Source organism: Plecotus auritus (assembly GCF_963455305.1).
Source record: "Plecotus auritus genome assembly, chromosome: 2".
Lineage (NCBI taxonomy): Eukaryota > Metazoa > Chordata > Mammalia > Chiroptera > Vespertilionidae > Plecotus > Plecotus auritus.
In genome coordinates this window covers 228,494,457-228,555,404 of record NC_137771.1, presented here as the reverse complement: position 1 = coordinate 228,555,404, position 60,948 = coordinate 228,494,457, and the positions used below count along the sequence as shown (strand labels likewise).

The following is a 60,948-nucleotide window of genomic DNA, read 5'->3' as shown; positions in this document are numbered from 1 at the left end:
AGGCTGGAGGGTGTTTGGCAAAATAGTCTGATCCGATGACCATTGCCAGCCTTTTTCCGTGACACAGGCGGGAGCTGACGTTTATGTGGGCTCTGCGGGGACCTGTCAGCGCACAGAAGGAAGGCTCCTTGTTAGAAGGGCAGGATGTGCCCTTCGCCCAGCAGGCGCCTCTGGAATTTGGACATCTAAGGTTACATGCATAAAGGAAGCTTCTGTGGTCAAAGCGTTTCTGTAAAGTAGCTTAAAATAGCTTCTATAGGATGTCAAACCCTGTATAGTGTACCATGTGCTTTGAATCATCAAGTAGAGGATATAAGGTATATTTTCCAACAGATCTTTTTAACTGGGCCACAGTACGTCCTCTGAGAACGGCTGTTCTAGTCATTGTGGTGCTGGATGATTCTATTAAAAAAATAAAAAAATAAATAATAAATAAATAAATAAATAAGCCCTAGCTGGTTTGGCTCAGTGGATAGAGTGCCGGCCTGCAGACTGAAAGGTCCCAGGTTTGATTCCTGTCAGGGCACATGCCTCGGTTGTGGGCTCAGTCGCCAGTGGGGGGCGTGCAAGAGGCAGCCAATCAATGATTCTCTCTCATCATTGATGTTTTTCTCTTTCCCTCTCCCTTCCTCTCTGAAATCAATAAAAATATTATATATAAAATTAATGACTTGAGAAACATCAATGATGAAAATCATTGATCAGCTGCCTCCTGCACACCCCACCTTGGGGATGGAGCCCGCAACCCCGGCCTGTGCCCTGACCGGGAATCCAACCATGACCTCCTGGTTCACAGGTCAACGCTCCACCGCTGAGCCCCGCCTGCACGCCTCTGCCGGAGTTAGGGCCGACAGGGCCAGGGGAAGCCAGGACAAACTGCCAGGCCTAGAGGCCTGAGCAGGCCAAGCGCTGCCCATCAGGACCAGCCTGTGTAGTACTTTTGAGCCTGCCCGCCTTGTGGGCACCCGGTGTCCACACCATTTGTTCGGGAGGACACCCTCCGCGGGGTTTGGGTGGCAGCTGTTGGAGTCGGCGGCCTCTCAGCAGTCACACATGGTGTGGTTGCTCTCACTACAGACAGAAATCGCTCTCACTCTCATTTACTCCAACGGAGACCAGAGTACAACGTCCTTGGCCAGGAGAGTTCTTGTAACCCAGAACCACTGCCATGTAGCCACTTACACTCTCTGCTTGTAGTCCGCAGCTCTCCAACTTGGACCGTTTTTATTTAGGAGGGCTTCATGGTGTCAAGGGAATTCGCATTTTTAAAAACTGATTTGAGAGGGAGCGAAACATGGATGGGCTGCCACCTCCTGCACACACCCCGACCGGGAATTGAATCCGCCACCTTTTCGGGAATGACACTCGGAGCCACACGGGCCAGGGCAAAAGTAGCCCTTAGAATTAGGCATTTGTCAAATCTGCTTGAACTTGAGGGAACGTAGACTTCACTGTTACAACTGGTACTCCAGTAAAGCCGGCTTTTGAAGAATGAGGGAGTTCTCCCTTTTAGTATGCCCTCGGGAGGGAGGTACTTGCTTTAGAACGCGTGCATTTGGCCAGTTCTGGGGGACTGCATCGCTGTGGGCAGGGAGCTGGGCGTGGCGAGCGGCCCCCTTTCCTGATCAGCAAGCCGGTGTGCACACAGCCTGCAGGAGCCCTGGGGGTCCCCGGTTGCTCTTCTCCCCAGTGACTGTGCGGGGATGCCGAGGGGGTGCTCTGGGGACAGGGGCTCCGTCAGCCTTACTGCCACTTTCTCAGACCTGCACCGCATCTGAGGCCGGCCAGTTCCTTCCGTCCTTCACACAGGTCACCCTCACCGCGCCTCAGGCCGGTCCGGCCTCCGCTGCGCCCTCTCCTTTTTCCAAACCGGAGTTTCTATCTAAAGCGCTTGTGTACCAATGCCATCCCGGCGACTGCTCCCCAGACGGGACGAGCACGCTGGGGTACGGATTCTCCCAGGACATCACCCGGGACTCAGCTGGCCGCACAGCCCTCAGCAGAGCCGCGGGTGCTTGCCACTGGGCCGTGGCATCAACAGGGCCAGCCAGGGGCACCATCACTTGGCACAACAGGAGTCTGACTGACCGAGGCTTACACTGTCACAGTAAAGTATTTCCTTTTCAAAAGCCTTCCTTACCTCTTTCCAAGTTAATCCAGAAGCCTGCCCCAAAAGGAAAAACGGAAGGCGGAGCCTGGCTTTGTTCAAAGGTCGCCCTGTGACCCTGTCTGACAGCTCCCCGCGTGAGAAAGGGTGCAGACGGGAGCCGAGCTGTGAGGACCACGCGTTCCAGGCACGAACCGCTCCCCCAGGCCCTAGGTGGTGCTCAGCCAGTGCTGACGCCCGGGGGACTGTCCCGGGGTCTTCCCAGCGGCCAAGGGCGCCTCGAGCAGCCCGAGTCCTCAGGCTGGGGGCTGGGGACAGTGAAGCCACCAGGCTGTGCCTGTCCTCTACACACACCCTCTACATCTTACTCCGGACGCTGAACACACGTGTTCTCCTTGTACTTTTTTCAGTACGCCCCTAGGGCAGGGCAATAACATGCAGGTGTCAGCCGTGTTCCCGCAGGAAATAAACTTCACCGGGCAGTGAGCAGGTGGCACTGTCCTGCAGAGTATCCGAGTTGACCGGGGCACACATGCTAACGGTCTCTACAGTAACCCACGGGAAACGCTCCAATCGAAATTAGTCCCCAGCAGATACAACAAGGACATAAGTGAAAATTAATTTAATGCTTGGCTAAAGCTTAATTACATATATCATTATCAAACAATAGTCCTTAATTTCTAAAAAGTTCCTCTTTTGAAAATCACAGAATCAGAAAGCATAAACTTTGAAACAAGTCCCCTGGGTGATTACACCGCGTATAAACAGTATAGAAGACCATGGATATTCGGGTGCCTGGGTGGGTGGCGAACCAGCAAGGCGGATTATTATTGCATATATAACTCACATATGTGGGATTTAAAATGACAGATACCAAATTCAATGCACGTACTTGTAAGCTGGTTAGGGAGTAAAGTCATGAATGAGCCAGGATAGTCAGCCCAAAACCATGCAGTTAGGTTGTGGGTCTATTATTTTTAAGAATTAAACTTCCATGTTCTTTGGAAAACCCTACGTTGCATGTTGAGTTCCATGAAGCCCAAGTTCGACACAGGGCCGATGCGGGAGGAGCTCACCGGCGCCCAGGGATCAGGCCACACCGACCTCAGCGGGAGGCGGCACAGCAGCCACCGCGCTGCTACCCAAAGGGGAGGAGCCTGAGCACGTGCCAGCCCTCTGTTGCAACAGTGACCCCCCAAGACCATTTGCTGCGGAATAACTTCCTGCTGTTAGAAGGCTTACTCTGTAGAAAACACCACAAATTTCCAGTGTGAAAGTCACTCCATGGTGGTATAAATATTTATATGCATTAATTACACAATTTACACTGCACACATTGTTTACAGAGAACCATTAACTGGAGGGCTAATTGGAATAACCATATAAAATACTTCTGTAAACAAAGTATGGCAGGCAACAAGGAAAACATTCATAAAACTTCCTAGAAATAACATCAACTCCTTTCATTCTGAAGAAATTGCATTTAAGGACACAGTATTGGATATTAATAATGTTCTTTGTATTAAAACAAGAATCGCTATTTTACAGTGTAAGAAACTTTACATATTTACAGGCTCTATACATGAGGAATGGTACTCCAGCAAGTGGGCTGTTCGGTGTCAGGCTGACTTTCCTTCCACCAAGGACTTGAATTCCTTCACATTGTGTTCGCCTGCGACAGCCACCGCATGATCCAGCGCGTGGACACTCGCAAGGAGCTTGATTATCTGTTTGATGTTCTCCCTAAAAGAGAAAAAAATGTAGTAGCACCCCATTAATTAGCACAAAAGCCCTAAAGGAAAAATGTGTTAACTTTATGACCTTTTTTTAGGTTTTACAATCAGTTTTCCCAAGAATACATTTTTAAAGGATAATAAAAAAATAAGCAAGCTACAGCATATTTAAATTACCCATTAAAAAAAAAACAAACCCTAAAATTTCATGTAGATCAGGGATTTTCATTACTGCCCGGAATGAAAAAGAAGCCATCTATTTCCCAATTGCCCAGGGCCCTGCCCTGTTCCTCCCCACACCAGCTCTCTCAGAACACCCCCGGAACACGGGCTATTTGTCCACTCATCACTGCCCATCAAGACCCAGCACGATCGCCAGGCTCCGGAACCCACTGTTCCTCAGCATTGGCTGGAAGCCATCCTGCCTTCTCGTGAAGCATCTCCCATCTCAGCAGAAACCCCATCTCCCGTCTTAGCAGAAACCCCATCTCCCGTCTTAGCAGAAACCCCATCTTCCGTCTTAGCAGAAACCCCATCTCCCGTCTTAGCAGAAACCCCATCTCCCGTCTTAGCAGAAACCCCATCTCCCGTCTTAGCAGCCGCAGAAACCCGCAGGGATGGTGAACAGTCCCTGCCCCGCCCAGAGCTGACTCAGCAGGTGGGCGGCCCGAGACCCTGCCTTTCTGACTCAGCTGCCGAGGGACGCTGGTGCCGCTGGCCCGGGAGCTGCACTCTGACACGGGCTGTTTTAACCCTTAGTCGGGACCACCTCTGAGTGGGTCACACAAGTGACACTAGTGCTGTCTCTTCTTTACAGAATTGTAGGAAGTTCCTTCCAGCAGAGGACGAACATTTGGGAAACGGCAACCGGCGTGGAGCGCATTGTATGCGCACTGTACCCAGCAGGTGCAGAGAGCTGCTTTCTGTGCACAAGCCAGCCCTGGTGATATTTCACTGCAGACAACAACAGTGTTAACAAGTGGACACAGCCGACCAGCTGGCTCAGTGGTTGAATGTCGACTCGTGAACCAGGAGGTCACGGTTTGATTCCCGCTCAGGGCACATGCCTGGGTTTTGGGCTTGATCCGCAGTGGGGGGTGTGCAGGAGGCAGCCAATCCATGATTCTCTCTTATCACTGATGTTTCTACCGCTCTCCCCCACTTCCTCTCTGAAATCAATTTAAAAAAAGTAGACAGAATTCACTAAGACAATGTAATACCATGAGAAGAAATATTAGTGCTAATAACCACCAACACACAAAATGGAATTAAGATATAAAGCAAAATTACCCGCCAAAGAATTTTAACATGAAAATCTTTACTACCTACTTTGCCTTAAAAAATTTTTTATTTTTATTGATTTTAGAGAGAGAAAGGAAGAGGGAGAGAGACAAACATTGATTGGCTGCCTCCTGCACGCCCCCTAACTGGGGATTGAACCCCAAACCTGGGACAACACTGAACCAGCTGAGCCACACCTACTTTGCTTTTAATTTTATCATAAAATATAGCAAAATTTCTCTTTGGAAAATAAGTTTCCTTTTTTTCCTTTTACATGGAAGAAGAATGAGGAAAAAAATAGGTTTTGTGAAAGGGGTATAATTAATGGTATGATCTAAATACGTGTTTTTAAAAAGTCTTTTAAATTATACTAATTATTATTTACTCTTTTTTTTTTAAATATATTTTATTGATACTTTACAGAGAGGAAGGGAGAGGGATAGAGAGCTAGAAACATCGATGAGAGAGAAACATCCATCAGCTGCCTCCTGCACACCTCCCACTGGGGATGTGCCCGCAACCAAGGTACATGCCCTTGACCGGAATCGAACCCGGGACCCTTCAGTCCGCAGGCCGACGCTCTAGCCACTGAGCCAAACCGGTTTCGGCTATTATTTACTCTTTATGTTAGATATTTATCCCAAAGTACATGACTATCCAAAACAGTGTCCACACAAAGAAGTCACAATTTATTTAACCCTTTCTTGCACCTTTGATAAAAATTATGTGTAGGCTGCTCCCCAAAACTCTCGAGTGATGACCTGCGGTCTGTGTTAGGGGTATAGAAGCCTTTTCTTTATGTCTTCATAAAATACCCTGTTGAAAAAGATTAGGTAAAACCACAGAAACAGAAAATAGTGTATACTTTTGGAAAGTTTACTAAGACCAAGTCAATGTACAGTTTAAAGTAAAATATAAGCATGTCTTAAACCATTTTCTAAAACTAAATCTAACAACACGAGGTCACCATTTCAGTAAGTAATCACAGCTAATTACCTTGCATTTCTTTTTTCCACATCAGAGCATCCGATGCTGTTTCTATAAATTGTATCAGCTAAGTGAACGAGGTATCGACAGAAGTTTTCTAACTGAGAAATAGTTCTTTCTCCTTTCAGATTCACGAACCATTGCTTGGGGAAACAATTGATTACCTGTGGAGAAGATGAAAATAAAACCGAATACACAGCAGTGTCTAAATCTGAGTCCAGATAACGCACTAGAAGACCTGCTACTGGGCTTTATGTAACTAGTAACTTTGAAGGGATATTCTTTCAGTCTACAGGAACTGTATCATCTTCCTCAATGTACCTGAGTTTTTACTTCAGCACACAGGTCAGGTATTCAAAGCAAAAGGCACATGATCTGCCCAATATGTAAGTACATTAGGGACATAATATTGATAACCAAAGGCTTTATTACTCTCTCCAGTCTTCCAGAAGCCCGGAATGACCGGAACACTCCTTTATCAGCAGCTTTTGGGTTAAAAACAAGTGTAGCATAAACACACCACAGGACGTTCCCCCAGGGGGTACCAGGCGCCAGAGCCTACGCCAGGCGAGGAGGACACAGCGCAGCACACTCCCAGGCGAGGGAGGCCGTCCCGCCTGGGAGAGGACAGCCCTCCCAGGGAGTCGGGCGCGTGTAGATAGGAGGCCTGAGCTCCCCAGAGAACCGGGGTGCCTGGAGAGATGATCCCGAGCTCCCCAGAGAACCGGGGGTGCCTGGAGAGATGATCCCGAGCTCCCCAGAGAACCGGGGTGTCTGGAGAGATGATCCCGAGCTCCCCAGAGAACCGGGGTGCCTGGAGAGATGATCCCGAGCTCCCCAGAGACCCGGGGTGCCTGGAGAGAGGATCCCGAGCTCCCCAGAGAACCGGGGTGCCTGGAGAGATGATCCCGAGCTCCCCAGAGAACCGGGGGTGCCTGGAGAGATGATCCCGAGCTCCCCAGAGAACCGGGGTGCCTGGAGAGATGATCCCGAGCTCCCCAGAGAACCGGGGTGCCTGGAGAGAGGATCCCAGGGCTGGGGCTGAGCAAGTCCCAGATGGGCCGGAGCATCATGTGCTGGAAAGCAAGACAGTGTCCCCAAAATGAGAGGACGTGTCACAAGGCCACAGAAGTCCACTGGAAGGGACTGCCACTGATGACACCTGGGTAATTGTTGGCAATGATGCGGAACCTGGACCTCACGGGGAATTACCCGACAAACCCAAACTGAGGGACATTCTACAGAAGAACTGGCCTATCATCTTAGGAAATGTCAAGGTGACGAAGGCCAAGAAGTGACCGAAGAGTCTCCAGATTAAAGGAGATGGGAGAGACAAGACGATCGATGCCAGAGGTGCCGGGGCATCTTTCTTCCCATCATCACTGCCTGCTAACCGGCCGAGGCGCCGAGGGTGGCAGCATGAGCCGGCAGCGGCATGCACGCTGCTCCCGGAGCTGAGGTTCCACTGCGGCCGGAGAGGAGCAGCCGTGCTCACAGGAACAGACGGAGCACCCGAGGCACCCCCGGACAGCCCCTGACAGGGTTCCGCGAGAACTACCTCCGCAAAGCTGCCTTAGTTTTGTGATTGTTTCAAAAAATGTTTTTAAAAAGAACAAATTAGGGAACTCCTGTATAAAGTAGGAAAAGCAATATTAAAAAAAATCGTATCTTAAGTTAGAAAATGAACTATTTCTTTAGTAACATCCAAAATAGCATTCATTCAACTGTTAAAAAATTACCCTGAAATTAAAACTTCTATTAATAGCTGCAAAAATAGTGATATACATAGATGAGTAGATAGAAATACACATATACAACATACACATTTTATGCAAAAAATGCTGTTAGTTTGTTTGAAACCACCTGGGTCAACCTCACACTAAGTCCAAAAATCACAGGGGTTTTTGTAAAACCTCACATTTCTCTTCAAACAAAGAAAACAACTCATGTTAACATATGTGCCTCGGAAACGATGACACGTGTCATTTAACTCACGTTTTGGGCTTTTTTTATGCTGTCATCTCCATATTCTGAATTCTGGAAAGCCATGAGAATATACCTATTTAATAAGCCATCTATCGATAACTCCTGAAGGGTTTTATTGGAGAAAATGCCGTACCATTGAAGAAAGTTCCCCAAGAGCTAGAAAGAAGAAGAAAACAGTGAGGCCAATGGCACGCAATTCAATCGGGCCCAAAGGAAATTAACTACCAAACAAGACACGGGTAGGAGACAGGGGACCTTGTCTTGGGAGAGTGCTAACAGCACTTTTAAAGGCCCAGATACCTCCTGGACGACCCAGCAGTTCAATTTTAATCTTTAATTAATTTAGGCGTCACCCTTTCTGGCTGCCACACGTGTGTTTACAGATCCCGGAGGCTGGCCTGCGCGAGGTCCGCGGACAGCTCCAGCTCCTCCCGCTGCTCCAGCGCAGCACGTGTCACCTGCAAGCCGTCACCGTGCCGCCGCCACGTCTGGTTCCCGCTTTCTCACTCAGCAAGCAGTAACGCTATCCAACCAACGTGCGTCAGTGGCTGGGATGTCATTCTCGAGCTCTCCCTCAGGTGGGCGGGACCCCAGCTGCACCCAGCCTACCTGTCTCTCCCAGCTCCCTCCCTCAGCGCCGCCCTTAGCTGCCCCCCCCCCCTCCTATCGCCCCAGGGAGCAGGAGCCCTGGGCCAGTCCTTCTCAGCAGGCCCCAGCAGGGCCCCAAATGGTGTGGCTGATGAACTTTCCCAGGGCGGGTGCACGGACAGTGCCACTCTAGATGTGAATGAAAGGAGAACTCATCCTCCCCCCTGGAGGCCGGAGGGCGTCAGGGATTCATTCTTCCACAGGCCCCACCGAGAAAAGCTGTTGCAGAGCCAGCCTGGCCGGAGCTGGATTCCCTCCCTCCCTCCCACCAGAGCCCAGGCCGCACTGTCCGTCAGCCGTCACAGTCACGGCCCCTGAGGATCCAGCAGGATAACCTACAGAAAAGGGGCCCAGAGCTTGGCTCACAGTGAATGCACAGTCCATACTCATTTCCATTCCCACTATTACTACCCTTCCTGCTCCTACCCAGTACCTCCAAAATGGTTCACGTCACTCACTTCTTGCTATAAAAACCCTTCTATGACCCACACACACATGGTCAATTATGTGCTACTGAAGCATCCATCGTCTATGAAAACTGCGGTTTGAAATTTTAACCCTGCTATTTTGGCTTCTGTAAACGCTCGCTTGCTTAAATAATAGGGAAAATAAGACCACTCCCATTCCAGAGAGGCCATAAACCATGCCCCAGACAGAGTTGTCAGTGCTGGCACCAGGCCAGGCCTTGAGATACGGTCTCATGGCCCCTTCCCAGCACGTAGGCCTTCTTTCCCAGAAGGCCCAGAAGTCTCATTCCAAATTTGGGAGACAAAGGAGCTAGGAAAAGTATAAACAGAAAAGGTTTCCTCCATGTGGGGGGGGGAGGGGGGCAGAATTTGAAAGGCACATTTTTCTCTGGCCCTGCCCTTACTAAAATGTAACTCCCTTTCTCTAAGCATGGCTTGGTTTTTTCCCGGTCTTCTGTAACACTACAACAAATGAACTTCACCCCAGGCCTCACACTCTACATAACTAACATGTACATGTAAAACCTAAAGCGAGGGAACTTCTAGAAGTTCCACGGAGAAAAGCTTGGTGGCCTTGTTTTGGCAAATACTTCTTGGAACACTGAAAGCACAAACCATAACAGGAAAAACCAACACATTGGACTTCGTCAAAATTAAGAATCTCTGCACATTTACACAGTGTGAAGAGCATGAAGACAGTCCTGGCTCGTGTGCTCAGTGGTGAGAACATCAGGTTTGATTCCGTCAAGGGCAGGTACCTGGGTTGCAGTTTAAGTCGCCCACCCAGTCTGGGCATGTTTGGGAGGCAACCCATCGATGATTCTCTCTCTTCCCCCTTCCCTTCCCCCTTCCCTTCCACTTTATCTGAAAGCAATGGGAAAATGTCTTCAGGTGAGGATTAAAAAAAAAACAACCAACCCCCAAAAAACCAACAAAATAAAACAAATAGCAACAACAAAAGAAAAGGAAGACAAGCCACAGACTGCAGAAAAAAGAAAAGCCCTCTGCAAACCCTTTATTCGATAAAGGACTTACCAGTGTATCTAGAATATAGGACTCAAAGCTCAATAGTAAGAAAACCTAATTTTAAAAAATGGTCTGAATAGACACTTCACCAAACTACACAGAGATGGCGAACACGCACTTAAAAACATGCTCAGCTCCCCCAGTCCTTAGGGAGCTGCAAACGAAACCGAACGAGATGCACTATCCCCCCAACAGAGGACTTCGAACACAGCCGGCCAGACCACCGGCAGCAGCAAGTGCACCGCGTGGCGAGAGAGAGGAAGAATGGAGTCACCGGACTGCTAACATTGTGTTGGTCTGAAAACAGCTTTGCCTGGGGATGTACCCAGTGAAATGGAAACTTATTCCCAGGAAAATCTGTGTGTGAACACTTATGGCAGCTTTATTCTAATCACCACAAATCGGAAACAGTCCAAATACCCCTCAACTGAGGCATGGATAAAAAAACAAAGAAACTGGTGTACCCACTAACAACGGGCTGCCACTTAGCAATAAGAAGCAATGACCTACTGATAACGCACGACACTGAAAAATTTCAGATGCATGTTAAGTGAATGGAGCCAGACTCAAAAGGCTACTGACTATGTAATTGCATTCATCAGACATTCCTGCAAGGTCAACCATCTATATATATATATATAAGCCCAAGCGACCGTTCGACGGGGTAGCTATGATGTGCACTGACCACCGTGGGGCAGACGCTCAGCGCACAGGCATGGAAACATGGAACAGACTGATGAATCTCAAAGGGAAAGGGGGGAGGGAAGGGCAGGAAGAGATTAACCAAAGATTTTATATGCACACCAGAGGCCCGGTGCAGGGATTCATGCACCGGTGGAGTCCCTCGGCCTGGTCTGCGGGGTTCGGGCCGAAACCAGCAGTCTGACATCCCCCGAGGGGGTCCCATATTGTGCAAGGGTGCAGGCCAGGCCGAGGGACCCCACCAGTGCACGAATCTGTGCACAGGGCCTCTAGTAGGACCATGAAAAGGAGTGGCCAGGGTGTAGGGTGGGCTTGATCACAAAGGGGTGTGGGGAATTTCGGGGGATGATGGAAGTGTTACATGTCTTGATTTGGGTAGTGAGCATGTGACTGAATTCATGCATCAGAACCAACAGGACTATACACTAAGGAGTAAGTGTTACTGGGTGTAGACCAGTTTCCTAGGACTGGGTGCTCCTGCCTCATCCTCCTCCCTCGAGCCACCCTGATTCCTGTTCTTCCAGTGAGCCTCCCCGCCCCTCAGGGCCACTCCTACTGATGCCTCTGGGCTAATAACCTGCATAGGGCTTCCTCACGTGAAAGGGGTCTCTGGTGACTCCCAGGCAGGGTCTCCGTGCACTGGGCCTTCTCCACACCGGAGATGCCTGGTCCCCCCCTCCCCCCGTCGGCTCTGTGGCTGACAAACTGCAGGAAGGCTCCATTCTACTTACTGGGCACCTTACTCCGCACACTCGGTGCCAAGCGCTACTTTCTGAATAAACTGGGGGAGCAAGGCATTTTGCTGACTAGCTTGCATCTTACTTCATTTTCTCCTATGGAAACACTAAACCTGAACAAACGTTTGGAAGAAAATCATCTTGCAAAATGGAGACTTTGTGTATATTCCCAGATCTAAGCCTATGGCGTTCATCAAACATAAACATAATTTTCAAGATATAATATATAAAGTCAGGCAAATCTGAAATCTTTTGGATACCATATACATACCTTAACTGAAGACCAAAACTGTCGTTGAAAAAACAAGTAAGGCCCGGAGTTTTTATTTTCTAAGACACTGGAAGAGAAACACACCATGCTCAAACGTTTATAGAGACACACCACGATTCCCAGAAGAGAGTACTTCTACAAGTAAGAGGAGTAACCAGAAGAAGTAACTAAACAGTTTCCAACTACAATAATTTTAAGAAGCAATGGGACTGTATTTTGGACTCGGAGGGAGAACAGAGCATCCTCCGCTTTATTCTAGTTAAGGGACAATGTCCCTCTGAGCTTGTCCCTTGTCGGCGACAGGCTCCCATCACAGAGGTCAAGTGCGTATTTTAAGCGACTGCTCGTCTTTCCAAGTTCCAGAAGCCTCCTCTGGAAGGTAACAGAGACTGTCACCATCCCTAACGTTCTTAGGAGTTCCTTGTTACTTACTTTTTGGGATATAAGGGCATGAATACATCATCATCTAAAGTTCTCCTCATTCTCAGCAAGAGTGCTTTCAGATACACCTACAGAGGTACAAATAGATCACACACTGTGGTAAGGGTGGTGGTAAGACTGATCAGCCGTATTCCCAATCAGAGAAGTCAGTATCAATTGAGAGCGGACTCTCTTCTCCGTTCCCCTTTCCTCACTGAAAGCCCTGAGGTCTCCAGAACCCACTCTCCTATTAGTCCCGCCGCTGCAACGACAAGGCAGCAAAGCCACTCGGCACCCTTCCAGCCCTCAGCCTGTATGCAGACTGCGACCAGGCACACCAGCCGGTCCTGCTCGAAATGCCATCCCTGCAAACAGAACAATGACAGGAGCACCTTTCTCTGAGGAGGACCAACAGCAGTTTGAAGTTTGGAAACAATACCCAGTGGTTTTACACGCTATTTAAACATTTTAGCACTTAATCAATTATTACCTATTCCAGTAGTTTCACATTTTCATTTTCCCTAACAATCCAGCTCTTACAGGGATATCTGATTAGTCCCACTGGGCGTTAGGGTGGGGTGGTAAGAAGGGTGAAAACACTAAAACTCAGGGGGTATCTGGACTCATGACAGCACCCTTCCAATGCAGATACTTTAAACTGCGAGCTATAATCTCAAGTCTTGTGTATGTCAGGCTTTAGAAAGGACCAGATGGCCCAAGCGGGAGAATCCCTCTTCCAGCCGACTTAGAACATAACCCTCATTCTCTCCACTCCTGCTCCTTTTCAAAAGAAGAAAACAAACCAACAAAGTAAACAAAACACCTTTCCAAGACAAGAGTGAAATTACCTGTGTGTTTTTGTTTTCTGCATTCGCTACGGAAGGATATCCATTTACTAATTTCAGCGTGATCCCAACCATTCTGGACGTCTGTGTTGTAGAAAAGGGGTCCCACATGCTTTCCGCTATCACTGTGAGGGGAAGGGAGAAGGTGCTCAGGCCAAGTGTCAAGTGCAGCGACTGAAACCTGACGCCGAGCAGTCCTGGCTCACGCAGGGGGCCTTCCTCTCTAGAGCTAAGCCTGTCCCTTGTCATACACCTTGGGAATGCGGGGACTAGGAGAAGTGGAGAGGGGGTAGATTCCTCCATTTTCTGCTCATCAGTGAAAACAAATTAGGGGGAGAGATTTCAGTACCCTAAGAAACACTGTCCCAGCACCAAGAATTTCTAACAAAAAAGCTGAAACTTATGTTTAATACTTTCAATCAGTTCCTGCATCAATTATTTCTAATCCCGTGAGAAACTGATGAAAGTAATGAAATTGCTCTCCAGAAAAATGCATATGCCCCCAAATTTATGTTTTGTTTCAGGCAGTCTTTAAAGGTCTCTCAAACTTGTCACTGGATCCATTACTGTCCCAACTCCAGGCCCCTCCAAGATGGCCTTCCAGCCCCAGACAGAGACAGGTCTCTCCCCTGAGCTGGCTCCGGCCCGGGTGACTGTCCTTGGTAACGGACCGCCCGTGAGGAACACGCGTGACCGAGCGCCCTACCTGTGAGTTTAGGAAGGATCACCTTCTCCACGATGGTGGGCAGCAGCGCGATGTCCACGTCCTCTCTCTCCTGCTCTCGCTCTTCACAGCCATAAAACAGCAGCGATTCAAACCACAGCATGTTCTCAAAGTCCCGACACTTGGCCTACAAAAGGTTAACAAGGTCACCCACACACCGACATGGAGGCTGCAGCGGCTTCGAGCCATTACGGGAGTAAGACCTGGACGTCACCCCCAGTCACAAACAAGTGAGAACCGGACAAAAGACAGGAGGCGCCGCTTTCAGACAACGCGCCCCAGGTGGTTAAGGACGCGGCCCTGGGAGACGGGCATCGGACGAGGTGGGTTGCCCATCGGGCGGGCAGGGTGGGGGCTGCAGGCCGGGGAAGGACTTGCTGAGCCCAGGAGACAGAAACTGGGGTTCAGGGAGGCGGAGACTCTGGGAGCTGCGGGGCAGAGGAGGGAGCTTTTCTTGGAGAACTCCAGAATGCACACAGGTCCTCCTGAGCCTCGGTGTGTACTGTGTACTAACACACACGTGCACACAGGTCCTCCTGAGCCTTGGTGTGTACTGTGTACTAACACACACGTGCACACAGGTCCTCATGAGCCTCGGCGTGGACTGTGTACTAACACACACGTGCACGTGCACACAGGTCCTCATGAGCCTCGGCGTGGACTGTGTACTAACACACACGTGCACACAGGTCCTCATGAGCCTCGGCGTGGACTGTGTACTAACACACACGTGCACGTGCACACAGGTTCTCATGAGCCTTGGCGTGGACTGTGTACTAACACACACGTGCACGTGCACACAGGTCCTCATGAGCCTCGGCGTGGACTGTGTACTAACACACACGTGCACACAGGTCCTCATGAGCCTCGGCATGGACTGTGTACTAACACACACGTGCACGTGCACACAGGTTCTCATGAGCCTTGGCGTGGACTGTGTACTAACACACACGTGCACGTGCACACAGGTCCTCATGAGCCTCGGCGTGGACTGTGTACTAACACACACGTGCACGTGCACACAGGTCCTCACGGCCTGTGCTGTGTACTAACGCACACACGCATGGGGGACACTCCATGGGTCTGGCAAAGAGCGACAGGGGGCTGTGAGCTGCATCGTTCTAGAGCTCACATTTTTTTCAATCGTTTCCAGAGCTTCCACCTCAATTCTTTTTCACTCCAGTTTAAACCTTCAACCCAACCAATCACATTCATGCCCATTCGTATGTTGGTAATTTCCAAAACCCTATCTTCAACACAACCACTAGACATCTGTAGTCAGTTCCGGTCTCCTCTCCTAGATCCGAGGCCAGCAGCCTACTGATTCCACCTCCTGGATTTATCACCTTGCTCATTAGTTCAGGCCCGCATTTCACACCTGCCTCCTGCGCTTCCCCATGAGGCTCTAAGCCAGCCGTGGGCAAACTACGGCCCGCGGGCCGGATCCGGCTGTTCTATCTGGTTCTCTTGCTCTCCCCTCCGCTCCTTTACTTTGAATTTATATTAGTTCACACAAACACTCCATCCATGCTTTTGTTCCGGCCCTCCGGTCCAGTTTAAGAACCCATTGTGGCCCTCGAGTCAAAAAGTTTGCCCACCCTTGCTTAAGCTCAGGCTCAACGGACTGATTCTTCCTACCCAGGCATGTGCACATGTAAAAGTTAGTGGCTGGGAAAGGCACTGCTGGAGAGCAGCAGGGCGCTCTCGAGGAGCGGAGCCTAAGAAGAAAGGTCCTCGATGAAGGCCAGCTGGTCGGCGCCAAGCACAGCCCTGCGCGCTCTGCCGGGGAAGGCTGAGCTCAGCGTCCACTCCAGCTGTGAGATGAGCGTTTCCCAGGCCCTGGGTACCTGGCTTTCAGGCAGTGACAGGGCCACCCACCTCAAGAGGAGTCCAGGTGAGGAGCTGCAGCCGTATGAGGGGGTTGAACAACTTGGGCAAACAAAGGCCAATGTACGCATCCTTGTAGGACGTGTAGTATCTCGAACGCCAGGCTTCAAACTGGGATTTAATACAGTCGATCGAGTAGAAGCTCTCCAGGACATCTTCAAAAACCTTGCTGGACTCCTTCGAAATGCGATCTGAAAACAAGCCCGCCCCAGAGAACGTGGGTCAGTATGCAACAGGAACAGCACAGGTCACCGTCGGCAGCGCTTTCTTTGCGGCCTGGCTCATTGCCAAGTCTTACCTGTTCACGGCCCTTCGGGGGAGGGATACACAGGGGCGTGTAGGTTCACCCCACCGTCAGGCACCCTTTCTTTTGCCCGGCTATGTACCATTTGCTAACACGGTGTAGTTAAATACCACCTGTCCCCCAACAATTCAGTTCAAACTTCAGTTACCACGGCACCCTAGCGGAGTAACCACATCAAGTACCAACGATGCTGCTAACTCTGCAGTCCACAGATCACCGTCCAAAACACATGCGCATCCGACTCAGGGACCAACCGCCCCGCTTCTTTCCAAGTCAGCTGGTGACTGCGGTGATGACCCAGACCGGAACAGTGACAGCGCTTAGGGTCTTTCAGGGAAAGGCCATCTGACGCCCCAGATGACTTGGGAAAGGGCGGTCTTTCCACTGGAGACCTACGTGTGACAACCTACTTCTCAGAATCCTTCTTAACGTGCTAACAGTGGGGCTATCTGACATTTGTCATCTGTTATTACAAACCAACTAACAGCATTTTGTATGAAGTATTCTTACCCAAAAAATAGTAACAACTTCAATCTAATCAAGGGCTCAGAACTAAATTCCAGTTTACAAGAAATACAGTGAATAGAGGAACACGCTAATACCACGAGCAAACTGACAAATCTAGACTGCAGGACATTCTGCAAGACGAGTGGCCTGCTCTTTTCAGAAAGTGAGTGTCTTAGACAAGCAGGTGGGTAACAGGAGTGCGTGTGCATGTCAAGTACGGGTGGATGTTCATTAACGCCAGAAAAAAGCGCTAACAACCAAATGCCGGGCAGGAACCGCGTGTGGATCCTGGTTTGGAAAAGACAGAGTAACTCACAAAAAAGGCATCAAAATGTTGTGGGGGCTGCTGCTGAGGAAACAGATGATGGTAGGAAACGGTTCATTTTCCAGGTGTGAATGGCATTGTGATTCGGTAAAAAACACACTTGTTTCTGGGAGACACCCTGAAGCTTTTAGGAGTGCCAGGATGCCCGTGCGTTAGCTCTCAAATGGCTCACAAACACCGTGCCGACAGCACACCCATCCAGGCAGTCGGAGCGCACCTGGCGGAGCAGTGCCACGGTGGCCGGGGCACAGGTGCGTGGTAACCGCTGTGCGGTCCTGCCGAGTCCTCTCTCAGGAAAGTTCACCACGAAGGAGTGCCGAGAGGGCTGCAGCCACTGCACTGCACCTCGCAGCCCCCGGGGCGGAGGGGCTGCTACTCGGGGACCCTCTGGAAATGCCGGGCGCACACTAACCTCCCTCTTGGTGGGGCTCCCAGGCCCCGAGTGTCCCCAGGGCAGCGCGCTGCACTCCAGGCTCACCTTCCGGAAGACAGGCGCCCTTGGACCTGACACCACCGCTGTCACTTAGAACCCCACGCTTCTGACGCTCAGCAGCACTCGCTCTGCAAGTGCTCCGTCAAGCCCATGACCAGGGCCACGGCTAGTGTGAGAGCCCAGCACGATGCTCATAGTAAAGAGGGGTCCCGTTGGCAGTCGGCTCTAACAGAGGCCACGAGCCTCCCACCATCACCTCCAGGTAAAAGCCGCACCCCAGCAGGAACCACACGGACACCAAGTCGCGTTCCCGAGCCAACGGCTGACCTTTCTCCAGGTTGAAGTTGGTGATGTCTGTAGACGTCTCCTCGTCGTCACTGGAAAGGCCTTCCAGGTGATCTGCCATCTTCCCCGTTTGCTCTCGGGCTTGTCGCCGCCGAGTCCTAAACGACAAACACGGCGTTCAAACCAGACCAGAGCGCGCCTCCCTGCCCACGCCGCCGGCAGCAGGCGCCGCGCTACCTCCTGGCCTCGCGCTCCGCAATCCGCCGCTTTGCGTGCTCCTGACACAGGGCCCGATCGCGCCCAAAGGAATCGAGATTTGGTGCCATCAGAGCCTTGTCTGTAAAACAACAATGGCCACAGTGAGAGCCTCTCCGGCCACCCTGAGGAAAGACTTTGCACAGAATCAGCCGCGTGGCAGGCCGCTGGCTGATCGCAACAGCAGGAGCTGCCGCCTGACGTCACCAGATCGCTTTCCAGCCCCCCGCAAGCCTCCTGTCGCTGCCCTCACACAGGAGCAGGGCAGCAAGGTCACCGACCCGGCATGAGTGCGACTGGATTCAATCCCTATTTTCATCCCTACGTCACAGAAGCTGACGCGATCGTGACGACCAAATACAAAATCTACATTACCGCCGCAAAGGGCAAATCAGACATGCTGAATGACATGGAATGACAGGAAAGAAACACATGTGGATGAGAAAACACCTTTGCTGCAGTTTGACCGTGTATTCTAGTTTTGCTGTGCAGCAATGTATTCTCTATCACTACTTCAGAGCCGGGGAGAACCAACATGTAGACTGAAAACTAGCCACCAGGACCAACTTCGGCTTCTCACACACTACTCTTTAAAGCACCTCCCTCTTTCCTTCTTTCCCTCCTTTCATCTTTTTTTAACTTTCTAGGGCACCTTTTTAGCTTTAGCTTCCAACCTGCCTATTTAAATTTCTTTCCAGTTACCGTATTTTAGTTTCCATGAGGCGGTTCTTGTTCTTACAACACTCTTTCCTCAGCATCCTCTGCCTGCCTTCCGTGTGGAAGACCTTTCACTGTCCCCCCAAGATCAGTAAGGTGACCTGCCACCTGCACTGCCTGTTTCCTCGTCCTCCGGGTCCCACTGCCTGGGGGGCTCTGAGTATCAGCTGCCTCACATAAAGACGGGAGGTCAGTGGACACAGGGGGAAGCTAACACAGCCATCTCCGTCAGATCGCTGGGGACAAACTCAACCCTTTTGTTGGGGCCCAAGATTGTCTCGGGGTCTTCTCTCCAAACCCATTCTTTCTCCAGAAAAGAATCCTCAGATCTCTGAGCATCTGGCTGCAATCCCTCCTCATCTACACTTCAGCTCCGCACTCAGAAGACGTTCTGTGACACAGTCAGCCCTCACCAACACCGTCCAGTTTACCACAGGCTAACTGCCGTGAACAAGAGGTAAGTTCCCACAGCGTTAGAGCGGAATACTCGAGGACCTGCCACAATAGCCGCGGGAAGGAAACCACCAAGGGTCAGAGGGGAGGTCCCGTGCTAAATGACAGCGAGCAGAGCCGCTGCCCCACCATGTGGCACCAACAGGAGCAACAGGAAAAATAAAAACAAGAAATAGTTTTCTACCCGGCCCCATCTAACTGTTCCAGACCGTTATGTTTTTAAAGCTGACTTTCTTACTGGCTTTTTTATTCCTATTTCAAACTAGCTCAGATAGCAGGAAGGATGCTCCGGCTCTTATAAAGGATAAAGAGGTGAGTCTGTCTGGGACATGAGGCCCAGCCTTCCCTGCTGTGTGAGTTCCCACACCACCGATGACTTAGCTAAGGAGTCCCAACGCACAAAACCACTCCTGCCTCTTTAAGAGGGACCCTTCACTGAAGAAAGAGTTCAAAGAACATTCTTTACGATGATACACATTTTAAACGTTGCCCTATTGGTGGGTTTTATGAGATACCTATGTTGAGGGGTGTGAGTTGGGGCTCAGGTGACAGCCCCGGCATTTCCGGGAGGACCACATGCAGTCACTGTGACAAGTGTTTGCAAATGGAGAGAGATGAACTCTGGCTCGTTCGTTTGTTTGTAAAAGATCAGAAAGGGAATTAGCGCTTCCGTGCCCCATGTAATTTTCCTCAAGTCTTTGGCAATTAACGAATACTTCCTCTAGGGCAGTATTTTTTCACTCTCTCATTACCTTTCCATTTCCAGCTCTCAATCTAATTAGCACACATCGTCACTCAAACCTCCTCCCGATCCCATGATGTAAGGAGCGCCAACTGACCGAGCACAGCCGCTAGGGAGGGAAGGCCTGAGGAGGTGCCGCTCACACACCGTGTCCCTCCGGGGGAGCCGCTCCCCTGTGGACGTGTGACTGCGACCTGGGATCTGCCCAGAACTCTGCTTCCGTCTGGACCCAAAGGGGCTTGGAGGGATGCCCTTGTCACTCAGGCGCCCGGTACAGAAACGCCAATTTACACTCAGGCGGCAAAAATAAAAGGTCCCAGACATGCCCGGGGCTTCCCCCGAGTCCGACTCTGCCAGGGCCGTCACTGCCTTTGTCACCGCCTTGTGGCGATGCTCTGAACTACCAGGACGGGCGGCTTTCTCAGGGACCTCACAGGACAAAGCCTGGTTCTCAGGAGGAATGGCACCAGGGCCCTGACCGCGGAGGACCTGGGCGGTGCCACCATCCAAGGCTAGCCAGCACCTCTGGGAAGGATGGGAACCTGCATTTACATGAACGCCCGGGAATTCCCATGCACGTTCCACCTGAGACCTGCTGACTCGGGAACGGAGGTGACAAAAAGCCATCGGCAGCCCCGGCTGGGAGAAGTCCCATTCCAGCACCCAACCATGTGGGGGGCCGTGGGAAATGGAATGAAAACTTTCAAAACATCTGGGCAAAGAATCTCAGCTAAGCTAGTCAATAAGAGGTTTCCTATTAATTTTGGTTTTCCCAAACACTCATCACAGTGAAAGGAGAAATTCAATTTCTAATTTTGACACCAATATTTCAAGAAATATAGGTACCAACTGACTTACTAAAAATCCTAGTGTAGTATATGACAGACTGCAAAATACAAATGATTTTTAAATACAAAAAAATTTGCTTTATCCAAGGGGTGAAGCTCAAAACTCACTTATGTAATAAAACCCTTCTGCCCCCCCAATTCCAGGCCCTGATGCCGACCCTCGCACTGTGAGCAGCCAGAGCGTGCGCCCGGCGGCCACTGGCAGCATGAAAATGGGGCAAAAATCATCCAGGGCCACACAGACAGCGGCTTTAAGATAAATGCTGGGGTGTCTCTGCGAACCCCAGAGGATAAAAACATGCCCGAGGAAGAGGAAGATGCGGAGACAGAGTAAGTTCCTGAGCTCCTCTGTGAAGCGGTATTTTTTAAACACCACGCAGGTACACGCTGTCATAATTTTCAGATCTATCTAACACAAGAGCAAGGGAATTCATTTATTTTTAAAAAAGGGGGGAAAAGATGCTCTGAGATCTAACTTTCAATAGGGCTGTACTAAGTAAACAAGGGTGTTTAATGAATAATAAAAACCTTCAAGATGGACTGACTTGAATGGCTTGAAAACTCCGAAGATTCATCTTTAATATCATCTTGTCGTCTTTGGACAAGGCGGGAAGCTCGCTGTTTGTACAGCTGATGTATTGCTGATTCAAGTTCATTAATCAGTGGCACCTGTGAAAATACAACACACTCCGTAACACCAAACTCCTCAGCTGCTCGCGTACTTGAGGGTTCCATCCTACTTCCGGGTTTCTGAAAAGGTACCCTCTATGGACAGAATCACCATGAGTTCCCCGTGGGACACCAACAGCAATGCAGTTATTCTAGGCTGTTTAGGAAACATCGCTTCTTTTAGTCCGTACATAGCGCTACCATGTCCGGTGCCTAGTCACTGGAGCAAAAGTTGGGTTAGGAAACTCAACACTTCAGTATTAGCGAAGAAATGCAAAAGTTCGATGGCCTGTCTTTAGAATAAAGTCCTCGGCAGTCTTTCCACATCTGGTTGTAACTTCCTGGAGCACGTCTGCCCTGCAGTCTCCTAGTTAGAATAGCCCACCGTCCCTGACACAGAGACCGGGTCTACCTGCCACCTTCACAGGGGCCTGACGGCAGCCTTCTTACCGTCTTCAATGCACACGGCATTCGCTCACTAACACGGCAAATAACCCTTCCGGCTCTCACCGACGTGTCAGAAAGCCCTTCTCGTGTGCCCATCCTTTATAATAAAGTAAGTCTCCACGTGAACCGTCCCTTCACAGAGCCACTAAGGTTTCCAGCTACCATCCGTGGCCAAACGTCCACGTGGCTCACACAGAACACCAACGCTGGCAGGATGAAGACCGAACTGAAACAGGGAAGAGCAGCCCAGGCGCGTGGCTCACTCAGCTGGGCGCTGTCCTGGCACAGAGAGGCTGCCGGTTCGGTTCCCGGGCAGGGCACACGCCGGGCGCTGGGCTGCACCCTCGGCTGGGAGGCGTGCAGGAGGCAGCCTATCGCTGTTTCACTCTCACATCTGTTTCTCTCTCTGCCTCTCTCTCTATAAGAGTCAATTTAAAAATCTTAAAAAGAAAAGGTCTCTTTATAACCTTGTTATAACCAAATGTTACGAAACTTTCACAAAACACTCTCGACCACTGCACATACCGGAGGAAACCGGAAACTAGTTTCCCGGTGTTAGTGCACGTGGAAACACATTATTTAGCCTGGGACATTGGCCCCTTGTGACAGCAGCTTCCTGAGCGGAACAGACTGCAAATGGAAAACGAGAGGCAGGTGGGACAAAGACGTCTACAAAAGCGATGGCACACACTGGCATGACGCTATCGCCAAAGGACTACAGGGGCGGGCGGAAAGGTCCCAGCGGCAGACGTTCATTCTCTGACATGCCACCCTATGGGCAACCGTGTCCCCAGTCTGCACTATCGCGGGCAGCTGAGCCGGAGACTACCTTTAGAGTGGACTGCCATCAGCTTCGTGAGCCATCGTGGCAGCAGCAGGGTGCCTGCCTCCCCCCGCCCCCCCCCCCCCGCCCCGGCTGCTCTGACCCAGGCAGGCCGCACACAGACACCCCCAGGTACCACGGGCACTGCTTCAGTCTGGACACTGAACGCTCCTCTACCTGACGCTGCAGGGGACAGGATTTAATCATTCAACTTAGTGAAGATGCCGAGAACGTGATTTTCCTGCTCAGGTGATGGAATGTCTTTAACCACGCCCAGGGAGAATTCTACTGAGAACCGAAGCCCTGGGACCCATTTCCAGCTCCCACTCATGGCTGTTCACAGCACTGACTGCTCTCAGGAGTGAGCGCCGGGACCATCCTTAGCCTCTCCAAACTCCCAACTGTTATTACTGACTACTGTTATTCAAGACCAAATGTAAGGTGAAAACGTAAGGAGGAAGATGACTGTAGAGAAACGGAACAATGGAAAGTTAAAATGATCTGCAGATAATTAAAAACCTAAGATCAAAATCACTTAAAACTTTTATCACAAAAGAAAAAAACTAAGGAATGTTTACCTTTTTATGGTCTTACTCCAAAACGATATTGTTATAGTATTACTAAAATCAATACTCAGATCTACCCAAATGTTCCTAAATATTCCCCAGATGACAACTTATGACATTATTCACTCAACAGGAACCTCTTAAAATTGAATGTATATGAAAATGTCAAAATGAGATAAAATATTCATCTTTAAAAGGGGGATTACCTACATCTTCCTGTTCAAACACAGTCACCGTATAACATACAAGGACTAAGATGTGCTCCCAAACCAGTCCTCGGTGCCCCTGACTGCTCACACAGTTTGAAGCAGGCTGCTCGGGAGCAGTGACCGGGCGGGAAGGCACATGAAGTTCCAAAGAAAAAGCCAACTTCTCCAAGCTCCTCAGGGACAACCCTCCCTCCAGGCAGGTGCAGGAAAGGCCCTTTCTCCAGCCCCACCACGCCCGGGGTCAAAGGGCTTTATTGGTAGCAAAGACACCGCCAGCTCTGACCCTTGCATCGGCCCCTGCACGGAGGCACCTGTCTCTTTGCCGCCCTGCACCCTAAGCCTCCAACCTGCACAAGGGACACAGCCCAGCTCAGCTGTGGCTGCTTCTGCAGAAACCAGGGGGCAAACCCTAGGGGCCTGGTGATGCTGCCTCGGCCGGGTCTGACCACGGCCTGGCTGGAGCCGAGACCCACCGGGGAGGGTCTGGCAGGGTTCCTCTGCCAGCCTTGGCTTTCGCACTGAGGCGATCAGGAGAGAACAACAGGCTGAAAGGCTCATCTGAACATACCAGTGCTCAGAGCCTACGCCAGCCACACAGCCAGGAGCCAGGGAGAGGGCCTCTACCCCGCACCACTGAAAGCTCAGCGGCGCCGGGACGTTAAAGCACCACCCTCAGCTCACTTTAAATCCACAAGTGCTTACAGACCCAGTCATCAGCCCACAGCTCTTATCTAAAGAGGCAACATCAATGAAGAAGTCATTTGAGAAAGGGGTTTTCTATACAGCTAACTATGAAAACATAAACCATACTAAAACTCTGAACTTCACAGTGAAAGAACCTGGAAGACATGAACCCTTAAAGGAAACTATGCCATGAATGGTTTCTGAAATGGGTGAAGCACAGGCTGCTTTGGATGGAAACCATGAGCAGCAAAGGTGAGCAAGTTTAGGGAAAAATAAAAACGACTGTTGTTTTGCAACTCTGTGCCTACTTGGAACTGCTTGTACAGACAGCTTCAAGACGAGTCTGAACCTGACCCATAGAAATTAATCCCATCCGATGAGTCCCTTCCATTCTGACAATCCGGGGCAGGCCAATCACCTATATCACACTAAGGCAGGCCTGGCCAGTGGCTGATGTAAATGTGCTGTTATCTTTTTTTGTTTCAACAAAGGCAGCTATTTGCCCCCACGGTACACAGCCACTAGCAAAGTGAAGAAAACGGAGCATGACTTTCATCACGTCTAAGGCGAGTTCAGCGGTACTTTCTGAGCAATACAGACATGATCTACACCAGGCCGCCTACGCCTCCCTAACCGGGCCTACTCAAAGAGATTAATATTTTTGCATTCTTACCTTTTCACTGAAACACTCAAGCAAGTCTTGGACATACCCTCGCATTTCTTGCAAAAACTTATACCGTTCACCAATCCCCCCAGAAGACCCTTCTAGTCTCTCGATGGCCCTGGTGGAGTCCACGCGGCTCTGCAGCTGCTTCTCGTGCCGCTGGCGGTTTGCTTTGTGCATGTCTTTCATGGAGGCCAACCTTGGGAACACAAAGGACACATACGACACGTTTACACCCCAATCTACGCTGGCGGGAAGCTCACAACATGACAACGCATTAGCTCCACTACTAGTTTACAAAAATACTCCGAGTGGCAGCTTTTCCTCTGTACCGCTTTCCGCTCAAAAAACCCCCCAAAAACCTACAAAAACCAACAACAAACCCCCAAAAACCAAGGCAGCAGTTTACAGACTTGGCAGTATTTGGTGGGCTAACCAAAATTTCCGTTCTGCTCTCCCCCCACCTCTCGACTACACTTTTTCAGAGTCCAAGAGGCGCAAACTCAAAGTGTCTTCAACAAGATCACGGGGTGGCATTCAGCGTGTCTCCAGGCTCCCACCGAAGTCATCCAAGGAGGCGGCAGAACAGTGACGTCACCTTCGGTGGCTCTGGCCACCCCGACTACACGACGCTGAGGAACAAAGCTAGGACAGGTCTTTAAGAAGCCGATCTGCCCTACCTGTCGTTAAGCTGTTTCTTTACCAGATCAATAGTAACGGGAGTCATCTCATTACTGGGAGTTTTGAAAGGGGCTGAATTATCTGTTTTTTGAGATTTGCCGTCAGAAGACCCATAGGCCGTGTAACTGTACGGAATGCCGTAGGATGAACCGTAAGGCATTGTCTGGTAAGTACTCGGGTAGTACATATTCACTTCCGCCGGCTGGCTGGCTTGGACCTAGAAAAGAAATGGGATGTACGTGACAACTAGTGACAAAAGCTAGGGAAAGAGTAATTTCACGCCTTTAGGGTTAAACACCACCACCACCACCACCTAACAGCAGAAATTATATCCATTTCCCAAACAGCACCTAATTAAAATAATAGAGCTCTTCGAAATCAAATAAAAGTAGGGCTGAATGACTATTCCAACTCTTATGGGATTATTGGATCTTTTTTTTTTTAAATATATTTTTTATTGATATTTTACAGAGAGGAAGGGAGAGGAACAGAGAGTTAGAAACATCGATGAGAGAGAAACATCGATCAGCTGCCTCCTGCACACCTCCCACTGGGGATGTGCCCGCAACCAAGGTACGGGCCCCTGACCGGAATCGAACCCGGGACCCCTCAGTCCGCAGGCCGACGCTCTATCCACTGAGCCAAACCGGTTTCGGCTATCGGATCATTTTTAAGAATTCTCAGGAAAACATATCAGAGAAACTAAGAGTTGAAGGGGACATTAAAAATAATCCAAGGCCACCATTTTATCGACGGAGGAAGATAAATTACTTGCATGGCCACAGAATAAACAGACAAGCAGAGGTGAGCCTCTGGGGCCCACACCTGATCCAGGACTTCCCCACTAGCAACAAAGGGTCACATCCACGCACCCTTTCCCTGCTCCACTTACTGTGTAAAACAAATGTCGTGACTACTAATGCGTTTTTCATCTACAGTAAGAGGAACCCATCTTCTACAATAAGTTCTGAAGTCAGAGAAAGTAAGCGCTGCCGGGAAGCAGCACGTGGCCCGGACAGCGGTCCTGACACCAGCGTGCTTCGGAAGCACCTGCGGGCGGACTGGATGGATGCTGGGCCCCACCCGTAGTTTCTCATCCAGGGGTCCTCAAAACTTTTTAAACAGGGGTCCAGTTCACTGTCCCTCAGACCGTGGGAGGGCCGGACTATAGTTTAAAAAAAAAACTATGAACAAATTCCTATGCGCACTGCGGGCCCGGGACAAGTCGGCTGCTAAGCAGGACAGGCAGCGGCACCCGGCGGGCCGGATCCATGTCCTCGGCGGGCCGCATGTGGCCCGGGGGCCGTAGTTTGAGGACGCCTGCCTAGGCCTCGGGAGGGGAAAACTGGCATTTCCCACAACTCCCTGGTAGCAGATGCTGCTGGTTGAAGAACCACTTTGAGAAACTAGAAATTCTTCTGTCATTGGACTAAAAGAACAAACTAGAATACAGTTTCTTCTAAAAGCTTCTTGGGTACATACCTTTTTGTAATCCTCTTAATTATGTGACTTGAGCAAATGACAAAGATTCAGATTCAATATGCAATGTTGTAACTTTTGCTTTAACAAAATAGGTAAAAACGTGTGTTTTTTTACTTTTTAACATTCACTTTTTAACTCTTGAAGCTTAATTCTTTCTTTCTCACCTGAGGGATGTTAATGCCTTTTCGTATCTGCTCCTGCTCCCATCGGCTGAGCTCCTCGTCTTGCTCCCCGGCGACTAAGGCGTCGTCATCGCTCCCCTCGATGCCTGCGTGGAAGCAGAGAAGCGTCATGGCAGAGGGGCAGGGAGGGAGATGCTACCTGTCATTTCACAGAAACTAAGCAAAACTGCTGGTGCTGGCTCCGCCTTACTGAAACGTCTGTTAGGAGCTCCACGCCCCCCGGCGCTCCTGACTGCGCTTGCCTTATCCACGGTGCCCCTGCACGGAAAGCAGCATGAGTGGAACGGTTAGACCGTGGACGGGTTTCCTGACCTGTGCGCTGGGCATCGACTCAGCCGGGAAGAACCCCTAACGCCTCCTGAGAATGCCGAGCCCCAGGCACGGATGCATGCGTGCGAGGCGCTCAGTGCTACGCCGGCCACAGGACGTGCTCACTTAGACATCATGCTAGTTTTCAAACACCTCAGTAAGGCACTGTACCTAAGCAAGAACAGTCCTCTAACATCAAACCAAGTTAAATAAATGTGGACACTCTGACTTTATTTTCACTATCAAATCACGTTTGACGGCAATGAGCTTTACTGTCCTGAACAATCAAATTACCTATTTCCTCGGCAATTTTCTGTCTTTGTGACTTTTCTTTCACCGAAAACACTATCCGGCGTTTCTCATCGTCATCTTCATCATCGCTGGCGTCATTCTCATCCTCCCGAACAAGGCGGCCTTTCCCGGGCTCGCTGTCGTGCGGAGTGAGGTCCCCCAGCTCCCGGGCCATCTGCCGCTTCTTCCTCGCGGCATGTATGAACGCTGCGTCTGGGATTTCTCCTAGAGACAGACGGTAGGATCATAAACATGTCGGGGCATGAAGTTTCTATTTTCCTGAGAATATGCAGAGTAAGTCACCTGACCGAGAGCCTGTCGCAGAGATGATGATCTAATGTCAGCTGCTGCACCCCTTCCCAAATGGTGCCTGCAGCCCACCGACTTCCGTTTAATTTAGTTTAAACGGAAACTCAGTCACTAAGGAAACGAAAATGAGAACATAATGGCCATATGGGAAGATGTGGGGGGGGGGGGCAGTGGGGGGCCCACCAAAAGCAGCTTTAACTATTTTTATCTGTAAGTAAAACAAAGGTAATAAAATTATAGTAATAAACCAGAACAGATAAAAATCTAAAAGGTGCCCACATCTCATGACCCCAAAAAAACACTACTTCATTCATAGTATATTTCTCTTGCAAATAATTTTCAGTTTACCTGTAAGCATGTCTATCCTATATAATAAAAGCCTAATATGCTAAGTGTCCAGTTGTCCAGTTGGCCGTTCAAAACCAATCAAAGCATAATATGCTAATGAGATGCTAAGGCTGCTCAACTGCTTGCTATGACGCACACTGAACACCAGGGGGCAGATGCTCAACCACAGGGGGAGTGCTGCTCAGCCAGAGCCGGGTTCATGGCTGGGGAGCGCAGCAGCGGTGGCCTCTCCTGCCTCTGTGGCAGCGCTAAGGATGTCCGACTGACGTCTTAGGCCCACTCCATGGGGAGAGCAGGCCTAAGCCATCAGTCAGACATCCCCCGGAGGGCTCCCGGACTGCAAGAGGGCGCAGGCTGGGCTGAGGTCCCCACCCCCCCCCACCCCCGAGTGCACTAATCCCGGGCCTCTAGTATACATATAAAACGCTAAGTGACCAGCTGACCGGCTGGTAGATATGATGTGCGCTGACCACCAGGGGGCAACACTCAACGCAGGAGCTGCCGCTCAACAGCAGCTTTGCAGAGAGCTCTCGCGAGCTCCGGGACCCCTCAAGGGATGCCGGACTGCCGGTTTCGGCCCGATCCCCGCAGGCCAGGCCGAGGGACTCCACCTGCTGGAGGAACCCCGCTCACTCCGCAGACGCCCTTCGAGCCCTGCTGCCCCCCCAGGTGCGGCCGGCTGGGGAAGGACCGAGGGAGGTGGGTTCCAGGGTGTGTCCAGCCCGTCTCACCCAGTCCCATCCCGCCGGCCATTTCTAATTAATTTCCTTTCATTGTGCACGCGTCTGTGCACAGGCGGGGTCCCTCGGCTTGGCCGGCGGCCGTCTCTCACCCAGTTCCAATTAGGGCTGGCTGGCTGGGGGGGAGGGACCGCGGGAGGTTGGTGGCCAGGGAGGTTGGCTGTGGAAGCGCACTGACCACCAGGGGGCAGCTCCTGCACTGTCTGCCCACCCCCCGGTGGTCAGTGTGTGTCATAGTGACCGGTCGTTCGGTCGTAATAGTCACTTAGGCTTTTATATAGATAGATAGCTCAACAACTTAACAGATAAAGCATAATCTACTACACGATTAAATTAACTGACCTTTTTACCTACAGTAACAATTGCCTTGCTACTTTTCAGATTGTTATTTTAATAGCTATATAATATCCCTTTATGTAAATGTACCTTCATTACTAACCAATCCTCTCTGGCTACATACTGTTTCCAAATGTTGCTCATTGCAATATTGCAATGCAAACATTGCTTCCTTGGGATAAACTTCTAGATATGGAATTGCAGGGTCAAGAACATTTAAAATCACTGCCAAGAGCTAAAGGACTGTACCAATTAGAATGCTACTAGATCTCTACACATAATGTTTTACAGCATTACCAGCCCAGAGTAAGCATTGTAAATTTTAAAAATGTTAATGAGTTAAATACCTTTTCATAACTTAAATTCAGCCACTGAGCACTTAATTATTCAAAAGCTGATTAACAGTAAGAGATCTGCAAACTATCTCCCACAGAAACGTACAGAATGAAGGAAGTGTGGACAGAAAAGTACTCGCTGCTAGTTTTGCTTTAGCAGCAGTTCTGAAGGAGTTTTACACCTTAATCTGAAACACACAACAAGACTTCGGTGCCATTTATCCATTCCCCGAAACCCCACATTTGCTTGGACAACACAACTGCCTGTCTGACAAGGACCCTGGCAGGTTCTAGTTGTCCCACTGTTTTAGACTCGCAGAAGGAACCCCGGCTTCACAGAGGCCGTCCTGAGAAACCCCCTGGCTGCCTCCTTCCTCCCCACGGGTCTTTGCGGTGCCCGCTCTGCGGCGGTGAGGACGCACCTGGACGGAGAACGTTCAAAGACGACAGGGCGTTTGAGAAGGCTCCGCCGCCAGCCTTGGGCTTCTCTTCCTCCTTCTCGCTCTCCATGTCCATTTCCTCTTCCCCGTGCTCACCAACGGCGGCGCCGTCCTCTTGGCCGGGGTCCTTAACATGTCCTCCTTTGTCCAACGGCGGTTCATCTACAGTTGTGAAAAAATGAAAATGGTTTTTAAAAAATCCATAAATTAAGGAGGGACTTTTTGATTCTGGGCTCAATTCATTAAAACTTGGACTATTTTAATTGTTTATAAAAACCTCAAACCACCAATGTATGAAAATGAAAAATCACAAGACATAACTGAAGATAAAAACAATACAGGGGACACAGGGCTGCATCTGAGTCCTGCTCAATCCCATCGCTAGTTAATGTCATCAAAATTAACCGAGTCTCCCTCTGGCTCCGGGAGGTAACTGTTTGCACCTTTGGAAACATTATTTCGTTTTCCATGTCAGTATTTCATTAAACCTGAAGCTCACCCCAGGCAGCTTTTATCAAGAACCAAGTTTATGGGCCAGAGAAATCTCTCTGGGATGAATGGTCTGGGGATACCTTCTTAGTTCATATAACCATTGGCCACCCATCCTCTGGAAGGGGGACCAAAAGTCACATTTACCCTGTGGAACCTGACCTCATTGCCATGCTTAAATATGTGAGACCGAGTTTGTGACCGAAGCAGAGACAACCTGATTCTCTCTCTGGGAATCTAGAACTGGGACAGAGAGACAAGCCAGGGAGCAGGTGGCACCAAGACGGACCGCGTGTGTGCCAGGAAGGGAGCTGCAGAGAGGCTGGGTGCTGCCGCCTGGGAGAGGAGAGCTCCCCTTTTCGGTTCTAATCCTCAGGTCATTCCCAAGGCCGGTTCAGGACTGCTGTCCTGCCACTGGGTTTTGAAAGCCTATAGCTGTATACTTTACACCAAGTGTTGACTTTACTTATAACTAAATAGTCCTATTACATCCTCCGTCCCAAGCAAAAATAAAAAAAATCGAAATTTCCCACCCTGAAGCATTTGGACCTGGCACTGCACGTAATAGGCATGATGAATGTGAGTAAAATCAAAGTTTTTCTAAATATGAAAGAGACCGTATCTCTGTTGTTTCCCCAGCACATTCCCTTCCCACAAACTGCTTCAAAAGTCCTCTCTTCTTCTCAAACCATATTCTCTCCCTGAGACAAGAGTTCCAGGATAACTCCCCACCCTACCGCCCCTGACCTTCACCGAGAAGAGGTCCATTGTTCTGTCTCAGGCGCTTTAATTCCCCAGTTACCATCCTAGCTCCTGCACCACGGACTTCCTTCTGAAGTGTGTTCTGAGGCCATGAGACCTTAAGATTCACTTGATCAGAGGTCTACAGTTAGATGTCGTAAGAAAATACCATCTCCTGCAGCTCTCAGCCACCGTGAAATCAATGGCTTTTAAGAGACCCACCGGAACTGTGGGGCAGCCGGAGCAGACTGCTGCGATGATGGCTGCTGCAGGGTTAAGGGTGCCAGGCTCTGTAGGTTCGCAGTCTTTGCTTGTGATGGAGCAAGGACTGGTCTCCGACCCAGCGCCAGCTGCACTGTCAGTGGTCAGCTGCTGTGCTTCCAGACGTCTCCGGGGAGGTGCTGGTACCCTTCCTCCAGGCTCCTGTGCCGCCGTGTCCCTGCTAGCTCCGCTTCAGGCCACGCACCACAGGCATTCTCCCCACCGCGGGCTTGCTCAGGCTCCCTCCCCCGTCTCCAGACAGACGCCCGCTTCGGTGCAATGGCCCCGCTGGCTTTTGCCCCCCTCTCTGCCAAACTCCCAAAGGGAGCAGTGGGGACCTGCTGCCTCTCCTTCGCTTCCTCACCCACCTGCGCGCCCCAACCCGGCATGGCCTTGGTGCTCTCTCCCCTCCCCACCAGCCCACCTGCAAACGAATGGCTGCAGCCACAGCGAGTTCATCCAGTGTCCCCGAGCAACATGCAAAATGCCCCCCTCCAACGGGCAGAGCGTGGCTGGCGGGCCAGCCTCCTCCAGAAAAGACCTGGCCACCCTGCCAACAGCCCTTCCTCTGCTGGCACTATTTCATACAGCTGACCAGCCCCATCTTGAAAAGGTCCCTGCCTTTTCTCCTTCCGCCTTTCTGATTCCTGCATCTCCTCGTGAATCTTCTCTGTGTGCACGCTTTTCGCAAGTAGAGGTCTCTGGGCCCCAGGAATATTTTCTTCATGCTGCGCCCTCATCCATTCCATTTCCTTTTGGTTTTATCATCTCGATAAACACCAAACCTAAACCTACATCTCCACCCGCTGGCCAGCTACTCCACTCCAGCTCCGTTTAAAGGTGGACGTGTTATCTTAGGAATGCCACCAGAGGGGTCCAGTTGGTCCTGCCCTTGTGCTGAAGGCACACGGCTCGGCCCATCTGGGGAGGGCTGGGGGGGGGGGGGGCTGTGAACGACACCACCATTCAGGGGTAACGATGACAATCTGGGACCCAGGGTCCACGTCCGGGAGGACACTGACTGAGTCCTCAGGTGGGAGCTACGTGGAAGTGGAGAGACAGAGGTGTCACAGGTGATGGCTTCATAACCCTCACACCGACTTAGATTTCAAAACCCAACAGTACACGGTCCTTTCCCGGTCTCCCTCTTCCTGACCTTCCTCGTATTTCATTATATGCAGGTGCTGGAAAAAACGGGTTTCCTAGACTCCAAGGTAATTGGTTCCCCTAAAAATACTCCTCCTCCCACCTGCTGTCCCCATTTCTGTATGCAATACTTAATTATTCTCTCAGTCACCTGGCAGGAAAGCTCAGATTTAACCATTTTTTTTAAAAAAAATTTTACTGATTTTTAGAGCGGAACGGGAAAAAGAGAGAGAGAGAGAGAGAGAGAGAGAGAGAGAGAGAGAGAGAGAGAGATCGGCTGCCTCCTGTATGTTCCCCAAATGAAGATCACCCACAACCTGACCAGGAATCGAACCCACCACCTTTTGGTGTACCGGACAATGCTCCAAACAACTGGGCCACACCAGCTAGGGCTTCCCTATTTTATTAAAAAATATGTTTTTATTGATTTTAGAGAGAGAGGAGGGGAGAAGGAGAAAGAGATAGAAATGTCCATTGACTGGCTGCCTCTTGCATGTCCCTCACCAGGGATCAGCCTGCAGCCCAGGAATGTGCCCTGACCGAGACTCGAACCGGCGGCCTCTTGGTGCATGGGTCACCGCTCTACCACTGAGCCACACCAGCCAGGCACGACAATTTCTTTTCAATCCAACGGCTAAAGCATACATCAAACCTGCCAATTCTCCCCTTGGAATGTTTCTCAAACAATGCTTTCTTTCCATTTCTTCTCTTCCACCCACAGCGAACATTTAAACGCGTCCACCATTTCCCAGCGAGACAGGAAAAGCCTCGGTCTTGCTCCAGAGATTCCTGACCCACCAGTAACGGATCACAGCTGACCCCTGTGTTTAAAGTGCCCCAGGCCTCCAATCTCTCCTGTGCTAATCCATGCGGCACGCTACCACCAGGTTAAGGTTCCACAGGCATTTATCATGTCAGCACCTTGGCAAGCCGGTGCACACAGCAACTCTAACCCCCAGACACCAAGCATCCTCCTCACCTGTCAGCAACGCCCTCTTCCTCTGCGGCGCCTGCTCCTTCCAGCACAGTCTGTCCCTTTACCTCTGCGAACAGCCACCTGCCCGCTTCTGTGCTGAAACTTAAGTCGTCCAAGTCCCAGCTGCAAACCTACTTTACCTGAAGCATTCCTTCTCCCGCCTCTTAAGGCAAGAGTGCAGTTACCCTTAAACAACTCACTGGACATTTTGCCAACAGTGGGTCCAATTATACATTTAAGCGACGTCTCCAAAATTAGACTGAAAATTTGAGATACGGTGACATATACTTTTTCACGTGAAGCCTGTAGCGGAGAAACTGGGGAATAATAATTTTATCTTTAATTCCTTAAAATAGAGGGCAGTGACATGAGACTAGTTCAGACCACGGCACAGGATGACGGACCAGGAGCGATGTCCACACAGGGCAGGCCGGGAGCCCTCAGCCTCGTTGCCAGGCTGCGGAGTGGAGTCAGCACTAGGTCAGGGCCCTCCTGGGCTTCTCTCAGAGTGAGACCCACGGCACAGGCGCCACCAAAGAGCCGGAAGCCTGTCTACAAACACAGGAGCCTGCGCGGCCTCCCTCGGGAGGACCCAGCGGGACAGGGAGGCCTTTCTCTGCTCCGTGCGGGCTGAACACCGGTAGGAAACGGGCGGGATGCAGTCAGCGCAGTGGAAACATTCTGTCTTTTAAAAAAATGCGTTTACGTTGCAACTGTGTTAGTGAGAGAACTGTATCACTGGCCTGTTAGACCCAGGGGAGTGACAGAGACCACCAGACTAACCACCCGGCTCACAACAAACGCAGCAAACCCACTCAAGCCCACGGGCAGGCTGTCGGGTGACATTTCCAACGATTCCTGTCAGTTTGGTACTTACTGTCAGCCGACGAGTTGAGTTCTGTCTTAATCTTCGATTTTTCAAGATCTTCTTTATATTCTTTCTTAAGTAATTTTACTATCTTTTTGCTATAACTTGATTTCTTCACTTTGAAAACTTCTTCATTTTCTTTAAAAAAAAAAAAAGAAACAAAGTCTGTAGCAACCATTTTTAGACACTCTTCCCTTCTAACTTTTACATGATCTTATGTGCTTTTCAAATTCTTTCAAAGATATACTCTTACACCCAAGTCAACTTCATAAACTAATCTGGAATAATGTGCATCTGAGACTGTTTAAAAGGCGTAAAACATGCAAACGGCACCTTCTGATGTCCTATTGTCTTCCTCAAATCGCCTCCTGCAGGAGGAAAATCATTGGGGAAGCCCTTAATGGGCAAATGACTCCGGTGCTTGAAACAAAATATCCAAAATCAAAGGTGCCGCTTCACAGAGCTGTCAAGTCTGAGAGGAAACCCGTCGCCAGTTGATACACTGTTATTTCAGGGCTGAGATGACAAAACACTTTTCAAATACAAGTTCTGATGATGTCTCCATCCTCTTCGATTTGAAGAGTTTAAAGTCAAACACAAACACTGCCAAACGGTCCTTACAGCTTCAAAATCGAAAATAGGGCTGGCCTCCGCTCACACAAAATACAAAAGAACAGAAAGGCCAAAGAGAAACCGCCTGCCTTACGGGGAACACGAAGGCATCTCACACCCAGATGCAAACGAGATTTCCAAAAGTCTTCATTCCTCATTCTATACCATGGACTCGAGGGGTTATCCAGGGGCGGGCAAACTTTTTGACTCGAGGGCCACCATGGGTTCTTAAACTGGACCGGAGGGCCGGAACAAAAGCATGGATGGCGTGTTTGTGTGAACTAATATAAATTCAAAGTAAAGGAGCGGAGGGGAGAGCAAGAGAACCGGATAGAACAGCCGGATCCGGCCCGCGGGCCGTAGTTTGCCCACGGCTGGCCGTTATACAAACACCCCTAAATACAATACTGGAGGCTCATTGACGGCCAGAAACCTAAGCGCACCGCAGCCGGGCCTCCCCCGTCCGGCTAGGAAAACCGCCCCGAGTTACTGCGACCCCGTCTCTCTCCAATGTCCAAAGGTCGACGCACCCGTTACTTCTAAGGGTAAACTGAGGCTCGGCGACTGCCAGGGACTGGCCCAAGGCCGCTCAGAACCAGAGCTTCAACGCCGGCCTTCGCTCCCAGACCCAGGATCGCGGCGGTTTTACAAACCCGGCCTCCGGGTCAAGGATGTGCGGACAGAGCGCCCAGAGGCGTGGGTGACGTGCGGGGCTCGGGGAACCGGCCACGAGCAGCCCGGGGACCGACCGATCGCCGCTGTCCCCGAAGCACGCGGCGGGGAAAGAGGCGGGGCAGGGCCTCGGGCTCCCACCGGGAACCTTCACGGCCCGGAGAAGCGCCCAGACGGATGCACCGGCGGACGGCTAGGAGGCGGCGCTGTTAGGAGAGGGGGTGGCGGCGCGGGAACGCGTCCCAGCCGGAGCAGGAGGCCGCGGGCGGGGAAGATGTGCCGCGGGGTCGGGCGGGAAAGGGGCTCTGCTGCGGTGCGGGCACCGGGGGTGGGGTGGGCTGGGCGGGTGCGGGGACTGGAGGTGCGGGGTCCCGGCCTACGCGCGGCGGTTACCTTCCTCCTCGTCCTGGAAGCTCAGCAGGCTGGCCCGCGGCACCTCTTTGTTCTCCCGCGGCCTCTTGCGCGGCTTCAGCCCGTTGCCGGGGTCGGCGCCGCCCGGGAAGCAGCCCCCAGCCTCGGCTCCGTGGCCCGGGGTCAGCGCGGACGGCGGCGGCGGCCCCGGGCCCAGCGGCACCTCCCCCCCGGGGGCCCTGTCGCCCGGCTCTTCGCCAGTGGTGCCCGGCGGCGGCAGCAACGGCGGCGGCTCCTGCTCCTCATCGCGCTCTCGCTCCTCCTCCTCCGAGTCGTTCCGCTTGCGCACGTTCACTCGCCGGGCCTTTCGGAACATCCCCGCGGCCCGCACGGCGCCCTCGCACCCGCTCCCGCACGGCGGCCCTCTGGCAGCGCCGAGCTCGCGACGCGCACGCGCGCTCCCAGCCCCAGCGCGGTCTCGTCAGCCCTCGCCGGCCGCGCACCCCCAGCGCGCATGCGCTCGCGCTCCCGGCACGCGGAGATAACTCCGCGCCTCTCGCGAGAACCTCTGCCTCCTGCACTGGCCCCTGTCGGCTGGGAGGACTATGGGGGGACACGGAACTCTGGGACTCGGGTGCAATTCGACGGGTCACAAAGAGGATCATAGAGAGCGGAGGAGAGAGCGGCCTCCGGGGAAGGGGCTGCTGTGCCTCTTCCGGTCTTTCGCGGGGCAGTCCCGCGAGAAGACCTCCCGCCGAGCGCGCGGCACCCGGAGGAGAGGGCGGAGGCCGGGTGGAGCCAGAGGCGGGGCCAGAGGAGGGGCGGGCGCGGGCGCGGGGAGACGGGGGCGCGGAACGCGGGGTCCGTGGTGGGCCTCGGGCCTGTGAGCTGGGCATGAGATGGTAATCAGCGCGTTCGGCACCGCTGCGTTTCATCTGTGATGGACGACACCCGGCCTGCTATGAGCCCCCTTCTCGCCATTACAGCGACAGCAGCGCGCGCCGGTGCTCGGGAAGGACGCCGGGCTTGCCGGTTGCAGAAACGCACGGCCGGAAAACCGTCTGGGGTGGAGGTGGTTAGGACACCGACTTGCGTCACCGAGGCGACAGCCCTAAGAGGCGAGGCCGGCGCAGGGACCGGACCCTGAGGCTGGGCTCACGGCTTTCCTGCTGGATCGCCAAACCCGGGCCTTTTCCTTCCCGGGTGCGCGTCCACGTGAATGTATTTCCAGGTGTCAAACCCGACAGGTGACCCCGGGCGTTCATCACAGTGCAGGAAGCCATGGTCTCTAAGCCACCCAGCTCCTTGCGAGGTTAGGACTCTCTCATGCTCCTGCAGTGACACTCAATGAGCATCAAAGCAAATATTGTTATAAGGTACCTTTCTTACACCCTGTATAAACAGTGACTTTTTTGTTTAACGAAACAAAGAGAGGAGATGGGTTCATGTCTATACATGAATAGTGTCCTTTCGTTGTTAATCCCAACCCAAGGATATCTTTTCCCATTGATTTTTAAAAATATATTTTATTGATATTTTACAGAGAGGAAGGGAGAGGGATAGAGAGTTAGAAACATCGATGAGAGAGAAACACCGATCAGCTGCCTCCTGCACACCTCCCACTGGGGATGTGCCCACAACCAAGGTACGTGCCCCTGACCGGAATCGAACCCGGGACCCCTCAGTCCGCAGGCCGATGCTCTATCCACTGAGCCAAACCGGTTTCAGCTTCCCATTGATTTTTAGAGAGAGTGGGAGGGAGGGGGAGACACAGAGAGGGAGACATCCATGTGAAAGACACATCCATTGGTTGCCTCCCGCGTTTGCGCCCTTCCTCCCCACATCGGGGTCGGGCTTGGAGCCTGCAAGGGAGGTACATGCCCTTGTCAGGAATCGAACCCCCAACCCTTCAGTCCCCTGGCCGATGTTCTAACCCCTGAGCAACCCGGCTAGGGCAAAAAGTGTCTCTTCTTTTACCAGCTGCATAGTGACCCACTGTGTACATAAATGTGTGTAACCCACCCCATAACAACTGATGTTGAGGTTATTTCCAGTCTTGGTATAATAACGCTGCAATAAAAGCTTCAAAAAAAAAAAATGTGGTCACACCTGAACTGGAATGGGAATCGCTAGGCCAAATGTGTGCGTTTGTAAGTTCACTAATAATTCTCAGTTGCTCTTTACAGAGGCTGGGCCGATTTGTACTTGTACCAGCAAATATGAGTGCTCATTTGCCTACGCCATCCTGTCAAAACTGCCCTGCAGATTTCAGTTCCAAGTTGAAGCGGTTGATCCCAAGCCCACGAAGAACTTGTATCACACACACCTGCCTCTTTGGTTTTCTTTGATTGGATTTGAGACCTGCCTCCAGGACTCACTTTGGGAAACTCTAAGATGATCTAGGACAGAGGTCAGCAAACTCATTAGTCCACAGAGCCCAATATCAACAGTACAACAATTGAAATTTCTTTTGAGAGCCAAATTTTTAAAACTTAAACTTCTTCTAACGCCACTTCTTCAAAATAGACTCTCCCAGGCCGTGGTATTTTGTGGAAGAGCCACACTCAAGGGGCCAAAGAGCCGCATGTGGCTCGCGAGCCGCAGTTTGCCGACCACGGATTCTAGGGCCTAGGCTAAGAGCATCCTCTGTAACAGTTTCTTCCAGTTAATAGGAAATGGCTTCCCTTCTGTTCAAACTACTCGAGGTTCTTAGGTTCTGGCTGTTCAGCACTGATTTAAGTTCCGATTCCCAGAGTGTTTCGTGGGTGAAATTGAACTCCGGTTCCCATCACAAAAGATTCAAATTGTGCCTGGTCAGCCTCCAGACACCTGAGCCTAGAATCAGGTTAGCAGTAACGTGATTCCGGTAAAGCTAACAAAGATAATAAAGTCAGAGCAGCATATGTTAATATCTTGGCCTAAAACTTCAAAAAGACCTCCCACGGGGAAAACGTTGACTTAATATGAATAGAGAGAGAGCACTTGCATTTTTTAAAGTGAGCCAAGACAGTAAGAGACAGCAAATGTATTTATAACGTCGACAGGCTACATGGTCAGTGATTAAAGGGCAAAGTTAGACACTTACAAGTTATCCTGCTGCCCAAGCAAGTCAGGGGTCCTTCCAGCAGCTAGAGACCTTGTGGAAATTAACTCCCCGGAGCCCAATAGCTGCTCTGATCGCCTGTCAGCAGTATATTATCAGACATTAATTGTTCTATAAGATTCTTCTGTGCTTTGTGTTAAACCGACTGGTTTGTCTGTGGAATACAGTCTGTCATCACCATTTCATCAATATTGGAGTGTTTTTAGTATTCTGGGAAGACAAAGATCGCTTACCTAGAATGGTTACATCCATACCTTTGTGTTCGAATCATAAGTTAGTTCAATTCTTTTTTATTTTTTAAAATATATTTTATTGATTTTTACAGAGAGGAAGGGAGATGGATAGAGAGTTAGAAGCATCGATGAAAGAGAAACATCGATCAGCTGCCTCCTGCACACCCCCTACTGGGGATGTGCCCACAACCAAGGTACATGCCCTTGACCGGAATCAAACCTGGGACCCTTGAGTCCGCAGGCCCATGCTCTATCCACTGAGCCAAACCGGTTAGGGCTCAATTCTTTTTTAAAAGTCATCTTGCCCGGCCGGTGTGGTTCAATGGTTGAGCATCGACCCTCGAACCAGGAGGTCACTGGTTCCATTCCCAGTCAGGTCACATGCCAGGGTTGTGGGCTCGAACCCCAGTAGGGGGTGTGCAAGATCGATGATGTTTCTCCCCCATCAATGCTTCTACCTCTCTATCCCTCTCCCTTCCTCTCTCTCTCTCTCTCTAAAAAAAAGTAAAAACATACGTATTTTTTAAAAAAGTCATCTTTCCAAGCAGTAATTCTGATTAGTTTTTTTTCTCACCAAATTGCGACTTTACGTGGAATAATTGGCCCATAAATTCAGACAAAATAGACCAGCCAGTTCTGTTTGGCTCACCCCTCAGTGGGGGCTGTGCTGTGGAGCGGGGGTTACCAAACTCAGGTCTCCGGCCTGCAGAAACTTGTCCCGGGAGCCGCCCAGTGAGCAGCGGGAGGACAGCCTGTCCGCCAGCAGCAGATGTCCTGACTTAGGAAAACAGTCCTTTATTCTGAGATTGTCTTTCTCTTTCCATGCCCAGACACTGAAGTCTCCTGCCTCCTGGGAAATGGCGAGGAGAGCGTGTTCGTTTGTTCTCACACCCTTATTTGGCAAACTAAAACACCACGAGTCTTGCCCAGGTTTTTATTTCACCTAAAGTTTTTATTTGGCAGGTGGAGTTTGATAGCCTAGGAATCCCTGCTTTAGAATTTTTATTTTGTTTCTAAAACTATACCTCAGCAATTCTATTCCGGGGGATGGGGGGGGGGGGAGGCTCAATACATTTAGTTAAAAATTGTAAACCTTGCCGAAACCGGTTTGGCTCGGTGGATAGAGCGTCTACCTGCGGACTGAAGGGTCCCGGGTTCGATTCTGGTCAAGGGCATGTACCTTGGTTGCGGGCACATCCCCAGTGGGAGGTGTGCAGGAGGCAGCTGATCGATGTTTCTCTCTCATCGATGTTTCTAACTCTCTATCCCTCTCCCTTCCTCTCTGTAAAAAATCAATAAAATATATTAAAAAATAAAAAGCTTTTTTTTTTAAAAAAATTGTAAACCTTGCCTTGCTGAAGATAGGTCTGCTTTAACTTAGGTAAAATACAGGCTTCGTGGGGGAGAGATTGTATGTGCTGTTCTTTGCTATGTTCACGGTAATTACAGCGGGGCCTGTTGGCACACCACAGGCAATCAATATCCGTTGACTGAACGATGCTGAACAGTATCTGTTTAATTAGTGAGCGATGTGTTACCCTGCGTTGATATAAATTAACATTTTCTTCGGCTCGCGTCCCTTTGTTCCCAAAACAAGATCGCGATACATTTGTTATAAATTACTCAGCAGATGAGTCTCTAAAGTAGTAACAGATCTCACCCCCACCCCCACCCCCTCGCCTTGGGGAACCGCCTCCTGTAGTGAGAAGAAGGCTGGGAGCGTAGTTACTGCTCAGCCTGGGCGAAGGACAGGCCCCTGATGCAAGGAGCCGGATCGGGTTCTCCCAAGGTTTTGCACTTGAGACAGAGACAACGAGTCCTGCTTGTGGCTGGACTTGCAGTGAACTCAAGAGCCAAAGGAAAGTCATAAATTACCAATGCAGGTCAGGAGCTGAGAAAAGGAGTCTGTGGAGCGGGAGGGAAAGGGGACAGAGCAGGGTGCGGGCTGCCTTCCCGGGGCCTGCTCACAGCTCTTCCTGGTCCTGTCTGCGCAGAGACCCCGGAAGCCCAGGACACATTGCTTCTTTGTTCTTGTTGTTTTTCAGATATGTTTTTATTGACTTCAGAGAGGAAGGGAGAGGGGGAGAGAGAGAGAGAAACATCCATGATGAGAGGCAATCATGGATCAGCTGCTTCCTGCACGGCCCCTACTGGGGATCGAGCCCGCAACCCGGGCATGTGCCCTGACCGGGAATCGAACGGTGACCTCCTGGTTCCTAGGTGGACGCTCAGCCACTGAGCCACGCCGGCGGGGCACATCTTCTTTGTTTTGTTGTTGTTGATAATGCTTTATTGTTTGCTTAAAGGAATTCATGTTCGTTTCCCTGAGAACCTGAAGACACTAGGACCAAAGAATTCTAACAGAATAACCAAGAGTTATTTTAATTTTGTAGTGATGTTAATATTATCTGTGTAAATTATATGGTTGTTTAAAAGAAGTTTACTAGTTAATAATAGTCTTCAGCTATAGCTTTTGGTCAGAGAGGAGCTTTCATTCACTTTATTCCTTTTTTAAAGAGCCATGCATATATGCTCACTGGCACTGAAGCATGGGCCGGAGAGCGGAGAGCTCCTTACCTTGCAAGAATATAGTCATTTCGAGTAATGAGAGGCAGGTACCTTCATCCAGAGCATTTGAGTGGTCCCGTTCAAAAGGTTAGAAAACGGCCCTGGCCGGTTTTGCCCAGTGGATAGAGCGTCGGCCTGAGGACCAAAGGGTCCTGGGTTTGGTTCCGGTCAAGGGCACGTACCTTGGTTGCAGGCTTCTCCCCGGCCGGGGGCCTGGTCAGGGCTCATGCGGGAGGCAACCAATGGATGTGTTTCTCTCACATCGATGTTTCTCTCTGTCTTTCCCTCTCTCTCCTACTCTCCCTAAAAATCCATGGAAAAATATCCTCGGGTGAGGATGAACAGCAAAACAAAAGAAAGAAAATGTCTACATTCTTTCCAACTCTGTTGAAATTTAGCCGCTATATCTAATTCAGTAAGGTTATCTTTTCTGTCTAACTGTGATTATCGATGGTATCTAGATGTAAAAGATCCAGGTTTTAAAATGGGGAACATCACCATTCCCTCCACCCCATGTATGTGCTGTGGGTTTTTTCTGTTCTTTATCCCGTCAGGGCACCTGGAACCACATTTTCAGTCCAGAAATCTGGCGACCACAGGCTTGATTTCTGACACATTAACTTCCCTCTTCTATTGATTTAAGTCCCATTGACCCACAATTATTTCTGATAAGAACCACTTAACTCACATGAGAAAGAGTTTCGAAACGATTAAAAGCCACCAAATGGAAGATAAGCACATTAAAATGTCCAGAATTTCTAACGTCATTCAACTTTATGCTTTATTAGTAAAAACCCATTAAAATTCAATTTTTCACATTTTCCGGCAGTGATGACAGTTAATGTATTTATTATTAATCTTTTCACTTACATCCTCCTTGCCTTTCTTTGCTCATTCCTTCCTTGTCTTTCCCATGACTTTAATCTCACTCATCTCTCAAGTATAATGTCAGTAATGAGGTCATTACATTTTTTTCTATTAAAATTCATACTTTGGTCTGAGTTGTGGCCTGATTTAAACACTGACATTATGGACTCATGCTAATTAGCCCGGATGGCCAAATCCCCCACCAATTAAGCAAATGTAGACATTTCAGGTTATTTCTGTTACATTAGGAGAAAACGATGGTGATGTGACCTAGAGCCATCAGCCCCAAGACATCATAATAAAACCCTGTCTTCTAATTATGGCTTCGTGAATGCAACCACGTTCCATCCCTTTGCACTCTGAACTTGGACCTTTCTATCATAATCGCCGTGGATTCTTTCTATTCGTTCTACTCTAATGGTAAGCTGGCTTCTTCGAGGAAAAATGTTCTTTGTACAATGATGAGTCGGTTTAATTTTAAAAAATTTGCCTTAGGTAGGGGCTGGGAGGAGGGGGATAAATGGAGGGGGGGCAATGGGAGATATCTATAATACTATCAACAATAAAAATTATAGCTTTGGCCAGTGTGGCTCAGGGGTTGAGCATCGACCTATGAACCAGGAGGTCACAGTTGGATTCCCCGGTCAGGACACATGCCCGGGTTGCAGGCTCCATCCCCAGTAGGGGTCGTGCAGGAGGAAGCCGATCAATGACTCTCATCATTGATGTTTCTCTCTCTCCCTCTCCCTTTTCTCTGAAATCAATAAAAATACATTTTAAAATTATCTATTGCTCATAGGAGCACGTTACCCATTGGAATGCTACGTGATGGCTGGGTTCCCAGGCTGGCTCCTGGTGGGGTTAGATGTGGTTCTGATGGTGCTGATCTCACTTCCGGTTTGGGAGCAGGAGAGGGAGGAGGGGAGGGATGGGAGAGTGAGAGGAGACAGTGAAGGTGGAGACAGGGACAGCGACAGGAGGAGGCAAAGAGAAGGAAAGGTCAGAGAAGGGCTGGACAAGGAAACCTTCCCCAGGGTCCAGGGCCAGGGGTGGGCAAACTTTCTGACTCGAGGGCCACAATGGGTTCTCAAACTGGACCGGAGGGCCGGAACAAAAGCATGGATGGAGTGTTTGTGTGAACTAGTATAAATTCAAAGTAAAGGAGCGGAGGGGAGAGCAAGAGAACCGGATAGAACAGCCGGATCCGGCCCGCGGGCCGTAGTTTGCCCAAGGCTAGTCCAGGCAAAACTTGGAGGTCGTGCCGTTGGTTTTGGGCGCCCTGATTTTCACTTCTGTTCCCCGCTCGAAACCCGGTGCCCCCCCTCATTTGGGCCCTGAGTTCCACCCACCCAGGCCTCCCCACCGAATGCGCTCAGGAAGACTCGCTGTCTCAGAGCATCTTCCTGGCACGGAGTTTGGAAAGGCGCTGCTCCGTGTAAGCGAACCTCACTGTTCCGCGGGGCGCATGCCCTGGAGCCTCTGAACTCCATCACCGACGTGGGAGCAGGGCCAGGCCAGGCCCAGGCAGCGGAGACCAGCCAGGGCCGCGCTGCGGAAGATGGGTCCGGGCTCACCCCATGGGGAGTCCCTGGTGCACTGAGGCTCCATTTCTGGTCCAGCAGGACGGCGGGACCCTGGGGTCGCAGGATCCGCCTCCAGCTGGCCCTCAAGGTGTCTGGACCGAACCGGTTGGCTTTGGTTTCCTTTTGTTTTGTTTTTCCAAATAGCCCTGGTAGGGCCGGGCCGGGCCGGGGCGGGCCCAGGGGCTGGTGCGGTCTGAGCGGCCCTGCTGGGGGCACTGGGAGGGGGTGCGGGTGGAGATGGAGGAACTGACTCCCGTCCCTGCTTCAAATGGCCACGGTGGCCGGCGTCCCGGGGCGGGGGGGAGGCAGTGACCGTTAGTAGATGAATGTGACCACGTGGCTCTTGCTGCTTCCACTCGGGAAGGCCGTGAAGCCAGGAAAGTAGGGGAGGCTGCCGGCGGTGTGGGCCACGGTTTGGACACTGAACCAGGGGTCCTCAAACTTTTTAAACAGGGGGCCAGTTCACTGTCCCTCAGACCGTTGGAGGGCCGGACTATAGTTTTAAAAAAAAACTATGAACAAATTCCTATGCGCACTGCGGGCCCGGGACGCGTCGGCTGCTAAGCAGGACAGGCAGCGGCCCCCGGCGGGCCGGATCCATGTCCTCGGCGGGCCGCCTGTGGCCCGCGGGCCGTAGTTTGGGGACCCCTGCTGTAGGACTTCAGGCCCGACCCCTGTCGAAGAGGCCCGTGTCCGGGAAGGAGACGTCCGCCCAGGACGGCCAGCCCGGGGGCCGCGGGGCGCCTGGCCTGGGCGGCGGTGGTGACACGGAGCCTCTCCAGACCGCAGATGGCCAGGAACTGGGCGGGGAGGGTGCGCGCTGCACAGCGAGGGCCTCAGGTCCCGCACCCGCGTGGAGTTCAGCAGGAGGCCCAGGGTGGCGGAGTGGGGGAGCCAGACGGGCAGGCGGCCACTGGGGCCGGACCGGGGGGCCAGGGGCCGGGCTGGGGGGCCTGGGGCCGGGCCGGGGGGCCAGGGGCCGGGTGCTGGCCAGGCTGTAGTCACAGTCCCACATGTCACCAGGGCGGCCGCAGCCCCGCACGGTGCTGTCCTGGGTGAGGACCAGGGTGCTGAGCTGGCCTCGTGCAAGGTGGTCGCGGGCAGGGGCGCCCAGCGTGACCAGGAGGAGGCTGTGCCCGGGGGCTGGTGCCATGCTGTCCCCGCCGGTTCCCTGGTCCGCCAGGTCACGGGACGCCCTGAAAGCGGGGTGCAGCTCGGTGACTCTCCTCAGAAGGTGCTGCTGACGGGAAGGGTGGCCTTCTCCCTGGCGCGCTAACCAGGCAGGTGGTGCCAGGGCCGCGGGCAGGACGCTCACTGCCAGGCACCTCCCAACAGGCAGCGGCCAGCCCGGAGCTCTGCTCATCGGAGGCCCAAGCTCCCGGACGGGCATGCCGTCTGCTGACAGGGAGACCGACACCCCACAAGGCAGCAGGGGATCGAGGAGGAGACCTGGGCCCTGGCCGGGGTGGGGACCTGGGCGATTTCAGTGTGCACGTCCCCCAGACATCCAGCTGCTGGTACCGAGTGCCTGTCGGCCCCCGAAACGCGCACACCCGGTTCCTGGGCCCACCGACAGCGCGTCCCTCTTCATGCAGCCGCCCCGCGCTACCTGTGCACCAACAGCGTGGCCGCCGGCCGACCGGTCAGTTAATGGGGAACTAACTTCCAACCAGACAACATGCCCCGTCCCACTAATCCGCTGCCAGGTCATCCACACGCCTCCTGGCCTCCCGGCCAGGGCGTATCCAAGCGGATTCTAACTGCGCTGACAAGACAATGAAAAGACCAGTCACACCAGTTCATCCCAGCGATCTCCACTCACCCGCTCCTTTCCTGGAGCAAATCCTATGAACTGACGTCACCAAGTCAGTCGCTGCCGGCCCCAGAGCTCAGCACGCACCCCCCCCCCCCCCACTGCCCCGTGGTCCAGATAAGGCAGGAATGCGGGCGGGGTTACCCGCAGCACGGGGGCCAGCTCGGGAAGCGCCCGAGCGCCTGGCACTGATTGGAATCAGATACACATCATGAAACTGGGCCCCAGAATTCAGTTTTGCGAAAATAATGACATTTCCCCCTGAGCCGATGACTGGAGAGAGAGACTCAACAACACAATACAATTTGCCTGTATTCGCAAGGCCTCATGGGTACAGTGAGACACGTGGTGAGCCCTCTGACCAGGAGAGTCCGGAGCTAGGACTGGGCCCCTGCAGGGAGGGACGTGGAAGTCTCCGTCTGGGAAGTTCACACGTGTCCACACAGGCTGGAGACGGAGGAAAGAGGCCAGGCAGGCCTGCCACACAGCTGCAGGAGGCCAGGAGGGGGCGAGGCCATGAGAAGCCTGGGGGCCAGAGCTGAAAATGCCAGCTCGCTGGACGGACAGGCTGACCGGGCCACCAGCAGGGGCCGGAGTGCAGGGGACTAAACATTCGCTCAGCCAAGAACATTTGAACAGAAGACGAAACATCGGTTTTCCTAGCAAATGCCTGGGCGGGGGGGGGGGGGGGGGGGGGCAGCCCAGGGTCAGACAGGAGCTGACAGAGCTGATGTTCAAATGGACTTGATTCTGCTTCCAGAGCCCAGGGCGGCCCGGCCTGCGGCGAGGACCAGGGGCTGTGGCCGAGGGCGGGGAGGGGCGGAGGCGGGAGCCGGCGGCTCAGCAGGGCCCCGTGCCGAGGCCACGCAGAGAAGCGCAGACGAACAAGGGCTTCCATGCAGACGAGGAAGACACGGAGAGACCCCCACGGAGCGCACGTTCTGTGATGGGACCGTCACAGAGGTCAAGTCTGTTTGGAGGATGAAGAAGGCACCGGTAAACATATGCATTCTATTGCTTTCAGAGAGGAAGGGAGGGAAACATCAGTGACGAGAGAGAATCATGGATCCGCTGCCTCCTGCACGCCCCCCACTGGGGATCCAGCCCACAACCTGGGCATGTGTCCTGACCGGGAATTGAACCCTGACCTCCTGGTTCATCGGTGGATGCTCAACCACCGAGCCACACCAGCTGGGCCCGAATAAGGCACTTCTTCTTTTTTTTTTTTTTAAACATATTTTATTGATTTTTTTACAGAGAGGAAGGGAGAGGGATAGAGAGTCAGAAACATCTATGAGAGAGAAACATCGATCAGCTGCCTCCTGCACACCTCCCACTGGGGATGTGCCCGCAACCAACGTACATGCCCTTGACCGGAATCGGACCTGGGACCCTTCATTCCTCAGGCCGACGCTCTATCCACTGAGCCACACCAGTCAGGGCAGAATAAGGCACTTCCTAGCGTTTTGTGTATGTCTTTAAGTCGGCACAAGATTTGGTTATAAGATTTGTTCATCGCCTAATAATAATTAAAAAGGCTGTGAGAAGTGCGTGGGCGGAGTGCTCCCCGAGGCTGAACAGTGCTCCGGAGTCTCAGAATGCGGCGACAACTCTCCCACTTAGCGAGGAACGTGGACAGTTTGTTAATGCCAAGATAACTGCCGAGGACCAGCTGCCCCAGATTCCACCGGAGGCTTCTAGGGCTTCAGGTCCCAGTGACCCTGCCCCCCGTCAGCACCACGGGCCTCGAAGGGAAGGCAGGGAAGAGGGCCCGTGTACCGCCTGGAGCCCCACCCTCAGCGCTGAGCGTTGGGGGGCACGCGAGGGTGAAGGACGGGGACAAAGACACTGATCTCCCGGAGGGGGTGCGGCTGCAAGTCCCCAAAGGGGTTTGTGAGCAAATTCCCAACAGTCCAGGCCCCGCTTTCTAGACATGGGGGAGCCGAGGCCAGAGCCAGAGGCCAGCTGCAGGAGCCCCGGGTGGGGTCCAGAACGGGACACCCGCCCCTGGGAACACTCGCGGGGTCACCGCTAAGAGGCCAGCGGCCTTTTTCTCCGTCGGCGTTGCCACGAGTTTCTGCTGCGGGTTCGTTGACGGTGTGTGTATTCCCCTGCGGGCAGGTTCCCTGTGGCATGAGCAGAGTGGGCACACGTATGCTATGATGCCCTGCCCCGGGCTGTGTCCCTGCCTGGGTGGGGGGCGGGGTCAGGGGAGCGGGGGGCAGGGGTGGGGCCCAGGAAAGCTGAGTAAACGACGTCAGGGTGAGTCCGCAGCCCTTGACTCCCCCTCCCACTGCCACAGCCGCCCTCTCTCTGTCCTCCTTGGCAGTTTTCAAATTCTGGCCACGCAGGTTAATCACACAGATGACCGTCCTCTCTCCCGCTCGGGAAGTATTCCCTCCTCAGGTGCCACCTCTCCATGAAGCTTCTCCTGGCACCTCCCGGCCCAGGCAAAGCTGGGTGCAGACTTACCCCGAACGAATTACGGTGTAGAGAGTGCCACCCGGCACCCGGGTTATTGTTACAAGTGTCCCCTCCATGGGAGAACCCCCGAGGGAGCTCTAACTGCCCTGCAGGGGTCCCCAAACGACGGCCCGCGGGCCACATGCGGCCCGCCGAGGACATGGATCCGGCCCGCCGGGGGCCGCTGCCTGTCCTGCTTAGCAGCCGATGCGTCCCGGGCCCGCAGTGCGCATAGGAATTTGTTCATAGTGTTTTTTTTAAACTATAGTCAGGCCCTCCCACGGTCTGAGGGACAGGGAACTGGCCCCCTGTTTAAAAAGTTTGAGGACCCCTGCTTTAGAGCCTCCCTTTCTAGCAGAGTGCCCAGCAAACCCTAATTTATCAATGTCAGCGTGATAACACTCTTAACTACTTGTTACAGAAATCCAAATCAGACTCTCTTCAGTGAAAAAAAACCAACAACAAACCCACACAAACAAAACTTGGTTTCTATATATTTTTTTAAAATCAGGGAAGGATGTCAGGTATGGCTTGATCCAGGTGCTCACAAACAGGTTGTTGAGAATGTCTGCCCATTTCTTGTCTCTGTTTTCCTCTGAGTTGGCTTCCTTCTCAGACAAGGTCACCCCTTCCAGACACCAAACGGTCACCAGAAGTCCAGGTTTCTCGGGTACACGCCGAGCCACCCCCAGAGGCAAACATGCGCTGGTCCGCCTGGTCACGTGCTCAGGCCTGGAGCCAGTGAGGAGGCTCAGCCGCCCTGGAGGGCAGAGGGCGGGATCTGCAAAGGGGGAGGAGAAGATGACCAGGAAGGGGCAGGCAGGCGGTCATAATGTCGGCCGCCCTCGGACCCACAGGCGAACCGCCACCTTCGCTCCGGGGGCCGCCAACGCCAGCATCCCCTTCCGGTGCAAATCCACGTCCCACCTTGTGGGACACCCGACTCCAGATTCCTCTCATCGTCGCGCCCTTGAACCCACAGGGACTGTTGCAGGGACCCCTGTGGGGACCGCACTGGGGAGAGACACCCCAGCCTCGCTGCTGAGTCCTGGCTTCCCAGCGGCGTCCTGGGCGCTGGCTCCCTCTGCCTCTCCCGGGGCCGGGCTCCCACGGGCTCCAGGCTGCCGGCGGCCGGGGCAGCTCACCTGTTCCCGGCCTCTATTTCCTCCCTGGAGTCTTTCCCGCAGTGCCTTTCCCTTTCCCAACAAAAACCGCGTCATTTTCCAGTTCCAGGCGTCCTCAAACTACGGCCCGCGGGCCACAGGCGGCCCGCCGAGGACATGGATCCGGCCCGCCGGGGGCCGCTGCCTGTCCTGCTCAGCAGCCGACGCGTCCCGGGCCCGCAGTGCGCATAGGAATTTGTTCATAGTTTTTTTTAAACTATAGTCCGGCCCTCCCACGGTCTGAGGGACAGGGAACTGGCCCCCCGTTTAAAAAGTTTGAGGACCCCTGAAACTCACCTCGGAATTAAAACTCTCCCTCTTTGTCGTTGCTGTAAGGTCTCAAGCACGGCGCGGTCTCCACACCGGACATCCCGTCTTTCGTGTTGAGACTGTAGAGTTCAAACCCTCGTTATTCATGACGTTTCCGACCCGCTTGGGGCAGCCGGGCCCAAGGCCACCTCCCGTGGGCGACATCTCCCTTCTGGTCCGTCCTCCCGCCCGCAGAGGGGTCGGCCGCCGCTGCAGTGCCTGTGCAGGGGGGCCGGTGCTGGGTGGGACCCCGACGGAGAACCGGCCAGGAACTCGTTTGCAGGAACTCACGTCCTTGCTCTCAGGCAGGTGTGTCTGCTGGTTGCCGTCGAGGTTTCTCCGGCCGCCGGCCCGAAATGAGACGAGCGACCATTCCCCGTAGCAGCTCTGGCTTCTCGCCGTGCGCAGGATCTCAAGGCTCAAGGATTTAAGGGTCACAGTTTTCAGCATCTTGCTCAGCTGAATGAGACCACCTGAGCGTTTCCTTGTGTCTTACAACCCGGGGGTGTCAGAGACGCCGGGTGCCCCGCTGCCCACGTCCCCGCTCCTCCTGGCGCAGAGCTGGCCTGCATGTCCACGCTGTTTGCAGTGAGGAGTGGGGTGCCGTGGGGCGGGGCTCCGGCCAATGGAATGGGGGCAGGAGGTGCTGGGGGACCCGGAGTCCCTGCGTGACTGAGAGGAGCAGAGCACACCCTCCCACTGCCGCCCCTCCCCCCACCTATGGTGACATGGGGGAGGAATCAAACAGGTTACTATTATTTTTAATATATATTTTCCTTTGTGAATCCTCACCCGAGGAAATTTTTCCATTGATTTTTAGAAAGACTGGAAGGGAGGGGGGAAGACAGAGAGAAACATCGATGTGAGAGAGACACATCGATTGGTTGCCTCCTGCACGCGCCCCGACCAGAATCAAACCTGGTCAAACCTGGGACTCTTCAGTCCACAGGCCGACGCTGAGCACGGCTTTTAATATATTTTTATTGATTTCGGAGAGGAAGGGAGAGATGATGAGAGAGAATCATGGATCGGCTGCCTCCTGCACGCCCTGCACTGAGGATGGAGCCCACAACCCAGGCCTGTGCCCTGACCGGGAGTCAAACCCTGACCTCCTGGTTCATAAGTCGATGCCCAACCACTGAGCCTCACCAATTGGGCTGACACTGAATTTTTTTTTTAAATATATTTTTTATTTTTTACAGAGAGGAAGGGAGAGGGATAGAGAGAAACATTGATGAGAGAGAAACATCGATCAGCTGCCTCCTGCACACCCCCGACTGGGGATGTGCCCGCAACCAAGGTACATGCTCTTGACCGGAATCGAACCTGGGACCCTTCAGTCCCCAGGCCGACGCTCTATCCACTGAGCCAAACCGATTAGGGCTGACAATGAATTTTTAAAGTTGACGGTATACCGGTTGAAGCAGCAAATATACTGATGTGGAGAAGAAATTTGGGGAATCTAAGCCAGCTGTTGAAAACACTCATTTCCATAAAATCTTTATTGACTCTTGTTATTTTCAGAAAGTACCTCATTTCTATCAAATAGATTAAAAACGTTTTCTTTCAAATACATTGCGTTATTTGGCCTAACGATAAAAATCTTCCCAAAGACCACCACTCTTTCTATTAGAAATATTCAAACAAAGGGGTGTGCTATTTGGGTCGTCTCTAAGGGCGGTTTCCATGATTCTCTCTCATCATCTCCCCCTTCCTCTCCGAAATAACAAAAATACATGAAAAGCCCTGCTCAGACAGAACAGGGAAACACAGGTTTTTTAAATCAATATTACGCACAGTTCTTTTTTTTTTTTTAAATATATTTTATTGATATTTTACAGAGAGGAAGGGAGAGGGATAGAGAGCTAGAAACATCGATGAGAGAGAAACATCGATCAGCTGCCTCCTGTACACTCCCCACTGGGGATGTGCCCGCAACCAAGGTACGTGCCCTTGACCGCAATCGAAGCCGGGACCCTTCAGTCTGCAGGCCGACGCTCTATCCACTGAGCCACACCGGTTTCGGCTGTTCCTTTTGTGACTCGTCCCCTTCTTTCTGTCCTGTTGACTCGTTACTGACGGCAAATGCCCAAACGAGCGTGGAAAGGGGCCTGTTAGGGTTGTTCCAACGAGAAAGACGAACTCATTTTAACTCCAAAGACGTAGTCCTTCCTGCCCTCTCTCTTTTTCAGCTCATTCTTAAAAAATGTTAAAAGCCACAAAGCAAGTAAATATGTAAACAAAACATTCTGTCTACATTAACCAACGAGTGCTCACGAAGTAAGAGGAGAAATTTGATGGATGGTGGTGAAGGCCTGGAGCCTTTGCTTTGAAATTAACCAGATACCGATTACCCAATGTGGTTTTTTTTTATTTTTTAAATATACTTTTATTGATTTCAGAGAGGAAGGGAGAAGAAAGAGAGATCAAAACATCCATGATGAAAGAGAATCATGGATCAGCTGCCTCCTGCACGCCCCACACTGGGGATCGAACTGCAACCCGGGCCTGTGCCCTGACCGGGAATTGAACCGTGACCTCCTGGTTCATAGGTTGACGCTCAACCCCTGAGCCACGCCGGCCGGGCTCCACCGGATTTCCTTGCTACGGAAAGTCACTGCCGTATTCATCTCGACAGCCCTCCTCTCCCTCCGCACGGAGCAGAGCTTTGAGGGACAGCAGGTAGAGGCCACGCTCTTGTCTTCAGGACGATACCACATGGGAGGGGAGGGTGGCTCTCCAGGTGGATTGTGGGAAGAGTTAAAGGGAGGTGGGGCTGTGGGAGGGAAGCATGTGGGAGTCTCGGAGAAGGCAGGGCTGCTGGCAGGGAGGTTGGCGAAGGCTTCATAGAGAGGGAGTTTGATTTGGGCCTGAAGGACGCTAGGACTGGAGCGGTCACATGTAGGGAAAATAACGCCTCGTGGGGTGACTCTGGCCCATGGAGACTGCAGGCGCAGCCCAGACAGTCCCCACACATCACCCGGCTTCTCAGGGGGCCCACGGGACCCAGCCCCTGGAGCAGTGAGCACAGAGCTGGGCGCAGGGTGGGAGAGGGGCACCATCGTCAGGAGCAAGGGGTTCGGGAGAGCCCCCTGTTGTTCAGCTTCGGCAAAGCAAACACATCAGGGGCAGAGTGGAGCGGGGACTGTGGTTCAAACCTGATTCAGCCCCGTCTGGGACATCAGTTCAGCGCGAGGAGCCCCAGTTTCCTCGCTATAAATGGGGGAACACTGCCTCGCTGAAGGGGAGAGGACTGATGGGGACAGGATGCCCGAGGAGGGGGGAGGGGGGCGCTGACCAGCCACCACACACCTGCTTCCCCCACTTTGCAGAACAGCCGTGGCTAGTCCACGGTTTGGGGGCCCCTGAGTCTGCTCAGCCGCCCCGTGCTTCACGCGCTGTCTGCGGTCTTGGGAAGCGCCTTGCTGTTAAACCCGCTGCGTGGACTCCGTGTAACCGGCGTGAACCCTGATGATGCGGCAGAGGCCAGGGGAGGGGTCGCCTCTTCCTGCCTGAACTCCGCACAGACGGGAGGGGCGGGCTGTCACCCCGGAGCCAGCAGGACCGCGAGGGAGCTGGGCCTTGAGGACACGGGGACCCCACAGCAGCCCTGGGCGCCCCGGTATTTTACGAACAAGATAAACTGTACAGACAGCCCTGAGCGTGAGTGGCTGCTACAGTTATGAGCCTGTCGCTTTCTCCACGACACCCGTGCCTTCCAGGACCAGCTGCGTGGGGCCCTGGGGCAAAGGCAGCGGGCGGGGAGGCGCGGCCCTCCCTGGAACGCCAAGGTCACACGAAGGGCGCTGGAGTCTGGGGGCCAGGTGAAGCCTGCACCCGGTTCTCTCCGCGCCTGCAGCTTCACTCCGGCTGGTTCTGCGTGTGGACTGGGCCGCACAGTTTCGGTTGAGCTAGGAAAATCGGTGCAGGGGGCCAGTGAAACCACAGATAGAGCTGTCTGACCAGCTGTGGAGTCCAGGGGGGCGGGGGGAGGAGGAGCAGGGGCACGTGTTGTCCACGGTGGGCTGGAATTCCAGGTTCCTGGATGAACTCTCTTTCTGTCTTTTCCTCATCACAAGGGCAGTGCGGCTCCCGACAGCTCCCTGAGACACTCCCCGGTGCTAAGTCACCATGAGACCTCCTCCCCGCTTAGCACCCTCAGAAATAACACGTGCGCACGTTGACGTCGGTCTTGCTTTGCCTTTGAACTTGAGCCACTGCTTTGATCGTGAATTAACGTGTGTGTGTGGGGGGCACACAGCTCCTGAGGGACGGGGAAGGAGGGAGAACACCCCCCCCCCCCGAAGACTGGTTCACATGAGCGCCTGCGGAATCTGAGCCCAGGGGGTGGGTTAGGTCAGTGGTTGGCAAACTGTGGCTCGCGAGCCGCGGTTTGCCGCTCTGTTGACTAATGAGTTCGCCGACCGCTGGGTTAGGTGAAGCTTTTGACAAAAGAACCATAATATGTTCGTTAGAAAAGGATACAGCGCCTGGCTGGCGTGGCTCAGTGGTTGAGCGTTGGCCCATAAACCCAAAGGTCACGGGTTCGATTCCCGGTCAGGGCACATGCCCAGGTGGCAGGCTCCATCCCCAGTGTGGGGCGAGCAGGAGGCAGCCCATGGGTGATTGTCTCTCATCACTGATGTTTCTCTCTCCCTCTCCCTCTCCTTTCCTGTCTCTCAAATCAATAAAAACACATTTTTTTTTTGGTAAAAGAATACAGCACATTGGTCGTGAGGGAAACAGCGGATTGATCATGAACTAACTACACTTCACCCTCCTCATTCCCTTTCCCGTCTCGCTGGGTTTCGGGCAATGTCCACGGGAAAGGCGTGCCCCGTGACGTTCCCTTCTATCTCCTGAACATTGCCGATGGAGAGAAAGAGGTGATCCCGGCTCTCCCTGGGGAAGTGTAAACGCGACTCCCCTTGGAAGAGAGAGGGCGCTGTGCACCCTCAGCCGCAGTGACGTCACCCGCAGGAGAAAAGACGGGGAACAGTGCTTTTCCTGGCACCAGATGGCGCTGCTTCCCCAAAAACCAAACCAGATTCCCACGGGAAGTGGAGCGGCCTTCAGCTTTCTCCGCACCCAGGCGGGGCGGGGGGGGGGGGGGGGGGGGAGGGAGGGGGCGATGCTGAGCCCCAGGCAGGGAGGGAGGGAGCGAGGGGAGCAGGAGGGGAGCCAGGTCCCCTGATCACAGCGAAGCTCCAGTGAGGACCTGGGGGCGGGCTCTGGGGTAGGATCGTGGCCCTGACTTTGGACGGGGCCTGGAGCTGCTGTCCTCGCTCGTGCTCCAGGCCAGGCGTCCTTCCCCGGGGGTGCTGGAAAGGAGCTGAGCCCCGAGCATGTGGCTTTAGGTCTCCTGGGACGCGGCCAGGGGTCAGGTCACCCGGCCAGGGCTGGCGTGGCTGTCATCGGCCTCCTTATCTGGAATCTCCCCCGAACATTTCTCTTAGCTTTGCTGCTCCCCCCCGATGGGTATGCACGCGGAGAACTCCGTGGTCAGAAGAAGTGCGCAGTGCGTTCCTGGGCTCAGAGGACGCACGGTTACAGCCGCCTGGCCATGCCGGGCCCTCGGAATGCACACCCGGCCCCCTACCTGTTAGGGTCAGTATTCTGGGACACAAAATACATTTTCTAATTAAAATGTTTTACACAGCAGTTAGCTTTCAGAATTAACCCATAATACAGTGTATTACTTCATATTTTATCATGTTCTTGACCATTATGTAATCTATGGCTATTAAAAAGTGTAACTCTTAGGAAAAGTATTGCAGTGTCACCAAACTTATCCCCAGAGATAATCATGTGAACATCTTGGTGTCAACGTTTTTCTCTGTGCATTACCACAACTTGTCATAATTTTTCATTATCAGGAGCATCTCTTATCCTATCTAATAAAAGAGCAATATGCAAATTGACCATCCCTCCAACACACAAGATGGCTGCCCCCATGTGGTCAAAGATCCTGCCCCCATGTGGACACAAGATGGCCACCACAAGATGGCCAGCAGGGGAGGGCAGTTGGGAGGGACCAGGCCTGCAAGGGAGGGCAGTTGTGGGCAATCAGGCCAGCAGGGGAGGGCAGTTGGGGGTGATCAAGCCTGCAGGGGAAGGCAGTTAGGGGTGACCAGGCCTGCAAGGGAGGGCAGTTGTGGGGAACCCAGGCCAGCAGGGGAGGGCAGTTGCGGGTGACCAGGCCTGCAGGGGAGGGCAGTTAGGGGTGACCAGGCCTGCAGGGGAGGGCAGTTAGGGACAAACAGGTTGGCAGGGGAGCAGTTAGGCATCAATCAGGCTGGCAGGGGAGTGGTTAGGGGGCGATCAGGCTGGCAGGCAGAAGCGGTTAGGGGCAATCAGGAAGGCAGGCAGGCAGGCGAGCAGTTGGGAGCCAGCAGTCCTGGATTGTGAGATGGATGTCCAACTGCCTTTTTAGGCCCGATCCTAAACGGGCAGTCAGACATCCCTCGAGGGGTCCCAGATTGGAGAGGGCGCAGGCTGGGCTGAGGAACACACACCCCCGTGCACGAATTTCGTGCACCAGGTCTCTAGTTATTAATAAAACTCCTTCAAACGTGGAATGTGGAGAGAGACCGCCTCCTTTGATTTCTGACAGGAACACTGATCTGTTTTTTTTTTTTTTTAATCTGCAAAGCACAATTCGTGAGAATCCCTACAACACAGGCTTCTCCATGAATGAGATGATACAGGCAGCGTGCCTGCACAGCGCTGGGCACCGAGGAAATGCCCGGGAAACGCTAACTTTTATGTTGTTATTCCCCTTTGGGCTATTATCACAACGATGGGGTTCATGCCCTAGAGCAGGGGTGGGCAAACTTTTTGACTCGAGGGCCACAATGGGTTCTTAAACTGGACCGGAGGGCCGGAACAAAAGCATGGATGGAGTGTTTGTGTGAACTAATATAAATTCAAAGTCAAGGAGCGGAGGGGAGAGCAAGAGAACCGGATAGAACAGCCGGATCCGGCCCGCGGGCCGTCGTTTGCCCACGGCTGCCCTAGCGAGTTTGTCTCCCTTTGGCTCAGACGAATGTCACAGACGTTGAACTGTTGAGCTGATGTATAGGAACTATTTTTAAGTTCTTGATAAGCCTTGGCGAAGTTGCTCGCCCAGTAGGTACTGACTGGGCGAACCCAGGCAGTCACAGGCCTGGGCACCTGCCCGCCCCGAGGCAGAACGCTGACGGCCAAACCAGATGCCCCTGAGCCCTGGCAGCTCTGAGCCCCGGGTGCTATCAGGCCCCTCCCTCTCCCTTCCCACCGGCGCTTCCTGTGTTCATGAGCGAACAGTAGCTTCGCGCCCGTCACCTCCGGAAGAGAGAAGGTCTAAGCTTAGGCGGCAGCGGTAACCGAGCACTGGGTGATGGAGAGGCAGGAGCAGGGGCCGCAGATCTCCACCAAGAGCGGCGCTGGGAAGGGCGCACCGGTGAGAAAAGAGGCGGTACGGGCCTTCCCGGTGGGCGGCGAGCTTCCCGCCAGAGCCTGTGGGGGGCGGGGGGGGGCGCACATAGATGTGGACCCCCGCACACGGTCTCTTAGCCCCGCTGGTCCCAACTCCGAAGCCGAGCTGGGAACAAGGAGCAGAGCCTGCCGCCCGTGCGGGGAGGGGGTGGGGATGGGGGTGGGGATGGGGGGGGGGTGGACAGGGCTCTGCACGAGGCCTCCTCAGGAGCCTGGCAGGCCCGGCCGGCACAGACACATTGCCCTTCCCGCTCCCGGGTCTCCCCCAGGGTGGCCGGCTCTCTGGGGTTTAATTTTTGCCACCAGCGTGGCCCTCCAGGGCTGCCAACATGGTTACAGGTCACAAGCAATCTCACATGATGCTCACGTCCAGGGCGGCCTGCGGACCTCAGCGACCAGCCCCACGCTCCCACCTGGGCCCTCACCACGCACTGTGGGCTTGCGGGGGGGTGGGGTGGCCCCCGATCTGCGCCTGCTGGCGGGGAGGGTCTGAGAGTTCACCCTGCCCTGTGGTTTAGTTTGGGGGTTGCTGGCCGCCGCCGCAGCCGACGGGGAGAGTGACAGACCTCGCCCTCTGCCGGCCTCCCGTGTCCCTTTGCCTCAGGGCAGGCCCCGTGTTTGCCCAGTGGCCCCCCCACCCCCCGGGGCCTGGAGGGAGTGCGCCCCAGTGAGCCCAACGCAGCGCCTCCTGCTGGTCTCCGTGCTCATTTCCTCTCGCTGTCGCATTGCTACCGAGGCCGGCACCTCAATGGGAACAGCAAAGGGAGCTCCAGCTCCCTGTTTATGTCTGTCTGTCTGTCTGTCTGCCTGTCTTTTATGTTTTTACTGATCTCAGAGAGGAAGGGGGAGGGAGAGAGAGAGACACCAATGATGGGAGAGAATCACTGATCAGCTGCCTCCTGCACGCCCCACACTGGGGATGGAGCCCGCAACCCGGGCCTGTGCCCTGACCGGGACTTGAACCCTGACCTCCTGGGTCCGAGGTGGACGCTCAGCCACGGAGCCGCACGGCCGGCCGGAGCTCACTGTTTTGATGTGAGCGGGGCTGCCTGCCCCCCGTGGGTCCCCGGTGGGGACGTGGGGACGCGGCCTGCCAGCCCCGGCTGGGCTATCACTTACCGCGGCCCCGGGCGGCGGCAGCATGTTTACAAGCTGCGGAGCTGTTAGCAACATCCTCCCGGGCTCATTAGCCGGCTGCCGCGCTCTGCAGAGGCCCAAGGCGCATCGGGTTGGGTTTCAAATGGACACAAAGACAACGCCGGCGCTCGGTCCAGGCGTGAGCAGCGTCGCCCGCAGGCTGGTGGTTTGCTCGCTTCGGCCTCGGGCCAGGGCGGCGATCCGCAGCGGCCCGCCGGGCACGGCACGGGTTTCTGAAGGCCCTTTAACTGGTTCCGTGATGCCATCGTTGTCGCTGAGTGACAGGGCCACGCTGCGCCAGCCCCAGGCCGGGACCGGCCATCAGATTCGTGTTGCTTTGCGCCGGGAGTGGGGGTCACGTTCGCGCGAAGACGCCCGCTCCTCCGGCAGGAGCGCCGTGCCCCTTTCAGGCCTGCAGTGAAAGCGCTCCGTCTCCTCCATCGGCCAGAGGAGGCGTTCGATTTCTCAGTCACCCGGTCGCTTTAGGAACAGCGTCTTTGGCAGCGAGTGACCTTGACCATTGTGTATTCAACTCCTGCTCCTCTGAAGCTTTTTTTTTTTTAAATATATTTTATTGATTTTTTACAGAGAGGAAGGGAGAGGGATAGAGAGTTAGAAACATGGATGAGAGAGAAACATCGATCAGCTGCCTCCTGCACACCTCCCATTGGGGATGTGCCCGCAACCAAGGTACATGCCCTTGACTGGAATCGAACCCGGGACTCTTCAGTCTGCAGGCCAACGCTCTATCCACTGAGCCACACCGGCCAGGGCTCCTCTGAAACATTTAACGTTGGCTCTGGTTACGGGAGATAACGCGGGGTCTGGAGGCCCCTGACGTTGGTCGCCCTGGGTTTCATCGTCCTGCCCCCGAGTTATTTACTGCTCTTTGCCCCCTGGGAGGAACGTGGGAGTCTGATCAGATTCGTCTCAGGAGGGTGGACCAGCAGCCCGGGATAATCCTAGCAGAGTGAAACAATAAATAAATCCACAACAACCAGTGGCTCCCGACCCCCAGGGTGAACGCTGTGTTACTCGTGAGACAGTCCCCCGGGGGCAGCTGCAGGGACACAGTCCCCCGGGGGCAGCTGCAGGGACGGGTTGGCGCAGTTCAGCAGTGAGAGGACATTCCAATCTGCAGGGAAGCCCATCAGGCAGCGAGCAAGGCCCTCAGGGAGCACAGAGACCCGGACAGCGTCCCCCAGCACAAAGGGAGGCAGCGGGACAGCGGATAAGACTTTCACGTTTTATTTCTTTAAAGCTAGATAGGTGATCACCTATTTTCCCTTATTTTTTTATGTTTATAGATTTCAGAGAGGAAGAGAGAGGGAGATAGAAACATCAATGATGAGAGAATCATTGATCGGCTGCCTCCTGCACGTCCCACACTGGGGATGGAGCCCTCAACCCGGGCCTGTGCCCTGACCGGGAATCCAACCCTGACCTCCTGGTTCATAGGTCGACACTCAACCCCTGAGCCATGCCAGCCGGGCTCACTTTTATTTAATCCTGTCCAGTATATTCTGAAAAACGTAAAGAGCATTTGTATCTTGGTTTTTAAATCAACAGAGAGACAGAGAGAGACAGATCTGTTCTCAGGCTGCGATTCAAAGGCTCAAGGAGCCCCTCCCTGCTTGGAGTGTCTGCCTCTGAGTCACAGAAGGGGCTGCAGCCTCAGGCGGCCCTGGGTGGGGGCAGCTGTGCCGGGAGCCATGGCAACGGGCTGCGTGCCGTGGGAAGGCAGGAAGTGCCCGACACGCTTCCTGTCACCTGTGCACCAGGTGGGCCACGCCCTTTTATGTGGGGGCACTTCGAGGGGGGAGGAGGAGCTGCAGCTGGAAGAGGGGAGTGGCTGCTGCCTCCGATGGGGGTGCGAGCTCCCGGGCCGGCGCTGTGGGGGCTGCTGCTCGCT

At 52.9% G+C, this 60,948-nt stretch overlaps 1 protein-coding gene across 1 annotated transcript; it reads right to left on the bottom strand.

Annotated features, from left to right (window-relative positions):
* Nucleotides 1-2,714: 2,714 nt before the first annotated feature.
* Nucleotides 2,715-36,750, bottom strand: PAXBP1 (PAX3 and PAX7 binding protein 1). The gene is made up of 18 exons (XM_080653939.1): nucleotides 36,364-36,750; nucleotides 34,696-34,824; nucleotides 30,188-30,367; nucleotides 27,701-27,922; nucleotides 27,080-27,183; nucleotides 25,433-25,650; nucleotides 24,762-24,951; nucleotides 21,236-21,359; nucleotides 17,913-18,012; nucleotides 17,718-17,833; nucleotides 15,813-16,012; nucleotides 13,917-14,061; nucleotides 13,214-13,335; nucleotides 12,378-12,454; nucleotides 11,946-12,012; nucleotides 8,104-8,250; nucleotides 6,118-6,272; nucleotides 2,715-3,850 (listed from the first exon to the last, which is right to left on the bottom strand). Exons 1-18 carry the CDS (start codon nucleotides 36,695-36,697, stop codon nucleotides 3,727-3,729), a joined length of 2,754 nt encoding a protein of 917 aa, XP_080510065.1. The 5' UTR covers nucleotides 36,698-36,750; the 3' UTR covers nucleotides 2,715-3,726.
* Nucleotides 36,751-60,948: the final 24,198 nt, after the last annotated feature.

What these genes read in the sequence shown, in the direction of transcription:
- PAXBP1 (XM_080653939.1), bottom strand. Translation starts at nt 36,697, where the DNA reads ATGTTCCGAAAGGCCCGGCGAGTGAACGTGCGCAAGCGGAACGACTCG. An exon ending in CAGAAAACAAAAACACACAG is followed by an intron (nt 12,455 to 13,213) that starts GTAATTTCACTC and finishes GTACCTCTGTAG; the next exon opens with GTGTATCTGAAAGCACTCTT. An exon ending in AGTTTTGGTCTTCAGTTAAG is followed by an intron (nt 8,251 to 11,945) that starts GTATGTATATGG and finishes TCTTCTTTCTAG; the next exon opens with CTCTTGGGGAACTTTCTTCA.